Genomic DNA, 69,835 nt, shown 5'->3' on the forward strand with positions numbered 1-69,835 from the left:
GATGGCAACGGCAAGAAACAAGCCAAGAGAAACTTCCCGACAGAAAGGGTCTTACCATACAACTTATATGAACCCCAAAGCAGCACAAACACAAAGGGTATCACAAATATGGAGACAAATCTCACCAAAATGTATTGCCACCACTGAAAACAAACATGGTTACCATCGTAAAACAAACGCTTCTCTGAGCCAATGGGAACACAGCGTAGCAGACTGAAGCTTATTCTACCTAAGGTTGTATGTCCTAACAACAAGGTTTGTAAGATACCGCCAACATAAGGGCCAACAGAAGGGGCTCCCTGACCTCGAAACCTTTGGATTCCCCAATGCAAAACGTAAAAGAAGCAAATCATGAGCATTGTGCCAAAAACATGTGAGGCAAAAAAGAACTGCTTAGATACCACTGTGAGACCAGCAAATGGACAAATCAGTCCAAAAGAATATGATTTAAAGTTGAAGAACCCGAGAGTTGGCTCAATAAGATTAGTTTTAATGGCATGTTGTGACGAGCTGGAAACGACGAGAAAATTTGTTGCTTGATAAGAGTAGAAGAGAATCTTCAGATAGCCTTTGTCAAAGTCATCATTTTGGCTCGCGGATTGGTCTTCTTTGAACCACAAGATTTGGCGCCCGATCCAGAGGACGATAGGAGGCTTAAATGTGAAGTACAATGCCATGAGTGATACATAAAATAAAGTCACTGGCCAGAACCAATGATCTTTGCACTGATGCGATGGTTTGCACTTTGTAGAGTAAGGTGTCTCCGTGTAGCCCCCATGACAGTATCCACACAATTCGCCAGAACGGTTACCCTGACAACCATTGTATTCTGGAAAGCTCCCTTCTTGGGGAGGACTACAATAACCCGCAGGGCACATGATAAAATGAAGCGATGGTGGGTTGTTCTGTTCTTTAAATCCCCAGAAATTAGGCTTAGCGATTATATTCTGGGTACAGTTTCCTCCAAATGGACATTGAAGACACTGAAATCCTGGATCTATTTGTCCTTCAATCGCATGACCTCGCAGAAGACTATACGTATCACCCACGCGCGCCAAGCAATCATATCTTATATATTGAGTTATAATTTGGACCTTGCAGGAACTGTTCCTCTGACTTGTGATATTGGTTGTATAATTAGTGTTCGTCATCTTACTTCCCAAAGGACAAGAAAAGTTTGTCAAGTTGTCCTTTTCAAGGAATGTTAGACTACTTTCGGCTACAACAATCAGAGTTATTTTGTTCCCATAGCGCCCTGCGTTCAGTGTGGTGTTGTATAGAACTATTGGTCCTCCGCTCCTGAAATCAATAAAAGAGGGATTTTGGCTGTTTGGTATGTTACGATTCTATTCTTTTACAATTTGACTAAAACAGCTGCTCTGTATATTAAGACTTGTGGAACCATCCACTGCGTAGATATGACTACCGAGAGACGCAAAATTGTCAGCAAAATGGGTCCTGGAAAGTGTTATATTGCCATTAGTTATGTACACAGCGCCACCCACGTCAGCTGCAATATTTTCCTCGAATGTTGTATCCTCGAATATCACGTGACTTTTGTAATGCCATGAAGGCCGGTAATCTGCTTTACACTTTGCTGGACCTTTTTTAGTGTCTTCTGTCAATGATAACCGTGTGGCCCCTCCACTCTTAAACGGGTGGTTTTTTGTGAATCGAGAGCTATTAATTGTGAGATGTACAGGTCTTTTCAACAATAAGAATATAGCGCCTCCACTCGAGGCAGAACAGTTGTTGAATGTCGAGTTTATAATCGAAATAAATGCACTATCATGGTAACGATCATCAATATCAGAATTTATCAAGTTAAGTGCGCCTCCACTCAGAACAGATGAAGTCTCAGCCCCGCAGTAATTGCCGTCAAAAATGGAGTCAACAACTTCAGTACTTATGACATCCCGAATTCCTATTCCACCCACCGCTACAGCTGCTCTGTTGTTAAGAAATCGGGACTGGGATATTTTAACTTTGCAAGCGTCCAAAATAAGTGCTGTTGCAGTGTCGAATGCACTATTTGAATCCATAATAACTTTGTCAAGAGTTATAACACCGTGATGGGAGATTCCAGCCTCTAATACTAGGGCACTACCAAAAGTTGCTTCATTTTTTGAGAAAGTCGAGTTTTCTATTGAGGTTTCAAAGGTACCCGTGTTTCTTGCACGACAGTCATCTGTCATAACCCCAGGATAATTCTTAGTACCATAAGTTTCTACTGCTCCACCCTCGGCGCTTGCAAAATTGAAAATAAAGTCACTGTCTTTAATGACCAGCTGTAGATGGTCATGGTTAACGTACCAGACACTTAACGCTCCTCCAACCAATACCTGCAGCCAATAAATCTGCAGCGTTCCACAGTCAAAAATATAGCACCGTCTAAGCGACTCGCCTGAAATTTTGAACGATGAATGGGCGGTAACTCTGAAGTAACGAATAAGGCCCCTCCTCTGTATACCTCTTCTTCCGTTCCTCCTTCCGCCAGGCTGTTCGTAAAAGAAGAATTAAGAAACGATACTGAAGCTCTGTATCCAGTGACTAAGACAGCACCTCCATTTCCATCTGTAGCGCGGTTATGTGAGAAAATACTCTCTAGTAAATTAAACCTGATCTCCACGCATTCAATGTCGAATGCCCCACCTTGAGAAGCAGACGTCTTGACAAACGATGAATTGGACACGTTCATTTCGCAAAGATCGGTTCCTTTCAATAACATGACTCCGCCACTTCCTTCGCATTTGTGGCCTCCAAAACTAGAGTTAAAGATCTGCATCGAAATGTTAGATGCGTTTACCATGAATGATCTTGCGTTTGTACTCGAGAAGCTGCTTTCATTAATTAAAATGTTTACGGTGTTGCTGTGAACACGAATTTCACTGTGACCGCCATTTGCAAAAAACTTTCGGCCCGACATTGCACTGTTTTTTATAAACTTCACTTTCTGAAGGTTGATATCCTGGTTGCCATTTTCCATATCTAAGAAAACAAGACCTTTTGAACCAAACTTGTTGTCGGAAAATGTGACATTTTCCAGCGTGATGTTTACACTTACAGAATGTTTATTGTCAGGTGATTCACTGAACGACACACAGCTTCCCTCGTCTGACATTGCATTACCATGATAAGAGGAATTTTTGAGCTTAAGAATTACTAGGACAGCCTCTGATAGGTTCATTGTTTTGTTGACAAAAACTGAGCTACACTCACTGTTATTGACAAAGGTTGAATTTGTAATTTGAATGGTTGACACCATCCTCGTACTCACTAAGAACTGCACACCACGTTTGCTACCTTCAAATTTGCATCTGTCGATGTTAACAGACGAATCCTGAAAATACACCAAGCTCTCGTCCAGGAACAGACCTGATAAGGTGATATGCATCTGCTGCGCATCATCCGAGCCATCAAACGTCAAACCCTCAGAGCATCGTATGTCAGGACGCTCGGGACCGACTCCTACCAGAGAGAGGCTCTTGTTGATGTAAATTCCCGGATGTAGTGGAGTTTCTGATTGGCAGGTGTAGGGATCATTTTCAGTGTTTGTGCCGTTCAAGTCAATTTTATCTCCTCGTGACGCCAACCTGACAGCCCTCCAAATGGTTTCGCAGGGGTTTGTCTGATTACATGACCAACTGTCGTTACCTGATGTACAGTAGATGTACAATTCCTTTCCTTTAGAAACACGTCCTGTGTAATGGTTAGAAAGGAATAAAGTCAACTATGTTTTCAATACAGCACTGTTAACCAAGCCGACTCTCTTTTTGATTCGTGACGAAACGCACACTGTCTTCCGAATTAGGTATACTTTAAACTTTTTGGCTTAAATCTGAACTTTTTTCACCGGCTGTTAAGAGAACAGATAACCAGGGTTGGACGGTTTAAGTTGTTTTCTCCGGGAAGGGCTAGGTTGGGTTAATTAGAATTCAGTTAATTCCAATTCGTCTGTTAGGTGAGGGCATGTTAACAACAATGTAATTTGTAATCGGCGTCATTATTGTAACAAAAGATTCCTTAAAAGTGATAGATAAAAAATCTGTACTATTGCATTATTTTCCTTGAATTCAATATGCAATATATATTTTTTTGCTCCTGTCGGGACCGTGCACGGGGGGAGGAGTGGCGGGGGGGAGGTGTTGAGGTTCTCACCCTGTAACTGTTAAAAAGCTATGATAATTAAACTTAAAAAATTTGTGACAGGTCCAAAAACGTGTCCTTTAAAGGTGCAAAACATGGAACCTTAACTTCATACGATGTAGAAATGACATCGTTATTTCCAAAAACGTTAGAAGAATCACTAATACTGGTCCAAAAATAGGCGACACACACAGGGGGTTTAGGCCAGTTCGTGCGAAAAAATTATCAAAACAATACCAAAAAATTGTTGACAGCCCGTAAATCTTCATTCGATCAAGAGAGCCATAAGTTTTTTATCAGGTTGTCGCACTTTAAGCTTTAATATACTGCAAACGGAGTTTATGAGGGTGGCTACGTTTCTGCAAGTAATTTTTGTGTACGTTATTCCGCGCAAACATTTTTTGCATTTCGCTAATTGAAAAATGGCCACAATGTTTGCAGAGTGCCATGTAGCGATGGATTCTCAGTAGCAAATGAAGTTAATTCCAAGTAGATCAAGGAAAGGAATCTGAGCGATTTGAAAAAAAAAAAACATGCTCGCTGTTCGGGCCAAGCCCGAACCCAGGCCTTGCCAACCGGTCTAATCCCAGGAGGAAACCGTCAAGGCCGGGGTGAGGACATCGCCCAGGCACTGGCCTATCTGCTGGTGGTTTGCTGGTGGCCAGCTGTGAAAAGCAGTGGGGAGGGGAGGGTATCTTTTACTTACACCCTCACTTAGCTAGACTTCGAGTTTTATGGGCCGAATAACCTTGATATTTACTTTGTTGCTAGCAAGAGCAGGAGCCCATTACCCTGACTAAACGTATTTGCCTGCAGCTGTAGTCCTTTCTCGCACAAGTTCTGGCGGAATGTAGCGTTTGTTTATTGTGCATTTTGGGCTTGTATCAGGACTTTTGGAATACAAATTGACGTCGAGGATAATCGTTTTGCTTGCGCCAGTATTAGGTGCGGCTAAAGTTTGTAGCCATCCGGGCCCATTTCATGAAAATACCAAATAACTACCGATTATGGCCACGCGAAATCCTGGGGGCGAGAAGCGCGTGAAAAGAGGGACTACCGACTAAGCCAAAGAGTTTGAACTTTCACGGCCGAGTGATTTTTCGGTGTAAATTTTAAACAATTATTGGATGACGGAGGTTTTTGTGATATCCAGAATAATCGAGGTCGAGGTAGGGTTTATCAGCCGAAGCCTAAGGCTGAGGCTGATAACTGTTGCCGAGACCTTGATTATTCTGGATATCACAAAAACCGAATCTAATAATTGTTTTATTATACATTGGACGAAAAAAAATGGAAGTCATGTTTTTGCTTCTTTACTGACGGCAAGCAACACAAAGCGCGCGAACTTGACAGGATTACCCGTGACCTTGAGTGTCCTTGATAATCTGCAGAGATGACGTCACAGGCGCTGATTTCGAAAATTCACTGTACGTTTTCGGCCAATCAGAAAAGAGATAGTGCGTTCAATGTATAATAATCAATCTAATTACACGTATCCAATGGAATTACTTATCTTGATGTCCTCTCGTTATGGGCTGTCGTACGCGTAAATAACCCCGCCAGCTGTAAATGTTAATGCAGAAATTTCTAACTCGGAGTTTCAACCGAGAATTTACGTTATGTATTTGATAAGGGAGTGGATTTCTTGCCCCGCAAATATGTCCAACTTCGACGACATGTTTGCCGATAGCAGCGGAACGGTAAAAGTGAATGTCCGGATCAATCTTTAAATGGACCGACAGGGCGGAAGGCGGATTTGGATTCAACAAGAGACGATGATCTCTCACTTACGGTGTTCCGGACGAAACGCTACTATATTTAGCCGTCAAGTTATCTTTTAGGGTTGCACTCGAAGAAATTATACAAAACGCTGTCATGTCCGTTTTAAGGGTGTTCTTCACACTAGGTATGGTCTCCTTAAAGGCTTTAATTTAAAATTCGAACGAGCAACCCCGACTTTTTCACATGGGAGACCCCTCCCTCCTCCCCCCCCCCTCCCCCCCTCCCACCAGACCTAGTTCCAAGAGGAGCCTGGCCGAAAGGAAGGCTGAAGGAATTTTCCCCTGTCTTTAAACAAAGTTACCTTACGTTACACTCAACAGAAACGTAATGATACCCCTCCCATCACGACATTTTCTCTATTAATATCAATGCGGTGTTTAAAAGAAATCTCGGGGTTAACCATACGAGTTAGTCACTAATTTTCCTCTAAACGTAAAGGAAATGTTGAATTACCTGAATCTGGGAGAGATCTCTTAGAAAACTCGACGAGTTATTCGCGAGATATTCTCTGCTAGTATCAAAACAGTGCATGTTTATAACAGTAATAAACTAAAGGTCCTTAAAAATCAAAACTTCCACTTCATTTACTTTCAATACTTCATTTCATCTCCGTTACTGTTTGCCCTTCATAATGCACTTCTCTAACTTATACATTGTACTAAAGGTGGCGTTAACTACACTTTATAGCTCGTGACGTCGCAATTTCAAATACTCCGACAAAATCACTGTTTTTACATTCTGGAAATGCAGCCTTCCTCCAAGTAGATTCGCACAACTCCTTGAACAAATATTGAACTACAGTGATTAGAAAACTGTTCAAACTTGCTACATCGCGTAAGGTTAAAAATAGAACTTAAAAAATGAATATGATTATAATTTGACCCCACAAAAATTTGCATGGCAAACACAAGATCAAATCACCAAATCACTGTTAATGCAGAGTTGAATGACTTCTTTACAGGTGAATATGACCTACGAATACCTTAAACTCTGCTTGCCGTTTTCTCGTTTGTTTTCTTCCGCGTCAGAGAATCAAGAAACTGTTACCTTCATGTGTACCGTGACAATGTGCATTTTATTACAGCGACCTATCTTTGTGTTCTATGCCAAGAAAACGTACCTTTAAGAACGATACACAACAAGATGTAAAGTGCAGCACGAGTGAAGCTTGGTCTTGCCATGTTGCGTACATAGCTGGTTCAAGCTCCTTCGAAACCAACTCACTGCTTGTAATCAGACGATTTCCAAATTAAGAGTATACACGACGTGTCTACGGAAAACTCGTGGAAAATCAGGTGAGTTATTTACGAGATTTTAATTCTGTATTAATATCAACGCGGTGTTATTGAAATAAAGGAAAAGGCTCTTGGAAATCATGCGAGTTAGTCACCGTACAAAGAACTGTCAACGAGTTATTGGCGAGATTTTCGAAACAAAAATCAAACGCAGTGCAGGTTTGAATGTAGGAACTCTCTTGGAAAACCAAGCAAGTTTGTCTTCTATTACTATGATCATGAGCAAAGTGTTTACGTGCAGTGTTTCCTTGAAGAGTAAATGAAGTCGAGAGAAAACCAGGCTGGTTAGACGCGAGATTTTTCTTTCCTATTTCTATGAACAAAGGGTTTTTCCCAAATAGCAAACGAAATCACAAGAAAAACAAGGCGAGTTAATCACGAGATTTCCTTATCTCACATGTCTTAACCCTTGGACTTACAAGCAAACTCATCCCCCCACCGTGGTACAAGGGTAAGTGAATGTAATGCCTAACGTTTCTTTGTATTGAGAAATACGAAAATTATTTGCGTTTAATCATAATAGATATCTCTAAGCTTGGCGTACAGACAAGATTCTTTATTTTTGACGTCATAGACGTCACATGCCGTCATTAAGCTAACGCACTTTGTTTGATCTGCCATGTTGGATTTCACAATTTTGTTAAGTTTAACTGGATGGAAACTGATTAAGTCAAAATGATATTGGAAAGGAAACATTTCTCTATTATTATGAGCGCAGGGTTTTTGCTGGATAAGACGAAATCATGAGAAAAAGTAGACGAGCGAGTTACGCAATTTCGTTTACTTATTATTATTATTATTATTATTATCATCATTATTATTATTATCATCATTATTATTATTATCATTATTATTATAAGAAACGATTTGGAAATACATGAGACAAGAAATATAGACTTTGATAGAAAGCGACGTTTCGGTGCATCTTGCGCCATTATCAAGGTTACATAATACATAAAGACAGAAAGCGGTTTGTGAAGAGGCTAAGGCTAAGTCTGATTGTCTTCGTGCTAAAGTATTCATGTAATTAGCGTGGCACTCTTTTATGCAAATTCGCTTCAACTTAGCCTCTTCACAAACCGCTTTTTATCTTTAATTATGTAACCTTGATAATGGTGCAACATGCACCGAAACGTCGCTTTCTATCACTTATATTTCGTCTTAGTAGTAGTAGTAGTAGTAGTAGCAGTAGCAGGAACAGTAGCAGGAGCAGGAGCAGGAGCAGGAGCAGGAGCAGGAGCAGGAGCAGGAGCAGGAGCAGGAGCAGCAGGAGCAGCAGGAGCAGCAGGAGCAGCAGGAGCAGCAGGAGGAGCAGGAGCAGCAGGAGCAGCAGGAGCAGCAGGAGCAGCAGGAGCAGCAGGAGGAGCAGGAGCAGCAGGAGGAGCAGGAGGAGCAGGAGGAGCAGGAGGAGCAGGAGGAGCAGGAGCAGCAGGAGCAGCAGCAGGAGCAGCAGGAGCAGCAGGAGGAGCAGCAGGAGGAGCAGCAGGAGGAGCAGCAGGAGGAGCAGGAGCAGTAGCAGTAGCAGTAGCAGTAGCAGCAGTAGCAGGAGCAGGAGCAGGAGCAGGAGCAGGAGCAGTAGCAGTAGCAGTAGCAGTAGCAGTAGCAGTAGCAGTAGCAGTAGCAGTAGCAGTAGCAGTAGCAGTAGCAGTAGCAGTAGCAGTAGCAGTAGCAGTAGCAGTAGCAGTAGCAGTAGCAGTAGCAGTAGCAGTAGCAGTAGCAGTAGCAGTAGCAGTAGCAGTAGCAGTAGCAGTAGCAGTAGCAGTAGTAGTAGTAGTAGTAGTAGTAGTAGTAGTAGTAGTAGTAGTAGTAGTAGTAGTAGTAGTATAATTGTTATTATTATTAAAGCTCTTTAACCCTCGAACCCGTATTATGCAAACTCGTACCCCCCACCGTGGTACAAGGGTGAGTGAATAAAACTCCTACGGTTTTTTCGTTGTTGTTTTAATGAGAAATGTGAAAATTACTTTTCTACAAAATGAACATGTTTTTTGTTATTTCATCCTCCAGACGTCAATAAGTTTACTTCCTTCAATCCGCCATGTTGGATTTCATTATTTTGTCAAAGTCTTCCACGACATATATACACTTTTTTATCACTACAAAATGCACCAAACCACGACTCTCGTTTTAATAATTACCTTTGTGCAAGGTATGTGGGGGCGCGGTGGCCTCACGGTTAGTACGCTCGTCTCTGGTTTGAACTCTCCGGGTTTGAGCCCTGGTTGAGTTGTGTACTTGGGCAAGACACTTTACTCTCACAGCGCGTCTCTCCACCCAGGTGTACAATTGGGCACCGGCGAACTTCATGCTGGGGGTAACCCTGCGATGTACTAGCATCCCATCCAGGGGAGAGTTGAAATACTCCTAGTCACTTCATGCTACAGAAACTGGGATAAGCTCCAGCCTGCTGGGCCTCTTGGCTCGTATGTACACTTTACCTAAATATGTTATACTGTACTTGCAAAACAATTTCAGACGTTTTATTTCAAGCGTTAAATTTTCAGACACTTTATATCTCATTCAGTTCGGAAAAATTTCGGACAACAATTTCGGACACGTTGCTGAAACAGCTAAAACAAATTTATGTCTGCAAAAGACGAATTCGACTGGAACAACATCTGTGAAAATTCGCAGCCTTAAGGTTTTATGAATACACCGACGAGAAAATAACACAATTTCTATCAAGCCGTTGCGTATATCAAGCAGTGTCTCAACTAGAGTTCGCTCCATAAAGCCCGGCATAAAGGAAACTAAGAGCTTTGGAGCTACCTCTAAGTTTCATACTGTACTGTAAATATTTCGGACGCTTGCAAATTTCGGACAATTAATTCATTTTCGGACACTTTGTTGTCCGAAATTAAAACGAAAATAAACTTATTATTACGTCTACTCAGGATAAAAGGTTAATGGGATAATATGCATTATGCGTCTAATGTACAAGCAGAAACCCATAATGAGTTTCTGGTACAAGTTATTGAGTAGTTATATTCCGGTATCACTTTACCATCGTTATAATGATTAGACCAGAAAGATAGTATGAAGATGGAGGCTAAAGATAGTTTACGAATTAGAAAGTTTACAACTATTTTCTTGTAAACCATTAGCGTGTTGCTGATAGATATTATAAATCGGGCCCCAGTTGTTCGAAGGCTGGATAAAGCTATCACCGGATAAATCTCTCTCTTGTGGATAAGTGTTCACAAAACAAACCATATTACGCACTGGATAAGTGATTTATCCGGTGGATAGCTTTATCCACCTTTCAAACAACCCGGGCCAGAAAAACAACGGACTGCTATAATCAAAAACTTTATCTTAGGTGAGATACAAACTGTTAAAACTGAACTTTCGGTATGTTTACAAGGAACCAATTGAATATCTTCAACTAAACTGTATGCAAATGGAATATACGAGAATAAAAAAATTGATATGTTTGATTGCGAGTAAAATTGCAAAAACATTTTAAATCATACTTTTATATAATACTAAATGCACCGACAAATGAATGCCATACAGCATGGTTAAAGATATTGCCATCAGCAAAATTCACGTTTTTCCTGATTTTGACCCCTTTTGTTTGCCTTTTCCATGAACATAACGACTGCGCGAAAAAACAAAATCATGCCAAACTTCAGTTGAGTATTTCTAATAACTGGCGTCGTATTCACATCAGTTTGATCAAGAGAACACCGGCAAAACTCTACTGAGTATATAGTCCAGAAAACACTGTATTATGACACCCTAGAACTGAACTTAATTCGGTAAGTTTATAAGCAATCAACAAGGATAGACTTTGCATGTAGAAGAGTCTTTACTACAAGAGAACCGATCCCTTGGCTTTGATGATCGGAAATGCCAACGACTGCTCTACATAGTTCAACCCACTGGAGCCAATAATGGTTTCGGCTCGTCGTTCTGGCTGCTATATCTAGAACGAAAACAAATCCAGCAAAAGTTACACAAAAAACGACAAACCACGACAGTTAACCGGCACAACTGAGACAAAATAGCAATGACCACAACGAGCCCACACACAGCTGGTACCAAACACAGGATCATCACTTCCACTCCTTCACAGACGTTCCACCAAGAACTGAAATGATCGTTGAAAGGAACTGCCAACGAAAAAAAAGAAGCAAAAAACAAGTTCACCATTCCCAAAATGGCAATAGACAGCAAAGAAATGGTTTCTGCCGCGTTAGCAAGACTATCGCGAAATGGCTGAGCCACGACGTGGTGGAGAAGAAATAGAAAGCAAAACAGACTCATGATGAGAAGACGAGGCATCGGATTATTCACAAAAGACTTCATCACAACAAGAATCAACCGTCGGCCGATCATAATACCTTCCCAGCTCAGAGATAATTTTCGACCCTCCTCCGTTCTTTTAAAAGAATCGTAGAGAACCCTCTCTACAGAATTCAATGACATCTGTTGTGGAGTCGACACCTCGTTCACTGGATTGCGCAGTACTTGACAGAAGGAGATGAAAAACCAGTAGATTAACGATGGCAACGGCAAGAAACAAGCCAAGAGAAACTTCCACACAGACAGAGTCTTACCGTACAACTTATAAGAACCCCAAAGCAGCACAAACACAAAGGGTATCACAAATGTACAGACAAATCCTACCAAAATGTATTGCCACCACTGAAAACAAACATGGTTACCATCATAAAATAAACGCTTCTCTGAGCCAATGGGAACACAGCGTAGCAGACTGAAGCTTACTGTAGCTAAAGTTGTGTATCCTAGCAACAAGGTTTGCAAGATACCGCCAACATAAGGGCCAACAGAAGGGGCTCCCTGACCTCGAAACCTTTGGATTCCCCAATGCAAAACGTAAAAGAAGCAAATCATGAGCATTGTGCCAAAAACATGTGAGGCAGAAAAGAACTGCTTAGATACCACCCTGAGGCCAGCAAATGGGCAAATGAATCCAACAGAATATGACTTGAAGTTGAAGAACCCAACAATTGGATCGATAAGATTAGTTTTAATGACATGTTGTGACGAGCTGGAAACGACGAGAAGATTTGCTGCTTGATAAAAGTAGAAGAGAATCTTCAGATAACCTTTGTCAAAGTTATAATCTTGGTTCACTGCTTTGTTTTCTTTGAACCACAAGGTTTGGCGCTTGATCCAGGGGACAATAGGAGGCGTAAATATGAAGTACAATGCCATGAACGATACATAAAATAAAGCTACTGGCCAGAACCAATAATCTTTGCACTGATGCGATGGTCTGCACTTTGTAGAGTAAAGTGTCTCCGTGTAGCCATCATCACAGCGTCCACATAATTCGCCAGAACGGTTGCCCTGACAACCATTGTATTCTGGAAAGTTCGCTTCTTGAGGAGGACTACAATAACCCGCAGGGCACATGATAAAATGAAGCGATAGTGGATTTTTCTGTTCTTTATAACCCCAAAAGTTACGCTTGGCTAAAATATTTTGTGTACAATTCGCTCCAAACGGGCATGGAAGACATTGAAATCCTGCCGCTAACCTGGAACCTAGCGCATAGTCGCGCTGTAGGCTGTAGGAGTTCCCTTCACATGGCGAACAGCTAAGTTCAAGTGTGGTGATTTTAATTTTACATGGTGTGTTGTTAACCTGAGTCGTGAATTCTTGAGTAAAACGAAGAATTTCCATCTGACTTCCAACTGGGCAATAAAACTTTGTGAGACTGTCATCTCCAAGGTCTATCACTCTACCGTTTGCTACTAACATGAGTGGATTTTTAACACCGTATGCTCTGACATTCATTGTCGTGTTGTATACTTTAAATGGTCCTGAACTTTCTACATGAAAAAACGAAGCCTTGGAGTAATTCATTGTGAATAGCTGCAATGTTTTCATGGTTTGCTGGAAAAGGCTTCCTTGTATGATAAGACTCGCGGATCCCTGTACTGTGTATATATGGCCACCTTGAGATGAAGCAAAGTTATCGGTAAAGGAACAATTTATAAATGTCGCTTTTCCATTCGATAGATACACAGCACCACCGACAACCCCAGCATTCCTCTCAAACGTGGTATCTTGAAAACTCAGGTGATTTTTGGAAACCAATGAAGCAAATTCTTCATCATGATCATCGTCATTTCTCCGACTGGCTAATTTAACTTTTTGAGGGACACATCCTGGATTTTTATCATTGTCTTGAGGTAATTGTATTGACAGTGCCCCTCCAGTTGTTTGTAATGATAGATTCTCCACAAAACGAGACCTTCTTATCACCAGACTGACATTACCATAATGGATAAGGTATATAGCACCCCCATGTTGTTTAGCTGAACAATTCTTGAATGTCGTGTTCGTGATTATAATAAGCGTGGTGATTACGCCACAACTGATAAATAGGGCTCCACCAAACTCCACAAAATCCCCAGCGATATTCCCGTCAAAGAGTGAATCCTTTATTTCAAGTGTGTTTACATCCCTAACTATGATCGCTCCAGCAGTTTCCTGAGCAATATTCTTCAAAAATCGGGAATGGAGTATTTTGAACGCAAAAAGTGGGCTGATCCAAGCTGCGCCTCCAGTCCCCTCCGCTCTATTTGACTCCATGATGACATTTTCAAGGATTAGAGTACTTTGATTATTTGCTACCAAATATATTGCACCGCCAGTTATTGCACTGTTGTTGAAAAATGTTGAGTTTTGTATTGTTACTTGGCTGGGCTTGCTCTTCCAGTCTTTATCACCTTTTCTAATCGCCGGCGGTGAAAGACTTATAGCTCCTCCTCTTGCAGCATAATTGGAAATAAAATGGCTGCTGCTGATGCTTATATTGACTTGGCTTTCATACAGGACACTTATGGGTCCACCGATATCATTCGATCTACAACCCACAAAACGGGAATTGTCGACAATCAAATGCAAAGCATATCCTGCACTCATTTCCCGTGACATCGTATGAATGAATACACCCCCTGTTCCTAAAGATGTGTAGTTGGAAAAAGTAGTATGATGCAGTTGTACTGATGCAGTGAGAGCCGTAATGAAGACAGCACCACCCCCCGAAGAACCGTAAGCGTTAGTAAAATTTGACTCCGAAACTTTAAGTACACAATGGACGCTTCCTCTCAGGTAAATGACTCCGCCATTTCCTTCGTCTTCGTGACCACGAAAACTAGAGTTATTAATCTGTAATGAAATTTTTCTTGCGCTTACGTTGAATGATCGAGCTTGCTGACCTGTGAAGCTGCTTGCATTAACAAAAACACTTACAATGCTGCTGTGAACAATACATTCACTGTGACCGTAGCCCGAAGAAACATCTCGGTCTGATAAGGCATTGTTGCTCATAAACGTCACATTCTGAAAGTGAATATCCTGGGTGGCATTTTCCATATCTAAAAAAACAAGACCTTTCGTACTGAAATTGTTGTGGATAAACGTGACATTTTCCAGCGTGATGTTAAGACTTACAGAATGTTTATTATCAGATGATTCATGGAAAGACACACAGCTTCCCTGATCTGTTATGACATTACCATGAAAAGAGGAATGTTTCACTGTGAAAACTACGTGGACAGCCTCTGATAGGTTGATTGTTTTGTTGATAACAACTGAGACACACTCACTATTCTTAACAAAGACTGAATTTGTAATTTGAATGTTTGAAACCATCTTCGTGGTAATTAAGAACTGCACACCATGTTTGCTTCCTTCAAATTTGCATCTGTCGATATTAACAGACGAATCCTGAAAATACACCAAGCCCTCGTCCAGGAACAGACCTGATAAGGTGATATGCATCTGCTGCGCATCATCAGAACCATCAAACGTCAAACCCTCAGAGCATCGTATGTGAGGAGGCTTGGGACCGAATCCTACCAGAGAGAGGCTCTTGTTGATGTAAATTCCCGGATGAGGTGGAGTTTCTGATTGGCAGGTGTAGGGATCGTTGTCAGTGTTTGTGCCGTCCACGTAAATGTAGTCCCTGCTGGACGCCATGGTGACCGCCTTCCAAATGTGTTTGCATGGTTTTGTTCTATCACATGGCCAACTGTCGTTACCTGATTTACGGGAAATGTACCAGTCTGTTTCTCTAGAAACAGAGGCTGTAAGGATTGGTAAAACACAGATATTGTCTATGTTACATGATAAGACTTTGTCAGGGTAGCTATTTTGTCTTCTAAACTTACAAATTATTTACAATTTATGCAAACTTCCAAACTGATAATGTATGAAGTGCCCTTCTCAAACTCAACAATAATTCATCAAGTTTAAACAAAGGAAATCCTGGCCGTGACGGTGTTTTGATATCTGATCTTAATTGGTATAGATTTTTACGATTTTATTTCTCCATTTTCTTGTTAGTTTTAGTTTCGATTGAGAAGATATATCAAACACTCAATACAGTGTTTGACCACCTTTCCAAACGCCACGAAGTTCGTCAAAAATACCGCGCTGCGCCTCGTATTTTCAATTCCCTTTTCGCTGTTTCGAAATATGGTCAAACACGGTCTTTCGTGTTTGATATATTACAGCATAGTGTCAGAGCTAATTTGAAACTTATTCAGTACTTAAATTACTCTCAAACAGTAACTGCAAAACTTTGTGACAACTCTTCAATGTTAACGGAGTTCAACTAAAATTGCGTCATTTGTTTGGACAGTTGTTTGGTCACGTAACTTAACATTTTTTTTTTTGGCAAACACATTTCAAATTTGGTGAGTTTTAGCTGAAGATTCAGTTTCAGGAGGTCCTGAGTTATGCAACGGTATTCTTCCAAAATCTCTACAGTTTCTCCAGTCAAAAACTGGCATCTTTTTACGCAGGAGTGGAAAGATTAGGGACTTTAAGATATGGTACGGCTGGGCCGTAATACGGCGGTAAATAGTGAAGATCACCGAGATGATAAGATATGGGATCGTAACTGGGATCCGAGACAAAGCTCCAATACTGCGACTACTCAAAGAAGAGGAATTGAACCTGGATAAGACACTTAATATCTACAAGTCGAATGAGGCCGCAACCAAACAGCTCGATTCCATGAAACAGGATCAGACCCCAACGGACGAGCAAGTCAACGCTGCGGGCAACGAACAAACAAATAATTATAACGCGAAAAAAAGGAAGGTACAAAGGACGTAAAGGAAACGAAGGGCGCGAAGAAGAATTCCAGCAGACGTGGTGGATCGACCACAAGAAACACAGGAAAGACGAACTGTGAAGCGTATGGCCAAAAATGTCTCGCTTGCTCGAAGCAAAATCATTTTGCATGTTTGTCACGATATAAAATAAGCCAGCACGAGAGAGGACAGCGCGAAAAGGGTATAAATGAGTGCAACAAGTCACAGAAGAAACAGATACATCTGAAGATGAAGTGACCGATAATGAAGATCCGCTCTTCCATATCGAACAAGACTCCAGTGTGAAAACACCAGGCAAGCAATTCAACGCCACTGATAATCTTCTCTGACATAGAAAAGTTATACCACTTCTAGTTAGAATATCAGTTAGACACCGGCGCCATTTACAACATGATGAGTCTCCGCGATCTAGCCTCATATAAACCAAACAGGAGATCCACCGCTGAGAAGCAGCTAGTTGAGGCTTAACTTGCTCCATGGTTCACTCGTGAAACTTTGAGGTGTATCCACCTTTAAGATCAGTACACGGAAACAATTTGCGTGTAAGCTGCGCAAGAAACTTGCCGATCTAGGGAAATTGAAATTGGACATGGAGACACTAAGGAGGAAGCAGATGCTAGCCATGATGAAAATCTCAGAAAACTACACAAGTTAGGTTCATGGGCCATGTTATCAGCAAGGATCAGGTCTCGAGGCAGATTTGGGCAAAGTCTATGCGGTGAAAGACATGCCCAAGCTCACATGCAAGACTCTGAGTCTACTCGGTTTTAGCCATTATCTGACCAAATTTCCACCATGCCAAGGCTATCTGAAGTGGTACAGTCCTGAGAGACCTGACCATGGCCAATTTGTATGGTCCGAGCAACACAGCAAGGCGTTTGAGGAAGATATGTGCAGATCTTGTTCCCCCTGAATCCCAAGGAATACATTTTGCTTTCAGAAAGCTACTCAGATGTTAAAGATGTTGGCGCAACTGCGATCTACATCGTAGAGTTCCTAAGAGAGCAGTCACCGACAACGGGCCTGCTGAGAGTTCATAGAATGTTCTAGAGAATGGCATTTCAAGCACGTGACGTCATCACCCAGACATGCCAAATCCAATGGCAAGACCGAAGCTGCAGTAAGTGTAGTACAGAAGATTTGCAAGAAAGCGCACGGTAGACTGCGTAGCTGGCGGTTGGCTGGCATTGTTAGATCAACGGAAAACACCAACACAGCGTTTAAACTCTAGTCCAGTACAGAGACTGATGTCACGAACAACACGCACGCTAGACGCTGTTACCCATGTCAGTAAATCTTCTGTATCCCAGACAAGGAGAAGGTGCCATAAGGAGAAATTGATGACCAAGGGGCAAATGGACAAGAGCAATCAGGATAGAAGTGCCAAGGCCTGACTAGTATAGGTTATATTTAAGTCTGCATACTAGCCAAGTGGCTCATCAGGCCGGAGCTTATCCCAGTTTCTGTAGCATGAAGCGACTACGAGTAATTCTGACTACACTCACATACACGAAACACTCGATGTGAAAAGTTTATTGAGGATGCGTCAGTCAGCCATCAGATTCAATGTATCCTAATGTTTACCTCAAAAATGTAACTATTGGTTCTAAGAATTAGAACCCGTTTTACGCCAGATACGAAAAACCAGTAAAAAACCACCCTTTACATGTGGCCAAAAAATATGTGGAAACGTATTCTTCATCTAATGAAGCAGCACGAGACCCCGAGGAAAGGGTATTCTACAATTACTCACACAAGTTGATCAAATCGAAAAATAATCCTAAAAAATAAAGTGGGCGAACACTACGATTGACCGACCTAGAATGACTTAAATCTCCCGCCAAAACGTTAAATAGTCCCTAACCATCCCGTGATGCACCGCGAGTCTCTCCAACGTGCCGTCAGAATAACAATTCCCGACTAATTCGTCCCTCAATCGTCAGAAATTATATTTTCTACTCCCCATGGATGGCATGCTGGTCCATCGCAGGGTTACCCGCAGCATTAAGTTTGCTGGTAGCCATTTATACACCTGGGTGGAGAGAGGCACTGTGAAAGTAAAGCGTCCTGCCCAAGAACACAACACAATATTCCCGGCCATTGCTCGAACCCGGACCGCTCGATGTGGAGTTGAGTGCACTAACCATCATGATACCGCGCCTCCCATGCCAAGGAACTACCAGAGTTTGAAACAGAAAGAAGTTAGAGTAGCCGAACGGCGAAACAAAATCTGGGAAGCCGGTACCTCCTGCCCGTGTTCAAAAGCTATCGGATCGCTCATATCTGGTAGAAGTCAATACGGAAATACACTAGGCTGAAACAGAGAGGCATTGAGGCCCCCGTACGTCACACAAAAGAAGGATATAAGGCTGTCGTTGCTTCAGGGAAGTCACCCACACATGTACCTGCACAGACAGGAAGCCAAACAGCACTGACCAGTACCATCATAAGAAGTCTACACCAGTCTACACCAGTCTACCACTGGAAAAAATCCGTACCAGAACAGTTGGGGCACCAGTGAAATTCAAGCGTTTAAGCGTTTAAGTTGAACATTGGACATTATTTTTTGCTTCGTTTTTTACATTTATTTTACTTGCATAAACTGATGCGTATTAAATCAGCGATAATCTTCGTTAAGTGTGTTTGAACACTTGTTATGATAGGGTCATTATAGTTATCATTTAACTGATTGCGTGACGTCTTCCCAACAAACAACAGCCTCGCTCGGCTGCGGATCTTACGACATCTGTTATATGAACATCGATTGTGTTATTTTGGATTGGAAGCATACATTTTCTCTTCACGAAATGTTTTCAGTCCTAGACTCACGGTAAATACTAAAACTCATGACATTATTCATGCGATAATCGAAATTCCCTGAAAGTTGTCTTTGTCGGATCTTTTAAGCTGTTTAAGTTCCCGCGAGGGGAACTTCCGCCTTTATTTCTGTTTTAGATTTTGATCACTATCGTGATTACCCTGCGAGCAGTTGTCTCTCCTGAGACAGCAGCTGCTCGCCGGTATATCGTGATTAGAAACTTGAACAGAAAGACTATGAAATCCATGCAGCTGGATAGAGCAACGATTTGTTTCCCCCACATGTATATGCCATAGTAGGAGTTGTACACTGCTTTGCCAATAAAGTCAATAAAATCGAGACTATGCGACCCATAAAATTTGACAAGAATTCTACGAAACGGTAATTGTTCGAAGGACGATCGCCACCCTTTGTACCCGGCAAAGTTGACGTAACACAAAAGACAAAAAATATACGATCAATCCTACACGAAGATATAACAACAATTTGGTTTCACTTTCCAGAATAATGCAGTGTTATACCATTTTTTATATGCTGATAAAAATTCCTACATCCTCTCCTAAACTTCTCACCTTGATTGATGAAACACAGCAACAAGAGAAATATTATGTGAAAGCAGCTTTTTCTTGGCATTTTCTTTGATAATATTACAGTTCCTTCCGTAACTCGTGGTGCGCAAACGAAACGTCTTTTGGGCGAGTCAGGAAATACGCGTTACAACAGCCTGACGGCCACGCGGTCGGAGTACTGGGCTCTTCTATCCCATCATCGCGTGCGGGAACAGGGGCTAAAAATAATTTCGTGTTTTGTGATGGTTTCGTGCTCAAGGAAAGTCACAGGTAACTATACGGCTATAAAAAGTTCTGCTATTATTGTAAGGTCCTAGAGATTTCTCTTATTTCTCTGTCTTTGCTTAAGGTTTTATAGAGCGAGTAATGAACATGTGAAGTTTTACATTTCCTGAAATCCTCTCGACTTTCAACAGAGCCTATTGAATTGTGCATGGCCGTTACTAAAAGTAAATAATCATTTTTGACCGCGCAAACCCTCGTACTAATCGTTGCATTTCAAAACTATTTTGGTGTAGTGATGAAGTATGTAGGAAAAGAAAGACTTTTGACTCCTTTGCTTTGAAGAAGTTTTTTGGCTGTGGTACACCGTGCAACAGTTTTTCTTAACCTGATCGACAAGCTATAAACATTCAAAAGCTTTAGAATATCAGTTAAGAAGCTAAAATTAAACTTGATTTCCTAGACTAATTATGCAGCTGATCGGAAAGATTAATTACTCTGCAGTTTAAAATGTTTCAAGTGTCTAGTGGTGTGTTAGAAACAGGTTAGAAAGGAGGCGAATTTGATAACTGTGTATTTAACGGTTGTACATATCACAACACCCTTTGAAAGTGTTAATACTGTATACAGTAAAACGCTGCAAGCCTTGTAAGAAGATGTTCTAGTCAATCAAGGCTGGTAATTTATATAATTTTGGAAATCTATTTCACACTGCTGTGTGCAAAGAAAGTTTTCTCTGATAACCTGGTTGTGCGGGATCAGGCTAGGTAGCAGATTCTGTTCTTTGCCTGCCTGACAGGCAACTGAAGTAGAAATTTTTGAGGCAATTCAAATTACAGAAGTGTTGGTTTAATTTAAAATTAATTAATCTTATTAGGAAAGAATTATTTTGGGGCAAGCAAGAATGACTTTCGGGCTACAGCGTAGTAGTCATCACAGTTCAACACAGTGACTGGTTTTCTTTGGACCCTGCACTGTCTGGGCCAGAAGGGTTACCATCATGTTTGCGTTTATCTCAAGAGAGTACACGTACATGTTTGTTCATATTTATTATGTTCAGACAAGAAAGCATAGTTGATGGCCAGACATCTAATTTGTGTACTCTATGGGACACTTATTGGAAGAAGGCACTCACTGTGAGCTTAACAACTGAGTGTGTGGCCTGGAAGATTGTTTTTTCCAAGGTTTAGGTCATGGCATGTAGACTGTCAGTACAAAATTAGGATAATTAGCAACCAAACATTTTTGCATTCAGCCCAACCTAACTTTTATCATGCACATGTACATAATATGTAGTGCTCGCTTTTGTTGAGGTTTATTTCACCTCAGAGCGTTGTGAGAATGTCTCTGTGAATGTTCTGAATTGCACGTATGCTAGATAAATAGTATTGTGAAAATGTTTACGGGGTTGGATTGCTTTTTCTAGGTTAACTCAAGTCAATTTTTCTGGTCCTATGCACGCTTAATTAGCCACCAAATCATCCAGGCATCCTGTTGATTCCTACTTTCGAAAAGAAAATTGTTGTATTTTTCACATGTCACTTTATAAATAATTGTTTGTTTGAGTAGACCCTATAGCGCATTTTGTACACCGGCACTTTTCAAATTTCTGGCTGAAAGCCTGGTCCTATATGTAAATGCCAGCTTACACTGTTTTTCTATAGACCTGATTGTTCTAGCAGGGTCATAGTAAGAGTGGTATGTCATTGGTCCTTTGTTCACATATTTTCTTTTTAGTATGGATACCTTGTTAATATGTTGTCCACATGGGGTTTGACTGTATGTTGCAGGTCAAAATGAAATTCAGGTTAAAATGATTTCAACCTAGTTTGATTCTCAGTTTCCTTTGTCTTCTAACCCTAATTATTCAATAATTTGAGCCATGAATAATTAGGGTTAAGAGACAAAGGAATTTTATTTTAATCTGAATTTCATTTTGAATTGCAACATACATATTTGATGATATTTTTTGTTTACATAATGTGTGGCTAAACACATTTCTGAGAGTACTGCATACTGTGCTTTTTACAGCTTGATGTTTATGATAGAGGTGCTGTGAGTAAACAAACAAACAATGGGAAATACAGGACTAGGGAAGCATAAAGATGTGCACAACTCAGATTCTACTTTAGAATTTGAAACTGGCAAGAAAATGTTCCCCAGTGAGCAAGAAGCTAAGATGATTTTATCAGGTGAGTGTTATGTATGCATGATTCCCATTCATATCCAAACCCATCCAAAAGAAAGGTCAATGGAATTTCTTGGGAGAGCTATTCAAAGGCAAACCTTGTAATTAAGGCATATTTTAGTATGAAGCTACATGTAGACTGGCATTCCAAAGGGTTAGGCTAGGTGCTTAGATCAAAACAACAAATTAAAATACAGGGCTGGCTTAAATTGCTTTCTTTAATATATTTTAAAATTATTTACATGAAGTATGCATGCCATCTGTTGTGTACATTATGTAGAATGATTAATATGCATGCCAGGTCCTATGAGAAATTGCCTTATATTACTAAACACAGAGTCCAGTGTCAAGATGTCTGAGATTGTTTCAAAAAGTACTGATCAGACTAGACAAAGTATTTTGTAGTAGAAAAGATGTCTAGATGTAAAAGCGTTTCTGATTAGCAGTTGCTTCATTACGAAGAGGTAATAGTAGTTAAGTGTGGGTACACGTATGTAATGTTCATTGCGACATGCAAAATTAGCTAAGCGAAGACACTTCTCATGTGGTGCATTTGATAATTGCCATTTAATTGGTCATCACTCACTAGGGAGAGAAAGAGACTGCTCACAGTCTAAATGTGAACAGTACTGAACCAGTTTTTATTTCAATCTGTGGTTTATTTAGCAAGGGAACCAGAAATTGATGATCATAGTGATTATGACTATGATGATGACTCTATGGAAGGGGAGCCACCACAAAAAAGAACAGTACCAACAGTGTTTACCTGGGAGAATGGTGGCAGAGAAGTCTTACTTTCTGGGAGTTTTAATGACTGGAAAACAAGAATCCCTATGAACCTAAGGTAAGCTAGCAGAGTATAGCAATATCTCACATTTCATTGCATCCTGACATTCTGATGACAAAGCCGTTAACAGAGATCTAGCCTTGGAACTTTGATCTTTTGTTGACAGTCACTCTATAATCAAATGATTCTAAAGTTAAATTGCATGTGAAGTATTACCAATTTAAGAAACAAACTTATTAGCATAATTTTGTGGTTAATGTGTTAGCAGTACATGAAGTTTGTTGTTGTGTTGGACCCAGCCATTTCAACCACAACTACCGGTACTGAAAACAGTGAATATGGTTTGTTTGCCTGGTACTGGAAGGTTTGTTAAACACTGGTCTAACTGTTCAATCACAAATGGTTGGAAAAGTGCCAGAAATTACAAAAGTTCAATCCAATTCAATCAAATGAACTACCGGTAGTTTACATTTGCTAAGCTTGGTTCCAGTTCACTGAAAAAGTTGTGAGAGTCAGGATCAATGAAACCAATTGAAAAATCTTGTCTTTGCTACATGCATAGTCATAATTTAAACTTCAATTTTATTCATTAGTTGAATATTACATTCTTTATTAAGTGGAATACTGTACAATGATTTTTTTGTTTGCCTAGCCAAGGGGAATTCTCAACAATAATCGAGCTGCCTGAAGGCGAGCATGAGTACAAGTTTTGTGTTGATGGCCGCTGGATTCATGACCCAAATGCTGTAAGTACTATTTATAAACAGAAATAATTATACATGTGATGTCATCCTAGAGTTTATCCCAATCAGTCAATATTTGGTATTCTTGCTTTTAACCTTATTGTGAGTAAGTCAAACCAGCTGATACACGTACAACATGGCAACAAACCAGCCAAGATATGGGAGTCTTTTTTGATGTACATAAAATACTGTACAGTTGTTTTTTTCACGGTGCTGTTTCTAATGACATCCCCAGATCAGTCCACATTGCCAGCTACATGTAGTTCTAATACTACACTCATACTACTTACAAACATATTATAAGAATTGCATGGATTGACTGAAGAAAAACAAACTTTATTGTAGTATTTTGCACATAGTATACCATTCATTATATTCACTCAGCAACATTGGGATATTCTGATTAAAAGACTAACAATTTTTGTAATGAAACTTTGAGATGAAAAACTTGTAGATGGTAAAAAAAAAAGTCACCTAGGATATATTTTCAAGACTTTCCTTTGTATTGTTAGTAGAACTTTGCCTTTTCAATTGCAGAATTTTCTATTTTCCTTGCAGAGCACCTTGCCAAAGATTGCTACACTATTATTCTCTTTTTTATTTGTTACTTTTGACCAGATAATATTATTATCAGTTAAAGATTGATATCACTGAAAGTACATATTCTGCAAATAAAGGGTTATCAATCAGTTAAATTCTGATGTGAAAAAAATCATTCAGAAACTAAAATGTTGTACTGTTCCTAACAGCCAACCACAAACGACAATTTTGGGGGCAGAAACAATGTCATTAATGTAAAGAAGTCTGACTTTGAAGTGTTTCAAGCTCTGGAGTCTGATGCTACTGCCAGTATTGGTTCTGCTGGCTCGATCAGTAAGTATAGACAACCTTAAGTTATAGACTTCTCCTTTAAGACTTCTTGTATCAATGTGGATCATCAATTAATGGACACCTTAAAGTTGTCTTTATAATACAGATTATTCAGTTCTAGAAAATATCGATAATTCCCCCACAGAAGGGAATGGAATTTCCTGGGGGGTGGGGGATCCTGTAAGACCAAAAAATTTAAAGAAATGTATGAAGCTCAATCAGAATTTCCAGAGGGGTTGGGGGGGGGGGGGACTTTGAAAAATTCCCTTCCATGGGGGAGGTACAGTATGGATATTTTCTGGAACTACGCATTGATCAATAATTATGGTTAAGCCCTCCTCCCCCCCTCCCCCCTCAAAAAAAAATAACAATAATTAAACAAAAACTAATAATAAGAAGAACTTAAAATGAATCAAAAGAAACATGAATATATACAGTTGAACCCACTATAGGGCAATTCCACCATCGCAGATGTTACATTCAGACTCAATTTGAAACTTTAATTTAGCACAGACAAAGGATAAAAAGGAGTTGTCAAGTTTTCCATTTATGAACGTGTTTGTGCCTACTGACATGATAACTGGGCTGTACAATTTTTCCAGTTGACTGATTTCTATTAGAGATATAGACCAAAAAACACTGTTGTGGATGTTACATAAAAAACAACCACAATATTGAGTTCATTAGTATTTATTCAAAATTCCTGTGAAGTGTCAGGGGGTTTTGTATGAACTGTTCCAAATATGTGTAGTTTTGTGGTTGTTTGACCCAAAAAGGCTGATTTCGTTTGAACTGACATTCACAATTTTTCAAGGGTACGTGAACTTTAACGTCGCGGACATTACAACCAATGTCGCAGACATTACACTTTCTGAATCATTGCCAAGTATAGGGGACAGATCAGCTTTTCTGTGTGGTTCTCAGTCATACAAGGCAAGATAGGCAAATATTTTATGTTACTATGAATGAAAGTAGTTGACAATTCATGTAAAACTCCTGAAACATCACAGTAAAGTTTGAGGAACACAACATGCTTTCTATATCAAGTATAATCTGCATTTGAGCCTGCTTTTGGCATTCTGAGCCTGGAAACTTATGTTGGTCACCAGAATACATGTAATAACTTCTTTTGCCAGAAAATAGAAAAAACTGGCAGTTTTGTTAAATTTAAGGTTTCTTTACAGAATTAGCACAACTACTTATTGTGCAGTTCCAGAAAATACCCATACTCCCCCCACAGAAGGGATTGGAATTTCCTGGGGGTGCAGTGTTCTATCAGACCAAAAAATTTAAAGAAATGTATGAAGCTTAACTGGAATTTCCAGAGAGGTGGGGAGGTATTAGAACAAATCCCTTCCGTGGGGGAGGTATGGATATTTTCTGGAACTACACATTATTGGCCTAGACAAGGGAAAACAAAAAGGTCCACTTTTCAAACACTTTTTTCTACTTCTGTTGTAGTTCCTCACTTAATCAATGGACCATTTGAAATTCCAGAGCAACTAGCTGTAAAAAAACTCTTGAAAGCAATAGAAAACATAAAAGGGTTTAAGAAAATAATGTTAGAAATGTCTATGTTCATTAGAATGGTAGAACCTCTTCTCTTGTTGAAATTTCAGAATAGTTTACAACCCACTTGAAAGCTGCTGTCTTTGGCAAAATGTTTGTTAGATGAAAATAGAGCAAATCTAGAAGGACATATGGTCTTGTGGTGTAGCTGTAATGGTTTAGCTTTTAAGAACCATTTCAAAATGTTTTTACTTAACTTCAAGAAGTGTAACATCCGTGACGTAACGTCCAGAACAATGCTTTGCTGCCATTCGAAAATGTTGTTGTTTGCCAGAGATTTTTTTTTTACCAAAGTGTTTCTATTGGATATCGATCTAGCTGTGTGGCAAGAATGGTTTTAAAATCTTTCATGTAGTTATTTTAGAAAAGAAAAAAGATTGTTGAAACATTGTGGACATTACGTAATGTCCGTGACGAAACTTATTTTTGTTATATCTACCTTTAAAAAAAGTTCAGAGTGAAGTTTATGTCACTTATGTTATTGTATTAACTCCAGTGAGGGACTTTTTCTGATACAAGTATTTGAAGTCCCTTATATTTTCCAAGTTTGATACAGCAAGTTGAAAAATTTTACTTCTTGCTTGTTGTTTGCTGTAAAAAAATAAATACTTACTTTGGGGACTCCCCCCACCTGAATACATGGTTGTCTTGGGGGAGCAGAAATTTATTTTTCTATGTACTTTAACTTGTTCACAATGTAGAACAGGGTATAATTTCATGTGCAACCTCTTTTCAAAAATCTGGATTTTGACACCACTCATGTGGAATTGCCCTATATCAAAAAAAAAAAACAAATACATCAATGTACATGTAGCTCAGGATGGCTGATAGTACAGGACTAAAATGAAGTATATCCAGAGGGAAAAGGATATGAGTATGAGATACGTGTCGACAGCAGGGAGTTCGAGATAACAGAGGTCGAGATAGCAAGGTTTTCTGACCCGTGTAATCTACAGTAATCTATATAGCTTCTGTTTAAAATGTTACTAGAAAGATACCTGAGTGTACAACTTGCTTTGATTTGCCGCCCATTAAAGAGATGCTTTAATTTGCAGTTTGTCATGACTGTTTGCCCAGAGACAGACTTGTGTCAGATCTTCTAATTATTGTTTTACCATGCAGTATTCCTGTACATGCATCTAACATTTATCAGTCACAACATTCCTTCCAAATATAAATTCAAACATTTTTTTAAAAAATCCTTTCCAATTATAAGTAAAGAAGTGATGTTACCTACAGTGTACATGTAGTAACATTCTTAGCAAGTCATACAACATTTGAGTAGGAGGGGTTGACTCAGATAAAATTTGTAATTCAATAATGATATAATTTGTTCTTTTAGAATCGATGTCGGGATCACCACCTGGCTCCTATGGGCAGCTCATTCCATCACACCACAACCCTGTTATTGTCCAAGATGGCATGCATGCCAGTGTCCCTCCAGTGCTACCGCCGCATCTACTTCATGTCATACTCAATAAAGATGTCGTGGATCACAATGACCCATCCCTTCTGCCAGAACCAAACCACGTTTCTCTCAATCACCTCTATGCACTCTCAATAAAGGTAGTTGTTGTTTACAGTAACTGTTGTGTATGTGGGTATGAAAGCAACCAGTCAAGTACATATGTTTCCATTTTATTTATTAAGTATAAATCGAGAATCTAAGCAGTTCAGATTCAGGAGTCCTAGAATCTGATTGGCTGATTATGCTGAACAGTTTCTCACAAAACAGACCCGCGTGTGATGCATTGTTGACATCTAGAAAGTTTGTTGGTTTTGGTTCAACCATGCAGTCTATGTACAGAACTCCTATGGACTCAGGTCGCTAACTCAAGAACCTGGGCAAACTTTTTCTCGATACGGATCTGCCCCTGGGAAATAACACTAATTTTTGCTATTTTATACTGTATGCCTTAAAAGTTTTAAACAAAAGAAAACATATGAGGGCAGACTGAGCTATAAATAACAGCTATTGATGATTGTGCTGTAAATTTTTGTTAAACCTTTGATTAAGCTTTTTTTTTCATCATGGTGTCAGTTTTTTATTTAGTGTAATTTATCATTATTGTATATTATTTTTTTCAGTTTTGATAATTTAACAAGTTACACCAATACTTTCTACTCTAAGTTACAGAGATTCCAACCCTCCTGATTTGATCGGGAGACTCCTGATCTGATGTGTTGCCTCCCGCTCTCCCGATTCTTATCAAATTCTCCCGATTTATAATAAAATTGTGAAAACAAGGGAAAAAATGCTAATGTTAAGTATTTTTTGCAATGTATTACACTTTCTTCTCGTATCATCTCACCCAGTCTCTTGCCACGTGTTGTGCAGACTCATCAGGCCAGCAGTCTTACTCCATTTAGCAGCTCCAAAATGCAGGAAAAGGCATTTGAGAAAACCTAAATTTGCAAAATTTCCCGGTGAGCATGCCCCTGGACCCCCCTAGAGGCTGCCGCCTATGGCACTAAAAGAGTCTCCCTATTTTCTTTCAAAAGGGGTTGGAATCTCTGAAGTTACGTTATCCAAATTATGTCTTACTTACTATTAAGGAGACTGTATTCTTTCTTTTCCAGGATGGAGTTATGACATTAAGTGGGACACATCGCTTTAGGGAGAAATATGTCTCAACGCTGCTATACAAACCAATCAAATAAAAACATTATTTTGCGTTATGTAACAAGCTGTCTTAATGCAGCATGATCAATCAAGGTGGTTGGATTGTCTTCATGGATCAGATGAGTTGAAGGACTTACGGCGGGAATTCAGCAGAAAAGTTATTTGACATTGGCGAGGAAAGTAAATATACACTGTTTGAAAATGCCTGGTTTGCAATCCCAGGTTTGAGTTGAGCAGTTCGTTGTCTAGGGATTGTGTAAATCACATAAGAACTACAGTATTTGTTGTTACATGATTGAGGAATGAGGGGAAAATTCAAATTTCCAGCCTACATACATGTGCATCCAGGCAGTCTTCAGCTAATACTGGGAGACCTCCAAGCTAGTTGCTTTTTACAAAAATGTGGAAGCAACAACAAGTCGATTTTTGAAAAAAATAGATTTTCAACTCTATTTTCAGCCATAGTTGTGGCAACGTACTGTTGTATAAGGTGATTTTTTAAATATTATCATTAAATAATGTAGACCTTGTTCCTCGAGTCTTTGTTCCTTACTGTGCAAACATGCCAAAACATCTGGCTCTCAAATATTCTGTTACTGGCTAGCTCAATTTTGATTGATTACAAAAACAATAGAAATGAGCAGAAGTAGAACACTGGGGACTTGAGCCATTCAGCTGCGGGTGTGTCACCTACGCATGCCGAATTCCACCAGAAGTCTGATATCTTCAGCCAGGTCGCTCGTCTGCCGACTACTGGTCAAGGGGAACAAAGACTCTGAGAGAGTAAAAAGTTGACAGTGTTTTCATATTGAACTTGGTTATCGCAGGTTAAATAATCATGTACTCATGACTGAAAAATTACGATATTAATAGCTAAATAAATGTTAATAACAAGAAGCAATGTCAACAAAAGGTAGCAATATTGTAGATCATACTTTGAATTGTTGTTCCTACATAAATTCTCCAACAAAATGGCACCACAATATTATGTCAGGGCGTCATGATACAGATTTGAATTTTTTTTTTTTTTTTTTTTTTTTTTTTTTTCATTTGTTTCTAAGAAACTCATTTATGTAAAATCACTGTTGTTGGAAACAGTGACCGGCTGATTGTTGACAAGCTAAAAATATCAACACAGTTAAGAACATTTTTATTAATTAAGGAAAAGAACATAAACTATGTTTATTTTGTATTTAGAGCACCGGTGCTCAGGACCAATATCAGAAGATACCTTGATCTAAGCTTCTAGAAGATAAATTACACAGTCTCTAAACTTGTTCGTATTGTGTCGCTGATTTAACTTTTTTGTTCTTACTTGCATTACGCCTGCAATGCAGGCTAGTAAAGTAAGTGCCTTAATTTCCTCACTTGACATTTTAAGGTAGACAATGTTCTCTAAGGACCTTAGATAGAAGGTAAGAAAAGGGGAAGGTTTTTTTGTTTTGTTTTGTTTTGTGTTGTTTTTTTGTACAGTTCTTAAGGTCTATTTTGTTTAGAACAAATCCAAAAAAGTTGTGGCTTATTAATAAAATAAAATTAAGAAGCCAGAGTACAGTGTCATCGGTAGTTGGTACCTTCTAGAATATGAATCAAAGGGCCATAGTATTTTGTACAACTAGGGAAATTTGTTACAACGTTGTGAGGCAAGTTTCGCTAAAGTTTTGGCCACCCAAAAGACGTTTTTGCTCGATTCTGTTTAGTACAATGCTGCTTGCCGTAACAGAAAGGTTGTAATATGTGTCCTTTTCTGACCAGGCCAAAAACTTTTTTTGTGAAACTTGCAACGGAGAAAATTAGTGCGACAAGTTGCACAACAAATTTCCTAGTGTAACAGGGACTTAATTCTTACAGGGATATGCAAAGAGCAAGGGACGCGAGTGCTACATGTGCAGTTATCTTAGTTTATTTCCTTTCCGCAGGTGGGGGATAGGGCCAGCGCAATATTCTTTTTAATATAATACTTTTCGGCACTGGCCTTGGCATCCAATCTGATTTCCATAATCAATATTTTTCATAGGATAGGGGGATTGCCCCCGTGTCCAACCCCCAACTGGGAAGGCCAGGGTCTTTCAGTTGCAGTGTCCTTCTCTTAGCCATGGTTCCAGATATTTAAAGGCACTGGAGACTTGCCTTTTGCCATTGTCACTCAGCTACGCTGTATTATCAGTGTCACCAGATGGGGGGTGCCACTTAACAAATTGAATGTGGTTTAGCGTTGTCTGTACTCTTATCAATGAGTATGCGTCATCAAAGTGGTCAAAATGTTGTGGACTCACGAGGCGCAGCCAAGTGAGTCCACAACAAATTTTGACCACTGTGATGACGCACATCATTGATAAGAGTACAGACAACACTAAACCACATTTGACATGTTTTTTACCACAATATCAACTAATAGAGAAAATGTTTTTCCAAGAGCATGAGCTGAAAAAGGCATTGACCCAACAGCATTGTCTGGACTCTTATCAACAACAGCGAATAAGCCAATCAGATTGCGAGATTAGTGGCAATTGTGGTAAAAACATTACTGGCACAGCCTTCTGGTGTTGGTAGGCATTTTTGAGAGCTATTTGTACCTAGTGGCACCAGTAGCTCTCACTAGGACTGTTTTTACAGAGGGTTAGTCATAAAAAAATCTTGTTGTCCAAAGGACAACCACCAAAACAGCAGGAATTGCATACATGTAATAATATTGTAACACCATATTTTTTTCTTTTTTACTTGGCACTAGAATTACTTTGAATAATAAGTTTTATTACACTAACCACTACAATACTTTAATAATTATTATAGTCTTATTATCCCTAGAACTCTCTGCAACACATCCTGTTGCCACCATTAAACCAATGGTCTTTGAGCAGAGATCATAGACCACCCCAGACACAAGTTTATTTCAGAATGATTCATTTAGCTTCAAGTGAGGGACAATTCTGAATGTTCCTGTCCATAAAATAATATAGGCTGTATTGAAGGTGCAAATGGCTGCAACCACAGAATACCTGAGAAAGTTAAGTCACAATTTCCTGCTAACTTGGGATACATAGAGGTTAATCAGGGGAACTGAAAGTTATGAAAAAACCATTTTGTGATTCATATGACACTGTGAACATGGAAGAGAATGAATGCATTGGCAAATCAAAACACCTTGTTTAGGGAAGAGACATCGGGGGCATCATATAGGAAAGAAACCAGATGATTGTTCTAACTGTTAGGGTTACATAATTGGTACCACTCTGTGTGGTGTCTGGTAACTTTCTCATCATGTGTGAAATACCCCTTGGAAAGTGAAAATGGGACTTTTTAGGGTTCCTCTCAAAACTCACTGACAGTTATTGCACCTGTCACTTTTACACTGGAGTCTCCGCTCCCCCTGCCATACAAAATAGTACACAACAGCACATGCATGACATTACAACCATTTATATATGCGCCTCAATCTTGGTCCCACAAAATAATAACCTCTTACTTACCAAGTGCAAGGGCCGTACTTGGGACTTTTGGTCTGAGGTCATGACAGTACAGACCAAGCACAGCAAGGTCTATACAATAATGCCCAAGGGCCAATATTGTCCAGTAAGTTCGAGCAAGCTACATGGGTTAGTGAGTAGTTTATAACACGTATATGGCACTAAATTCTGAATTTTTCCTCTTTTCAAAAACAAAAATACATGTACACGGCCTGCAACAATTTGTTCCCTATGGCAAAATCCATACTGAGAATGAACCAATCAGAATGCTTGAAATAACGTCACGACTACCATGCCATATACATGTAATTAAGTGTGTTACAGAAAACATTTCTAGATTTCGGATTAAAATAGATTCAATTAAAATAAAAAAGTTTATTTAGTAGCACAAGGAACTGCAGGCAAAATAAACTAAAGGGGTGATACGGAAATATATTGCTTACAATGTGTATAGCCACTGAATAACCTCTAAATAATACTGACTATGTATATCAGCTGGAGTATCAGTAAATCGACTTGCGCAGATTGTTGTCCAGATAGGCAGGGTATTCTGTAGATTTGAGTGGGCAATCATTGCCCATCGTGTAACATCCTTCTTTTTCAGCACTGTAATATTGCCCTTCCTATTGCGTCGAACTTTCGTGATGCAAGCTTTGAACAGTAGAACTAAGAGTTTCCAAGTTCTTCATTAATTTCTCCAGATTTCCTCCGCTCCTTGTTTCTTCCTCCTCTCCAAATCCCTCAGTCATGTTGTCAAGTTCAAAATGCAATTGTGCCAAACGTTCTTGAAGCTCACGAACTTTATCCATCTTTTCAATAGTGCAGTCCTTTCCAAACGCATGAAGCTTTCCGTGATTGAAGTCGTGCATGAGAACTAACAATCCTTTCTCCATTTGTTTGACGTCTGTTCTGTCAGTCAGAAAAGAATGTTCTTGAATTTTCGGAGTAGCTTTCACCTGCGATCTCTCAGTTTCCTTTGCGTCCCTCGATCTGCTCTTACTGCTACCTTGACTTTCCATATTCTTGGCCATTCCTTTCCTACAAAAATGCTGTGCAGTTGTTATTGTTTCGATCTTTTGTGTTCAACAAGCTTCAACTCTCAACACAGCCGCCATTTTGAATATTCCCATAGTGCTCTTCGCTCGCAGTATCAGCCATGATTTGATCTGCGCATGCACCCCAATCATTCTTCTTCCATCAAGATTAATCATCGTCCAGCGATGAAGTAAGTCTAGTTAAAATCCTCTTGCATCCAGACGCAATCCTCTATAGATAAATGTTTACGAGCAATAGACTACTAGATCGGCCCCTTAAGTTTCACTCTGCGGGGCTTTATAAACAGTAGGACACTAAACTACAGTGAAATTTTACTTGTTGTAGAAGTGCCTCAGCAAGGTGATTTCTGTTAGGAAAATGAATTCTTTCGTGCAAGCCTTCGTTATGGTAAATTTATTTATCATAGGAGCAATTCATGTGGCAAAGCTTCTTTGTTAAATAAATCCTAAACGTACTATTTTTTGAAGGCTCGAGTTGTGTAACTACAGTGGGTACAAAATCTATCCTGGCCATGGCAAGAGGTACTGTCGGTTGGATGGAAAGGTATGATTTGTTAGGTGCATTTGCCGTAGAGTCACATATTAAAGGCTATTTCTTCAGAAACGTGTAATTTGGATTCAGTCATAGAACGTTTCCAAGACATTGAAATTGAAAGTGTACTCTGGTTTTATTATTTTGGTTATAATTTGGTTGTAGCGGAGCTCAAACAAAATCAAACTGATGGAATTTGATGGTTTGACTGAATATGATAATCAGACTCGCCAAAAAAATGGAGTTTGATTGTATCTGATTGCCGATCCAATCAACTGAGTTTGACTTATTTTTTATTTGGCTTGGTTCAATTGATTAAGTCAGGAATACATGTATGTACTGGATATATAGAGGGATGTTTAATATTTGAACTTCTCTTTTGTGAAATTTGAAGGTTGTACCTTGCATACTTAAGAATGTTCTCCTGAATCTTTAGGTCTTCAACTTCCTTAACAAGAAATGTGAGAGGGCCTTGCTAATGCACCGCAATCCCCGAAAAATCACATGGACTGTTTTGTATCGCCGAAAGCACAAAAAGGGCACCACTGAGGAAGTCACCAAAAAACGAACAAGGCGCAACATTAAGTTCCAGCGTTCAGTTCAGGGGGCTACTCTTGAGAACATCCTAGCCAAACGAAACCAAAAGCCTGAAGTAAGAAAAGCCCAGCGGGAACAAGCTATCAGGTTGGTGTGCAACTTAATCAGGAAATATGTATCTCCCTTTAGTACCAGAAAGCAGGTCAAGGCAATCTCACTTAAGACATTTCACAGGTTTGGAATGCATGTATTGAATATGACATACATGGCTACTGTATACTTGTACATGTATTCACACCCAAGAAACTACAAGACCAGTGAATTCCTTTGTTGATTTTGTATTGGGAAATTTCTTCTTTGCTAATATGAGCTAGCCCCAAGATTCCTTTCCTTCACATGGATAAGTGATGTTTGCAAATTACCCTTTGGCCCTGCTAATTATTTTCCGGTATCCTGCTGTTCACATTTTAAATTTTGCTTAAATTATGGTAGTGAGATAAATTGGGGTGACAGGCACTGTTCAAGACCTTCTGGCTTTCTTTTTTAATTTTTACCTTTTGACCTGTTAAGCTGTGTTCTTGTCCCTGAATGGCACTGGGGTTAAGCAAAAAAAAATTACTATCATTAATGTAAAAAAAGAAAGTTTGAGTGACCGTACAGGTCTTAACTTGTAGGCTGCACTTAGTATGCAACATTGTTGTCCAGTCATTTTCAGTGATGATTTTATTTACACCTACATTGTTTGAGGTGCTCATGGAGTATCCCTGATTGGAACTTATTTCTGAGAAAACTGTTCTGGACCAGTGCATAAAGAAGACAACTAGAGTGAATGTATGTTATACTGTACTTGTATGTCAACAGTTTTTTTTGTTCTGTTTTTCCACAGGGCTGCAAAAGAAAAGGCAAGGGCCAAAGAGCAACAGAAGAAAGTAGTCAAGGTAAAACACCCTAATGCACACATTGTTATTACTTAACTTTTATAGTAAGAAACAAGTCAGTCATGTATCAAAGAGGCACTTCCATGTATCTTAGTTGGTACCTAAGTGTAAGGAAAAGGTAGAGAGTTGATGCCCAATAATGTGAGGATGATTAACGTCTTGAAGTATTTTTATGAGTTTTGTGTGGTGTGGGTAATCATATAACCTACATGGGGTGTGTTTTAGGGATCAATGGTTTTTGTTTTGTCCAAGTAATACACCAAGTTGTGCTTCAATATCTGAGCTGACATTAGGTGCATGCTAAAGAACATTCAGTAAAACATTGATAAGAAAATTAACAACTATATATCACTGTGCATTTGTTGTGTTTATGCTGACCTAAATATTGTTTATGCTTTAAGGCACAGCAGCAGCAACCTGTCCGGCAAAAGCAGAAGGCGGCCAAACCTGTGCAGACAAAGGCTCCTCGTGTTGGAGGAAAGCGCTAATTAAATTCATCTGTACTTTATAGCTTCGGACATGTAATAAAGCCTTTGATAAATGAACATGTTGTTTTCAGCTTGTTTGATTTATAATGGAACAGTTTTTTAAAGCTCCCAGGCATTTTTCTAACAATTGCAGCGGTGTGGCATCCCTTAAAATCAGGACAAAGTGCTGCCCTCATTTAAACATATTTCCCCCATCCTCTTTAGGAATCATTTAGAGCAATAAATATAACCAGTGCTAGCCTTAATCAGCACCCAGCTACATGTAGCAAATTATGCAAAGAAAGTAACATGGTGAATGTAGTACATGTACATGTAGACTGATTTACCCTCAGAACAAATACACGGGAAAGTTCAGTTGAACCTCCCATAAGTGACCACCCAAAATGTCAAGCCTATGTGGTCACTAACGACAGCTTAGACCATAATTATTGGGTCAAAATTTTGCCTCATTAGCATGTGGTAATTTTAAGTCATTTAAGGGAGTCTTAAGACTGATGGAAAACAGTGTATGTGTATTTTTTTCTCTAAATTTTTAAATGTTTTCATGTGAAAAGTCAATTTTGTGAAAAAATCTGGTACTTGTGAGGGATGCAATAATATTACAACACCAATTTTCAATCCATTATCTGTCAAGCAGTTGCTTATGGGAGGTTAAATACAAAAGAAAATTTCAAACTTTTGGCTCTAAAAGTGGTTGCGGTCGCTTACGAAATGTGTTCGCCCACAAGAGGTTCCAAATATAGTGATTTGACTTGAAAACTTTTGGTAGTTTGGAAAACTGGTCGCTTATGAGGGGTGGTTGCAACTGGAGGTTCAACTATATAAGAATCTTAACTCAACTGGTACTGGCTGCCCTGGGCACAATGTCTTTACAATAATAAGTGCTTAAGTCATCATGCCTTGGAATGGCAGCCATTCTTTGAGAGATTTCTTTGTTTGGAACTTTGGGAAGGGGACAAAAAGCTGCATGCATTGTGGACTCTATGTTTACACGTACATTTAAAGAAACTAATATAACCTTCAACATCCCCTGTAGACAAATGGCAGCATCTTTACTGGGAGCCAGTAATAACTAGTGAGATATTATTTTGTGGTATTGCAAAACATTTACCCTCTCGTTCAACTAGGGTATTTTTTTTTTCCATACCATGTCGAACGTAATTTTAGCAACTGAGCAAAAGTCAGTATCTTTATTGCAGAACATAATCCAAAGCTTACTGCTGAATTCAAACTATTGTATTGGTTATTTTCTTTTATAATCCATAAAAAATACTTTTGCTTGCGCATGACTGGTCTAAATGCATCACAACTGAATATTCCAAAGCTAAAACTGGGAAATCTCCAAGTGACATTCCCAGGTTTTCAAAACCGCATGTGTTGTGAAAAACATTTGAAGGATAATAAACACAAAAGCCTCCATTTGGCAGGAAAATGTGCTCGCATATTTGCCCTTGGACATTAACTGTTCCTCGAAGCTTACAGTTTTCCTCCAGCTACGCTACTGGAAAACTGTTTGCTTCTTGGAACAGATCTTGTCCGCAGACAAATATTCAAGTACATTTCCATGCCAAATGGAGGCTATATTTTACATACCGTAAAATTCCAAAAATTAGCCCCTCCGTACGGAAGACCCCCAAATCTGAAAGGTTAAAATACTTTCCATAATAAGCCCCTCCAAATATAAGCCCCCGGGGGATTGTATTTGGAAATTATCCTCAATTATACAAACCAAAGCAAACTACACACAATCACCATTATCACGAAGCCTTTTTAAGTCATAAAAGAATGATTCCGTGCACTAAAGCAATGTGGTCAACAAGTGTTAAGGTTACTGTTTTTACTGTATTTCCGTTCTAATAAAGTTTACTGCCATTGTGTTTGAACTTGGCATTTTCAGTGTGGTTAATTTGTTACGAATTTCTAGCCAAAACCCTAATATTGCCAGTTGCACATTCAAAAATTTTGACCCAAATTTCCCTCCAATTATAAGCCCATCCAATTTTGAAATGCAAATTTCCCTCCTATAATAACCCCCTCTGAATATAAGCCCCTTCCAAAAAATGAGCCCCTCAAAAGGTCCTTTGAAAAAAATAAGCCCCGGGGCTTATTTTCGGAATTTTACGGTATGGCCTATATTGGGACATCCCACCCAACAGGGTAATAAGTTTGGCCTTGCAGCCCTTTAAAGGGCACATGAGGTTAATGTGAGACTGTCCAAACTAGGGTAGAGTTGCACAAATTCTGTCCTCAAACGTGGTTTAAACATTATTCAACCAGCTGAAATAGATGTTATACTCTAATCACCCTGACATGATTATAAAATATTTTGTAACTAATCTTAATAAACACAAACAGCATCAGGGGCGGGCATCTCGTTTATTGATGCAGGATACAGTGAGCGTTACATCATCATAAAGAGAATACAGCAGTGAATAAACAGAAAAATTAAAAAGCAAAGTTGAAAGAGATGCCTTCGAGTGGCTCTTGCATAACTTACAAATTCTTAAATAGCCTACTAGCCCCTTAGGGATTCACGCCTAAAATACTGCTACAGCTAACACGAACCATACCTAGTGAACATACTCCAGTGTAATTAGCGAAACATTACAAAATATATTTTGCCAGTCTTCAGAAGCCCATCAGTCAAATGAGAATTTTCAGCCCATTGTACCGTACCTGTAGTGGACTAAGGATAGCCTCTATTTTGCTTATTCCATTGTGCCTGACTCAAAGGAAACCCTTGACAGAAGGAAAAATGGCTGGGCTACAGTAAGCAAAAGAGGGCCTACTCATAGTCTAGTTGTAGTTAAGAGCTGCTGGTAGCCTCTTTCTCCACAAAATCACGTGTCCAGTATACAGGGTCCTACTCAGGGTAGCTACCCAAGGGTACATGAAGGTACACTGGAACCCCGTTAATACAGTCACCAACGGGCCAGAAAATTTGGCTGTTTTAACCGGGTAGAGTCACATTTTGTGACCGGTCTATCCTAAGTGGATATCACAATTGCAGTTCTAAACAACTTCAACAACTCCTTCAGTAAGTATAATTTCGAAACGCAGAGATAATGTTAAAAATGTTGAAACTTCAATCAGTACATACATTATAACCATGGAAAGATGAACAAATCTGGTTTGAGTGGCCATATTAACGTGGTAGAATTGTAAAGGATTATACTGATTGGGATTTCAGAAATATGTGGCTGTTGGTCATGTTATTGGGGTGGTTGCATTTACACCTAGCTTTCTTACAAGAAAATGTTTGGGCATTTCACTGAGGCAAAAAAAGACTGGCCATAATAATTATGGGGGTCAATGAGTATTTGGTTTGATGCACCTCTTTAGAAATTCCAGTACAGCTTTGTACTTTCCTTCAATGGGTTTGGCCATCCCCTTTAAGCATCCCAGTTTGATCCACCCATGTGGGTGGACATCCAGTGAGCATATGGATCAGATAAAAATTCTTTCTATTCAGGTTGATACTTCAAAAACGGTTTATTTTTTGTATTTTAAATTATAATTACATTGGCAAACTCTATTAATTAAAGCTAAGAGGCATGTAAAACTCAATGTCTTTGTGGATCCAGTAACTTGTTTCATCCAAGTTAATCCTAGTTGAACATTAACTTATCAATTTCTACTTTCACTCCTTTTACCCACTGTCCTCAAAACCTATGTATATTATTTTAACTATTAAGCCTTTTAATCCATCGAATATTTTCACTTGAGCGTGATTGGTCTAAACACATCATGGGACTGAATATTCCCCAGCTCAAACTGGGGAATATCCGAGAATATTCCCCAATTTTCAACACTGTGTGCATTGCGAAAAAGATTTGAAGAATAGTAAATGCAATAGCCTCCATTAAGGGCGAAAATATGCTCGGATATTTGTCCTTGGACATTATCTGTTCCTCGAAGCTCACAGTTTTCCTCGAGCTACGCTCTTAGAAAACTGTTCGCTTCTCGGAACAGATAATGTCCGCGGAAAATATCCTTTGGCTAGCATATTTTTGCGCCAAATGGAGGCTATTGTTTGTATAAATAGTGATAACACTGTTGAGATTAACATGGAAAACTTCTCGCTGCTGACTACTGTTTTCAGGACAGTGTTGAACAAATATGGACACACAGCCCTATATTACAGCCAGTTCACTTTGTCCCAGAGAAACCATATAATCTCTGCCTGTATCATAGTGACACTCAGCTATGCCTATTTGGCATCTGTATAAACAGGTTAGACTGTACAACTATTTTTTATATTTTTTGTTGCCCAAGAATAAAAGTCTGACAGTTTTTTTTTTCATAGTCTGAGAAACTGAGTTTCTCCAACCTTCTCTAAGCCTTTAATCATGACAGAATAATCAGCATGCAAGAACAGCCCAGGATGTTTCCCACAACTCCGCTTCTTTCTAATATTTGTACTGTACTGGGGAGAAAAGAAAGACAACTTCTCAGCACAAATCATCAATTGCTCGTTGTTAAAATGACCAGCACTGCTTCTTTAAGAAATTTAAGCCCATTGAATTTTCCTCAGTAGTAAGATTTCTCCCTAACTGCCTCAGTCACAAAAGCTTATGAATTCAAGCAAGATAGGTAATTAACAATTAAGACCCCAAACAGATGAATTCATTGACTTGAAGGACTGTTCACAATATTATTACTGATCTCAAATTTGACTTGCTTTACTTTTGTGACATGATCCACTGTCAGTTTTAGTGTTCTCCTTTTTTGATCAGCACTGTGAACTAAGGCATACACATACATCTGCCATAAATCATCAGTGTAGCTTTAAGATTATAATCATAATGTGTTCAATTCAAACAAGATTTTTTCCATTTACAATAACTAATTAACAGTTTCAGCCAATTCAGACATCTGCCTTTCAACAACTGCTTCACGATGAACCACGTCTGGGTAAAATCTTGTGAAGCATTTTTGGCAGTGACCATGCCTGTCTGCTGCGGCAACATTGGCGCAACCAGTTACTCTGCACTGTTCTGTTGATGTGGTGCGGGATGCAACAGACGATGATGAAACTTCAGCTGGGAAATCTACCAAAAGATTGAGAATAAAAATTCAGTTAACACATGCAGGAAGAGTATAAATTGCTCACGATGACAAAAAATTAGGAGAACTTCACCTCTTAGTTCTTCATGCACCTCCTTATCATACCACCTGTAAGTTGATTCATTTCTTTCATGTTTAAGCTAAATGTACATGTAGTACAGAGCTCAATGAACATTACCTGGAATTGAATGAGGGTATGACTGAGGTATTGTGCTTTCCAAAAAGCACCTGGAGCAGTAGCCATTCATCTCGGGTGTTCCAAACAGGGTGCAGTTGGTCCCACAGCATTTCTGACCATGTAAGGCACCATTTCCCAAACTCGAGTTCTGACCACTTGTGCCAGACTCATATGACGGACTTTGAATCTGGGAGACTTGCACAGGACCTTGTAGTCCATAAGATCTGTTGCCGAACTGATGATTCTCTACAGTATTGTGAGTATTGTGGAGGTCCCACGTGTGGTTTGAAGCCTGTTGTTGCTCATTAGCTCCAGTAACTGCTGATGCACCTTGCTGTTGGTTGCCCTTCTTGTGATAGCAATCATCGCAAAGGCCATTTTTCTCTGGGCTGCCAAACTGCATACATCCTTTAGAAGGACATGGTAGCAGTGTTGCCTTTTTCTTGGCTGCTGTTGCCTCGGTCTGTTGAATATTGCTACCAGAGCTGGTCTCAGCAATATTTCTTTGTTCCACCTTTGAAAAGAAATCAACCAAAAAAACATGCAATTGAGATCACAGCAGGGACTTCTGGCTTACAATATCTGGTAAGAATGGATTTACCCATGTGCAACTCTGGGCTATAAGGACCTTCAGGTAAAGTATGCTGAACATCAAGTTTGACTCAGAATGTATACTTGGCAATCAAAATTTTTTCAATCTGTTCACAATGGACTGAAAAGTTGTATTCATACTCCATCTTATACTGTTTGTACTTTAATCTGAAGGTCCCTAGTATATAATGTGAAAGACACTTTTAATTAAGAAACTGCAGTATATACTTGCAACGTGGATGCCTCTCCATCGACAAGTTGTGTAAAATGTGATTGAGTCAGCAGGGGAAGAAAAACTTTGATTGACTTTGGCTACATACAACTCAGATCTACTGTCGCAGTAGATCTCTACATGTACATGTACATGTAGCAGAGTGATATCTCATTATAACTATGCTTCTATCTAGACCATACAAATTCACATCAGATGAGTGCATACCTGGTTTCTTGTGACTGATCTAGATGCTACGGGTCTTTGTTGTCTGGATGGCTGGGAAACTGTTTGTCTGTTAAGTTCCAGCTGATAAGCTGCAGCATAGCACTGCTCACACAAACCACCTTCCTGCACTGCTGGTTTTCCACAGCCCACGACACACTTGCCAGAGTTAGCTCCAGAAGGTGGTAATTGAGCTGTGGTCACTTGACATGGAAGGCCCATCTCAGAAGTGGTATACATTTGTGACATGGCACTTGAGTAAGCTAGTGTGTTTTGCCTTGGTGGCATACTTGATACTGTGGTAGCTGCATCAAACGGTCTCGTTGGCTGTTGCAAACTAACTGTAGGATTGACTTGCAAGGAGCCAGTGCTCAGACTTTCACATCTCTGACATAAGCCTCTTCCATTCTTTCTTCTTGGATTGCGACACATTGGGTTGGAACAGTAATTATTATTATAGCCAATAGCACTTGTAAGTGCTGATGTGAGTTGATGACTAGGAGCAGCAGAAGCTGTTGCTGTCGAAGAAGCTGTTGTTGTCACGGAGCTCTGAGGAGGTGGAGGTACTGGAAAACTTGCCATGCCTGCTGTGGTCACTGAAGCATTTCTTGTCTGTGAAGATGGAGCAGTGTTCCTTGCATGACATTCTGCACATAGGTCAGACAAATGAAAGATTCCCTCATTGCAGCAACCAGGAGAAGCACATAGGACACCTTTGTTCCTCCCACCTGTAGGTAACTGTTTCTTTCTCATGACATCCACTGGTGGTGATGGCTGATGTGGTCTAGTCTGCGTCGCACCTCCAACAGATCTTCCTTGAGTACGTATAAAGGAATGTATACAACGAGTGTAGCACTGAACGCACATACCATACAATGCAGGGACACCAGGAGATAGGCATCCTTGAATCTGGCATTGGTCTGGTGGTGTCAATGCTGTGGGACTGCTTGGTGGTAATCCAGTAGGGGACAGCACTCCCAAAGTGTTTTCCATATTAAGACAGAAGGTTCTGTAGCACCTGGAACACAAGTTATGATGTTCAGGCAAGCCAAAGAACTCACAGCCATTCACACTGTTTGAACAATGCTTTGCTGAGGCCAGACTCATGTGATTCATGCTTGCTGCCATTTCTTCGGCACTTCTCTCAGCTTCAGAGCACCTCTCACAAAGACCACCTCCATTAGGAATAGCTCCATACTTACATCCTGTGGTACGACATTTAACAGACCTCGCTGTAGGGAGGGTCATGGAAGGTGCCACGCTCGTAGTAGGTGCTGCCTGTGTTGTTACGATGTGTTGCCATGCACTGGTATTTGGTGCTTGTTGTGCTGTTACTGCAACAGGTTGCGGGGAGGTAATTGGCTGTCCTGTAGGAACATGTTGCCTTGGTTCAGAAGCAGGTCCCAAGGTCCTTAGAAACTCATTTAGGCATTTAGAGCAGCGGTTACCAGTTTCTGTGGATCCAAAGAAACTGCAGCCCTGAGTTTGACATTCCACAATCTGTAGAGCTGGCTGTTTGGTACCTGGTTGCAATTGAACATGAAGTTGACTGTGTCTTGATACTCGCTGGTATTCCTCCCTAGCCTTCCTGAAGTACCCATCAATGAGCTCTTTCATGCAGCATGGTTGCTCTGAAAAGTGCAGTTTTGCAACAAGAACTGTTTGCCTGGTTTCTCCTTGATTGCTTGAAAAGGGTACCTTTGCACAATCTAAGTACTGGCGGACACGGTCACTTGCTAATGGTGCTTCATGATCGTAAAGGAAATGAACAGGTAATGGAGTTCCATCATATTTTACTAATGGCACAGCATGAATGCAATTACTTGAGCTGCTTGCTGTTGGATTGTTTTCAATGCCTAGATCCATTTTACCATCTTGAATACTGATAACTGCTGTGAAATGTCCACCTGCATAGCCAATTACCAACGGACTTTTCACACAGTCAACAGAGTCCCAGAGCAGAGGTAAATAGATACCTCCAAAGTTTATCGGAGAGTACGAATCGCCATAAGGTCCCCTCAGGGTGTCATCTGACACCACAATGATGGAACGACGCAGAATATTAGCAAGGACAAAGATGTGAATTTCTGCAAGGCTTCCAAACTGAGCACCATTTGGGCCACATGGGAACTCAGTCTGAGAAATGAGCCTGATAACCTCCTCCCATTCATGATTCCACTGTTCCTCTGTTCTGTCGTATCCACCAATCTGATTTAGTATCTGCTGTTCTTCTTCAGCTTTCCAACGGCCATAGTAAAATCCTAAAAAAAAGAACAAGGTATCGACTTTAAATGACTTTTTTACAATAAGTTGGCAAATTATTTTCTTTAGCCCTCACCAAATCAGGCAAGTGAGAATGAGAAGTTATTTGCCCAGCACTTTTTACGAGCCCTGTATTTCACGTATAACTAAGAGGTTCTTAATTACAATGGCATGCAGTGTTGACACAGGATAATTTTCTCAACATAAATCACTTTTGGTTTGAGTTAAGAGTTAATTTTGGTACAAGAGAAGGAAGCCTTTAGTGCATGACTTGAATTTCCAATTTTTCAGTATCCAGTCAACCATAGCCACTTTGTACATAGTTCCCATAGGAACTTCACTCAACAATAATATTTTGTTTTGTATGCTGAACAAAGCAGCACTTTTTTTTACTTCCTTATGAAATCTATGGCTGAAACTAAAACAAAAATGTTCATAATTATTTATATCTCAATTACCAGCAAAGAAGGACATTGAAAGATTAAGATTATGAAATATCACTTAACATATATTTCAATCTTTCCTGCATAGTTACCCCTGGGGGAGGGGTAACTTTTACATTCTTATGTCAGGGGCAAAGCTGGGCAAAAGCGACCACCAACCCCCTCCTCTCCCATTCCCTTTTTATAGACCTTAACTTACTTGTACCTTCCACGTCCTCCAATAATGCTTCGTAGGCAGTTTTTCTCAGTGTTTGATATCTGTCGTTCACTGCCCACATGCCAATGGAAGCTGCATGCATAAGACAGTTTCCATCACCCAGAGTGTTCACCGTGACCATACGGCCCAAGGAGGAACACCAATTGAGTCTCCTCGCGGCTTCAAGTTCCCTGAGAATATAGCCGTCGACTAGAAAGCTGTACACGAATTTGCGGAACTCGATAGTGAAATCTTGAAACGACGTTAGCACGAACGAATACTTGGTCGACGAGTCGAGATAGCGGTGTTTCGTGACGTCCTCTGGCACCACGACATCTCTGCGTACGATTTCTCTCACGTCCAAAGCCGAGTCCAAATCGTTCAAGGATATGTTTCGTTCAAATAGATGACTGGCTGGCTGAAATGAAGCCATTGTTGTTGCTCGTAGATGGATCACAGATTGAGTCCGCTAACCAGAATCTTTTCTTCACAACCCTTTCACATTAAATGGATCCAGTCGATTCCAACATTAACGATTTCAAATTAAACATGAACGACAATCGGATCACGTATAAAAAAGCAGACCTAAAACAGGAAGTGAACTTGTGTCAATGTTAGGGAAATTATAGGCGACATCATCAACCGAAAAAACCCCAGTGCTGACCTTCTTACTCTCTTCAAAACTCATACTAAACTATCTTCAACAAAGGCTCACCTTTTACGCAGTAAAACTCCGCAAAGCGTTCTTCGTAAAACGAAACTAAAATAGCGACAACATTCTCCTTTCAAAGTTGGTTCCAGGGATTTTTCCCGCGGGGAATCCCCGACCCACCCTACTTGGTGATTTGACGGTTAGCCAATCAGAGCCTATCAACCTTCTCGGGGGTAGGTACAACTATATTATTGCGCTTGAAACACTGTTTTTATTTGCCAGTATTTCTCTCGTTCAAATCTTCATAGCAGGAATTAAAAAGATCCCTTTTGAATTTCTGGTGATATTCTGGGTGAGTTTGTAGATCATAGCGTTGATAGCATGTTCTTTGTTGTAAATGTTACCCACCCTACCCTACAAGGTATCACCCTTCCGCTTTTAACAAATCGCAGGCTCATCACAAAAAAAGCGATGCTGTAATCGATGTCAGATTCTTTTCTTAGCATCTGGGGAAATTTTTTGCTCCTCCCAAGCTGGTGAACAAGTTCAGGTTTGTGCATGCTAATTGTCTTTATCCTTGAGGGATTTTAATCTGGAAATATTTGATTTTTTTTTTTTTCACAAGCGAAAAGCCTCGGTGAAACCTGCTACTTGTTGCTAGAACTAAAACTAAACTTGCAGCGACCACTTGCAGCTCTAATTAAGCTTTTGCCTTTTCATTTTCCAGTTTTATCAAAGTTCAGAGAAGGAATAAATGTCGCTAATGATAGTTATCAAACGTATCATTTGCCAAACAGATCGACCGTACTTAGATCAAGCCAAAAGGTTTTTTCTTTCGATCGGGAATGTTGCGGACAATCACGTGTCTTCGAGCTCGTGCATTTTGTCTTGTTAAAAAATTTAAAAGTTTTCTAATTAATGTGTACGAGTACTTTTTTTAGAGGCTTGGGAAACTGCGTTAGATCAGATAGTAAATTCTCAATAAAGGGACGTAGACATTGATACATAAATTTGATGTTTAAATGTAAGCTTGTAAATATACTAGGGTTTGAGGAGTAGTATCTTAAGGCAGCTTTAGTGTACTCATATTCATTTAGGTTCTTAAATATTTAGTTTAGTCAGCTACAATTTAAAAGAACCCTATCTAAGGACAATACCAAGACTACAATACTCAAGGGGCCCATTTATATGGTCTTGGTTACCCGAGACAACCCTGAGTTACCCTGGCTGAGCTAACATTTCGCTTATTTCTTTGCAAAATTCCGCCAACCACTTAGATTAGGATTGCGAACCTGCCTCAGGGAGTGACACAACTCAGGTGGGCAAGTTGTCTTGCCTCGGCAGGTAGGGTAACACTAACCCTGGCAGGCAGGACAAGAGAGCCTGGAAGGGGGGGGGAGGGGGAGGTCCTGATCGCACATTCCCGCTCCTTTTTCACAAGGATCCCACATCCCACACTTTTTTCATCACTATTCCGAATCTTGTTTTTCTTTCCCAGAAAAATACATTAAAAAGTCTAATTTCTACAAAAGGTAATAAATGTGAGATGTAAATTGGCTCTTTTGATTGACATTTTGAATTTACATGTGTTTTTAAAGGCTATTTGTACAGTCAGAAATCCTTATGTGATATAAGGCAAGATTGCTGTCATCATTATTTTTGTTAGTGAATGGGACTTCGGCCATGATGCTCAACAAGTTTGCCAAGCAGAAAGATCTCTGATAAGTCCTTAGGCGGGGACGAAACCAGCTGCGTACGTAAAACTAGCCACAAACAATGTATTACCACAAGTAACTCTCAGCTTTATCGTCACTTTTTAAAGGCTCTTGCAAAAAGAAATAGCTTTTTGTACCCCAGTATGATGAAAGAGCACCATATGGCAATCGTGACCTCCAGGTTTTCTCTGAGGCCTTTAATCTTAACAATTTCTGCTAATCCAGGGAAGGTTTTTAAGTGCTTTACGAAGTTGAACAGGTTTTTGTGTTCGTCACTGCTTAGTGGAGCACTAAATTTCTCTTTATGGATCGCCAAGGTTGTGGTGCTAGAACCAGAAGTATCATCGGTAACCACAATATAAAACGAGACCAAATCTTTTACTGTAGCAGAGCTGGCATCACTATTTGCCATTCCTATGGCCATCTAGCGGTTAAGCTGTTGAAAAAATCCCCTCAAGATTACAATAAATGTGAACCTGTGAAGAGACTAAAGAGCTTGAGCAATTGAGTCAACTGAGCATCGAGTCAATAACTGGTATGCTATTACACCATGTGCACTTTTCTGGCATCTGGTTTGAACAAAATACCCTCTGACGGTTTCAATTAGATAACTATTAACCAGGCACACTCTATAGTTTGGTTTGAAAACAGACACCACTTAGCACTCGCCTGGTTAATTCTCTTTGGCCACTAGAACATTTATTTGGATCGTGAGGATTTCCCAAAATTATTCCCGACAGACAGGCAAAAAAAATCCTGCATCCCGTGCCCAAAGTCTGGCTAGACCCACTTCCCAGAAAAAGTCAAATCCCAGGTCGCGATTCCCGCACCGTATTTTGGTCAAATCCCGGATCCCGAGAATACCCTTCAAGACCCTCAGACAACGTTTCTTCATATAAAATCTTTGGGTCACCTAACTGGGACAACTCTTGGCACAGCAAGTGTCTCATAAATTATGTGCGGATTTAGGATTTACAGCAGAAACTGGTGTCAAAGAAGTGAAAATTAACTCTGCAAAACCCACTGTAATCGAGTGACCTAGGAAAATACATAGAAAGAGGGATATTTGCACATTTGATTAATCAATAAGGGTTATGAATAATCATGCAGGGTCAACTTTGACTCTGCCTTCAGGGACAACATTTTCACATATAAAGACTTGGTAAATTTGCCTTAAGCAAAGGGTTGTCTTGGGTACCTAAGACCATATAAATGGGCCCTAAAAGTGAACAAAGGATACCCTATTTAAGGATAGAGTTTCTTAAAGTCCTTTCCAATAATTCTTCCCTGGCCTGTTGGTTTTGCCATTGGAAAGGACTTTTCCAACTTGCACCTCTCATGACTTACGTCGCTCGCACTCACAACTTCGTAGCTCAAAGAGATAAATAAGTAAAGGATCAAGAAAAGCTTGACATGTGGCAAGTCTAATTTAAGGACTGAGAACCTTGAGCAAACATATTGTTGCCTTACCCACTCCTTGGTATATTCAAAACTTGTTGCTTGCCTGATCCCATCTGACTCCTTGAATCCTGGTCCAAAGTTCTTACTAGATGTTTTGCTTATCTTTCCCTAGATTAGGATTAGGTGTCACCCTATATATTCAGACCTGGGACGGGGGCAGAATCCACCTCCCCACCCCACCCTCCCATCATTGAAGGACAAAAAGAGCCTGGTCTGAATAGAGTGAAAGCTTCTTGCATTTGCAGATATCAGAAAATTCCAACCAGTCATCCATTTTGTCATTTCCAGTGGTACCCAACTGTCAGCATCATTCCAGACTGTCATTATGGTTTACCATGGTTTTAAAAGTTGTGTGATATGGCAGCAAAATGGACATACTGTGCAGGGCTGTCATTAAGTTTTGAGTCACCTGTAGCCTTGTTCTCCACACCCGTAGAAAACTTGTTACCGGTACTTTGTGGGTGAATTCTATCAACAATAGGCAGTTTCACTGGTAGCGTCAAGGGAAATCAAACATACCCAGCCATAACTGGTGTTATGGGTTATGGTACTTGATGACAGCTCTGCTGTGTTCCCTATGTTTTTTCCTGGCCTGTTAAATTAGCTCTGATTATCACAGATAGTTAAGGGCATCTAAGCCATCATGTTTATTGTTGAACTTTTGTTGTTGTTTTTTTTTTTGTGGGACAGTACATTCAGGAAACAGCAAAATTGAAAATCTTCAGTTGGATTTTCAGTTATCAAGTAAATTTGTATTTAATTTTTAAGAGCAATAAGCCTGATAATTTATCTAATAAATCAGTTGATTGAAAAGGTTCTGGAGTGTTTCTGTAACTAAACTGAAAGCTTTATGTATCCTTCCTATAGAAATGGCATCTTCACCAAGCAGTAAAGGAAAAATTACAATAATCGGCAGGTTGGTGGTACTATCTCATGCAAACTAAATATTGACCATTGCACCATTTACAGTTTTACTGGCATTTTGCTATTCAATGTAAGTTTGTTCCAGCTATCACTAAACAAATTCATGTAACCCCAGAGAATCCAAACAGACATATTTGAGTTTTAGCTACATGTATAGCTGTACATAGTGGACCGACCTTTGTTGGACAGATCAAAAAGGACAAGACAGTACATTTTGAAGGAAGGAGAACAAAAATGGTTATAAATTCAATAAGTTTTTTTATTTGTTGTGAAATTCTTCTAAATGAAGCTGTACACCAGTGCAGATCTCATAGCAATTTTGTGGTCCTTCATAAATGTGCCAAATTCATATCACTGCCCATATAGCTAAGTAATTAGCTGGATCTGGACATGATGTCAGTGTGATCTTATCTGACTCAAGATCTATACCTGACTGTACTCTCTACAGGCCTTTCAATATGTCAACTGACTAAGAATACGTGAAAAGAGCTCATGTCATGTTTTGGTTTGATTGACAAAATTATACACAGTTATGAATTGCTAGGTACATTATACAGTCTAAACTCCTCATAAAAGGGCTTGGTCAGATTGTGCACTCCGTAGATTATGAGCTTGAGATTTCTGGGAGGTGATTGTTGATGAGGCCGAAGGCCAAATCAACTATCACCTCAAAAAAATCGAGAGAATAATCTACATGTACCAGAATTGTTCTAGTAAGATTCTTGCTTTAAAATTTTTCCTCAGTTAACCATTTTCAATTATTGTAGTACATTGTATGTAACTTTATGCTTTAGAAAACTTGCACAGACTGAATTGTTGTTTGGAATCTCATGTTGTGTATGTGTGCTCATCATTTTTTTTTTTTTTTTTGTCCACCATTTTCTAGGTTTTTTTGAGTCATGAAACCGTGAATGTCCTAATCTTTTAATTATCCATTTGTAGCTAAATGTCCCTCCATAATTTTGCAAAAATGAGAAAATGACACTATTTTGCAAGTGACCTAATGGCTGATAGTATATTGAGTAGCTCAGCCAATCATATTGCAGCAGTTGCATCAGTATACTAGTAGTAAGAATTCTACTAATAAGTAATAGATGATAGCAGTTAGGTTTTCCTACCAGTTAAATGATTTCTTGTTTTCATTGGTTTTCATCTTTCTCTCCAGTGGGTTAATAGGAAGATGTTGGTCAGTGGTAAGTGTTCAAATCAACCTTTTTTCCATCTACATTATTGATAATACTGCTATGGTGCAAGTAACACATAGCATTCTATTGCTAGCTCCATAGACATTAAAACACCCACACTCCTCCCTCCAAAAGTTGGTCTCTTGGTTTGAAATTCCCACCCCTTCGAAAAATGATTATTATTTCATACTTAAGTTTCATACTTTCCTTCAAAATTTTTGGCTTGTGACGTCCCAGACTTGCTTACAAGTTAAGCTTAAAGAACACAGAGTGTGATCAAATAGAGAGCACAATCCAAATTATGTCATTTTGAGCGAGAGCTTTCGTGGTGTGGCTATTCAGTGAGAAGCAAGCAACTTGTCAAAACTGTTAGTAGTAAGATCCTGACCTGATCCCATAATGTGAGGGTTTGGATATTTTCTGAAACACACATTTGGTTGAGTTGAAAGTTTTTAAAAGAATCCTCAATTTCAATTTCTAGATATTCTCCAGTGCTGGTTTCAATGTCTCACTGTATGATACAGTTGCTAGTCAGTTAACCAATGCACTGACAAGCATTGAGGCTCAGTTACGTGACATGGAGTCTAAGGGCCTGATGCGTAGCCCAGGCATGACAGCTCAGGAAGCTTTTAAGTTAGTTGCAAGCTGTGATGACCTGGAGAGAGCATTAGATGGGGCTATGTATGTCCAGGTAGGAACAAGTTCAAGATTATTATCATTTAATTTACCTTAACAATTTCTGTAAGTAACTTTTGGTTCGAAGCATTGGGCTTATATTTCTTCAAGGGATTTCTGGTTGTATTGTATTTCTAGGTTATTAGGGGGCTGCTTCAATGCCGTCTGCTCTTCAGAACAGTACATAATATCACTTTCCTGCTACATATACGTGTAATAGTTCCAATGAAACTAACAAAAACATTTCATCTGCTGCTTTGTAACTTAACTGCAAAACTCATTACACCAGTTCTTTGACATTAGAGTTATTAAGCCAAGCATGCATGATGTAGTGTAAGAAATGTTAACTGAAAATGTTACAACTAAAAGTTGTATGTCTATTTTAATTAACATCAGGAGTGCACTCCAGAAAACTTGGAATTGAAGATAAAGGTGTTTGAGAATCTGGACAAGTTTATCCCTTCAAAGGAAACAATACTAGCTAGTTCAACATCTTGCATTGTGCCATCAAAGTTCACATCAACTTTGAAGCATCGCAGTCAGTGTATTGTGGCCCATCCAGTGAGTACTAACTCTTTATAAATATGTCATTTTTACAACATTCTACAACGGGAACTAATAATTGCCTTATGTCTGCAACACACAAAGAACCACAGCCACTTATCCCTGTGCACACATTGCATACCTATAATGGTACTATAATTATAACAATAATTATAATTACAATAGTAGGAAATTGTTCTAGGGTGACCCTTCAGTATCAACAGAATCCTCCTGACTAAAAGATAGAAATTAAAACCCTTTAGTGCCATTTTGTCATTCATAACACCCTAAATGAGACCAGAATCCTTGATTCATATCCCTAAATGAGACAATGAGCATTTCTACCGTTTCCTATGGAAGGTTCCCCCCCCCCTCCCTTCCCCGGGGCACTCAGTATGTTCTCTGTGTACAGAAAGCAAAGCCTGATGGATCACAAGTTTCAACCACAGGCAACTAAGTAAGAAGATGGCTGACTGTCAGCTTTTGTCCGAGTCAAACAAAATTGGTTATCACAGCTAAGGGTGCTGTATAAACAGGATAATACTTTTATTGTAAAGCCAGCATGTAATAATATCTCCTTTTTTCAGATAAACCCTCCATATTATGTACCTCTGGTAGAGGTTGTGCCTGCTCCCTGGACAGACAGTAAAGTTGTAGACCAGACAGTAGCTTTAATGAAAGGCATTGGACAATCACCTGTTGTCATTAAGAAAGAAGTGAACGGATTCATTTTAAACCGTTTGCAGTATGCTGTTATTATGGAGGCATGGAGACTAGTAGAGGTAGGACATAGTGAGGGGAGAGAGAGAAGGGGCATTCTTTTACACTGAGTCCTTGATTTAGTTGACCAGCAGACAAGAAACAGAAAGTTCAAGTGTAAGATTTCTATGGATGGAAAAGGTTTAACTGAACTGTGGCCAATACCTACTAATCAGTTCAGAAAATTTAAGGTAAAAGAAGAATTAGGTATTTGCAGAGGGTCACCTATATTTTCACATGTAAGAGAATGTTAGGTTTATTCTGTTACTAAAAATCCTTTCGGTGGTTCTTCAAGAATGCTGGACAACCTGGCTCTACACTCAAACTCGATACCAGCCTTGGATTGATCTAGAAATTACATCACTCCAGAAACACTTTCAGATTAAAATTAAATTTCAGATTAACCCTTACGGTCGACCATACGTCCTGAAGCTTTTCTTGTTTGTCTATTTCAAGTTTTTTTAGAAAAATAAAAAGAGAAAAACAGAGCAACTTAATTGTATGTATTTTCTGTAGGATGGTATTTGCTCTCCTGAAGATGTTGACACTGCTATGACAGATGGTCTTGGATTACGGTATTCACTTATAGGTCCATTTGAAACCATGCAGCTAAATGCCAATGGTATGTTGTACAGGGGTGGGGTGGGGATACCTAACAAAGTTAAATACGGGAAAGCCCTGTCCCTTGTATATAATTTTTGACAGAAATATGGTCACCCTTTCAAATACTATCCATACGGAATGGTACTTCTTGGATTGAGCAAACCCTTAATCACTCATTAGCTGCATCTGTTCTGCGTATTTGTAAATGGAAGGGCCTTTATAACACCCAGATTGCAGTTTTGCAGGCTCTTTTTCTATTCCCAAACTCGTAAACTCTCTTAACTTAAATATGTCTTGACGTACAGCCTGAAAAAGATTTCACACTCTTCCTTGTAAGATGGTGGATATATAATTATGTGTTTCATGGATCTGTAATTTTTATACCTAATCGTAGGAGTTTGGTCGAGCCATGGCTCGTATTTTGGCGAGACATAGTTGAGCCCAAATACCCATGGCGAGACCAAACGAACCTGATATTCCGCCGAAGGGTACCAAATAGGAACGATGAGGTATTTACCGAACCCAAATTCGGCCAAGCGAGCATGATATCGTAGCCATATCGGGTCAGTGACTTGATATCGCAGGATATCAGGACAGAGGCATGGCTTCTGGTTGGCTAATTGCGAATATGGGTGTGGTAAAACCTTTTATCACCTCTAAGAGCGCCCAACATGTAGTTTCTCCTAACAATATCGTTGCATTGTCAGGGAGATAGGTATCAAGAATAAAGAGACCCATCAACTAGGGATATTGCAAGGTCCGGATAGACAGGGAACTCATAAAGGTTACACTGACAAAGAAGTTCCGCCATGTCTCCAGCCCTGAAGTTCGTGAAACTTGAAAGGTCTCAAAATGAACTAGCTATCCTGTCGTTGATTTTCCAGTTCAGAAACGTGATTTTTTACTTGCTTAGTTGGTCGTATGCACATGATAAGGGAAACATTTGCCTGGCCATGTAAATTGTAATGTAAAGAGTGACAAATTTCTGATCTGGTTCATCAAATTCTGCATGAGCTTTTTACAGCAGCATTCGTGCCTTGAAACACATGCTCCTGTTGTTAGCAGTGTCAAATGTGAGTACAACTGAAGTGTAGTGTTTGCCATTTAGGAATCAGAGATTACTGTGAGAGGTACGGAGCCAACATTGAAACTGTCTGTAAGGAACAGGGAGGTCCTCGGACACTCGGCGGTGAAACACTGGACAAACTTGAGAAGGCGTTAGCTGAAACCATGCCTCTAGGTCAGCTGAATGAAAGAAGGAATTTGAGAGATAGGCGACTAGCAGCACTTGCACAGCACAAAACGCAACAAGAGAATGAAAACAGCGCCGATTAACGCGTAAATTTTCAGGGTGAGAATCAACAAGATTCTTCTTGCATACGTTTTAAAAATACATTTACATCAACATTTTTACTAAGGTTTTTTCATCATCATTATTATTATATTTCACCTTAATGGGACTCATTGCTTTTAGGTTGTAATCGTCTCTCTCTTTGTATGCCTTTTTGTTATTGTTATTTTATCATTTAATAGTTTTAGTCGTATCTGTAACATTTGAGATTACTCAGGCTCGGGCAATTACTCCCGAAACTGTACTCCACTCTATTACTAATAATACATTATTTACGGAGTAAATTTTAATACCTAAAATACGTTTTCAACAATTATCCGAGTTAAGGTGGGTTGGTATAGAACAGGGATGGAGAGGAGGGGAAGGCACAGCGACGAACAGATCTCAATTTATCGGCATTCCAAGCTCGCGGAAAAACTCGAATGTTTCTTACAGGTATAATAGTACGCAAACTGAAAATCGATTACCATTCCATTACTTGCAAGGTTTTGTGTGCTTTAGTAACTCCAATACAACTTTCGATGGTCGGCAGTGTCAGTTTGATGTTGTGAAATAGTTTTTTTAGGGAAAGTATTAAGTTTTACCATAGTTACTAACTACGGTTTTACGTACCAAAAAATGTGCAAACTTTGCAAAAAGCACAGCACAACACAATGCTTTATTGACACTCCTGTAAATGGAGTTATAAAACATCAAACTTTTAAAACTATTATCAATATGCCAACCTTTTGATGTTGTTTTCTTTTTTTTTCCTGTTTTAGTGTCAACTGGCCCTGGAATACCTACTGTGCCTGCAGACCTCATATTAATGTATTGCAAAGGGTCAGCTCATTACAAATAGTTGGGAACAATTTGAAATTAGTATCCTATTACAACTGCAGATGTTTCTTACCTTCTGCTAATCGTGACTTGTCGAGGCCTTATGCGCCTCTCTTGCGCAAGGAGTTCGGTGAAGCGATAATGATTTGTAAGAATAAGGGAATATTGTAATGGTGATCAATAGAATGGAGTGCAATTCCTGGAGTAGTCGAGAAAGCGATTCCAAACTGATTACTCCGCGACTTTTTTCCATCGTTCAGTTCAACAAGCTATAGATGCTATCGATAGTAAAACGGATCACGTTAGGACGCCTGTTTTAGACATTTTTATTCAAAATTCACTTAGGGCAATTTTCGAAAACCTTTGCCAGACAGCAGGTAATAACCTATCTACTCTCCTGTTATTACATACCTGGTCAGATCTGTTGTAAATGGATGCTCTCGTGATCGCTCTTCAATTATGAAATTAGCGTGCAGAAAACCAGTTAGGAACGAAAATTTTGTTGTTAATACTATATTATTGAAAAAGGGCCATTGTAAGGCGACGAATAATTTACTACATAGAATCGTCTATTCTGAAGAGACTCTATGAAAAACTCTCCATCGGACTTTAAAGCAGTAAAATCACTCAAATTCAGTTCGGTATAAATAAAGTATATTTTTGTTCTGGAGTATTGAGCTTAAAGTGGCATTCTTTTTTTTTTTCTTTTTTTAACATTACCATCTTATCGCAATTGCAATTAAGGTAAAAATCTTTTTCGAGGGAAAGCCAGCGTGCGGCGTAAGTCGTTTAACCATTTCTAAATGTGATGGGTTGTCACTAACAAAAATACACCCAAAGCTAGGTAGGTAAAAAAACAAACAGAAATTACACTTGAATTTTAATTCCAGAAGGGCTGTTGAATTCTTCCATAGAATACGTCTAGATTTTGCAACAACAAAAGATTTATAGCCTTGCATCATTGCATTGACTTGTATTTTTATTCATTTATTTATTATGTAGTTATTTTATTTGATACATTTTTTTGTGCTAGTCGAATACGGCATGTTCATATCATGTCTCAAACGAAAACCCGGCCTCATGCTTTACGAACTTAACCTCGCTCATTAACTTTTGCCTGTGATTGTGCCTGTGACTATGTTCCATTGAAACCAAAGCCTTTAAAACTAGTACCAAATGTGGAAAAAAGCTTAAGTGATATTTCGAGAAAGTCAGACTAGTTCATTCCGCAGATTAAAGTCAAATTTAACGTCATCTCCAATCAGAACAAATGGTGCCCAGTCACTCACCGTGTACTTCTTGGTTTCTCTCATCCACTTCATGGACTGGTGAAGAGCTTCACTAGCACTCAGTTTATCACGCACTAGATGCCCGTAGAAACGAATCATGAACTCTTTGGTGGAACTATCATCCAGCAGCCACAGGGACACGAGAACTGAAAGAGCGCCAGAAGCTAAAAAGGCGCGAGCAATACCCACAACTCCCTCGGCTTTCATGATCTCTCCGCGACCACTGTGACAACAGCTTAGCACGACCAGTTTGGCTCGGATACCAACCTTTGCGATGTCTGCCATGGTCAGCAAACAGTCCTCCTTCTTTGGAACTTGAGAAGGAGAAATGTCGGGAGCGAGAGCGATCTCTCCTCTTTCTGAGCTTCCGTGAGCAGCAATGTGGACCAGAGCTACTTCCTGAATCCTTTGCAATACTGCATGTTTGGTGGCCTGTTTTCCAACCAGCGGTGTCACGCCCAACTCCTGGGCAATTTCTATGGCTTCTATTCGAGCTCCAGGCAATGGTGACAGTCTCATTATCCCAGGAAGGTCCGGGTCTCCGACGATCAGAGCCCCGCCCTCTTGGTCCATGTGGAGATCGTGTTGGCGTTCTTGGATCATAGTGAGAGTTGTAAGAGACGGAGCGAGTCGAATTCGTAACGACTCCGACAGGAACGTTCCACTGGCGTCTACCAGTGCGGCAAATGGGACCCTGAACATGCTACCTTCAGGAACAATGACGATTTCTTGACCTTTGATGTGATGCTCAACAGGGGCTATTAACATGTTGTACATCAGATGCAGTATTGAACTTGTATTCTTCATTTCCTCTTCCTCCTCGTCCTCTGTGAGCTCTACATTGCGCAAGTCCATCGCTTCATTTTGAACGTCTCCATATAGCGCCTTCAGTGAGCGATCTTCGCACTTGGCCTCATTATTTTCACAGACGGACCGATGACTCTTCGTTACCATCTCTTCCAGGGTAGTTTCCACGTCTTCAGAACACTGTTCACAAATTGATTCCACAAAAGCGATTTCCGCGCCTTGCTTGATAACCCAGAAAAAGACGGTTGTCAACGATGTGGTCATGAAGACGATGTTAACTTGCTTGTTCGAGGAAAGGCGTTTCATCTCGCTAAACTCTACCCCAATTCTCCTTGGTGGAGACGTGTTTTCAATCGAATACTTCTCTGCCATTAAATCTACCAGACAGCGGGCGCGTCCTCTTTCAGCGGCGTACAGCGCATCGGTAAACCTCCCCATGTAAATCAAAATCACGTAGAGGACATGGTACCGCCCTATTCTCTGTTCCCTGAGTGACAATTTCGTTTGGTCATCAAGTCCTTCACTCTGTCTCTCGCTGCATGAGATGCTTTCACTCAGATACTCAACTGCTTCGCTAGGACTCTGCTTGCAGACGAAGCTGGCAGTTCCTAACTTGGACAGAACCGAAGATTCAAACTCTCTGTCGCCAGTTTCTCTTAAAAGTTGGAGAGCTCTTTCTTGATAACTGGCTGAATCATCCAACTGACCAAAATTGAGGTACAGGGCACCCAGGTTGCTGCACACCGAGGCCTCACCTTTTTTGTCCCCCAACGCGACACTGATCTCTAGAGCTTTTTCAAAATTTTCAAGCGAGTTATCATAATCGCCACGGGAACCATAAACACTTCCCAAGGACTCATGGGCGATTAGTTCTCCACTTTTATCCTCAATTTCTTTCATTATTTCAAGCGCACGTTTCAGGAATGTGACTGATTTTTCCCCCATGCTTCTACCGCGGTATACCTCACCCAGACCGAGGTACGATCTGGCTTCTCCCAGCTCGTGCTCGATTTGAACACTGATATCAAGAGATCTCTTTAAGTGGCTCATGGCTTTATCATACCTTCCGAGGACCGTATACAAACTAGCAAGATTATAGGAACTGTTCACTTCTCCTTCCTTGTTTCCGGCGGCTTTGTTTAACGCGAGGGATCTCTCCAAATATTTGATCCCCTCTTCATACTTTCCAAGAACGAAATACGAGTTTCCGAGGTTGATTGCGTCAAATGCTTCTCCTGATTTATTTCCAATTGCTTGGCTGGTTTCCAGAGCTTTCGTCTTATAGTAAATGGACTCGTCGTGTTGCCAGAGGCTGAGGTATGCTTTACCAAGGTTGGCATAAATTTTCCTTTCATCTTCTTTATCAGCTCTGTCGCCAAGCACTTTCAGGACTTCCAGCGCTCTTAACAGGGACGTGACTGATTTGTCATACTGACGGAGACCATCATAAACAGAGCTTAGATTGTTTAGGACTATAACCTCAGCTTGCTTATCACCTATCTCTTCCAGTAATCCAAGCGATCTTTGATACGCAGCGATTGAGTTGTCATATTTCTTCAGGTCCTCGTACAGCAAGCCGAGGCAACCAAGGGCTGTCGCTTCTTGTGCTCGATTGCCGTTTTCCATGCTCATTTTAACGACCCGTTGTGCGTGTTTCACTGCCTCATTTGCGTTCCCCAAGCAGTAATAGGCGCTGGTTAGCTGTTGATGTATAAAAAGTTGTACATCCTCGAAATAGAAAATTGCTTGAAAGCACTCTAGCTTGGAAATGACCAAAATCTCTTCGTAAAGATCGATAGCGTTCTGGTAACGATGGCTGTTAACCAAGAACTGAGCGACTAACAATGCGATGTCCAATGCTGTTTCTTCGCTTGTGCTCTCCATGCTTCTGAAGCTTATTTACAAGAGAGAAAACACGGATAAGTTGATCAGCTCAAAATGTCAGCCACTGGAAATGGAATCGCACTGATGCGCACAGACAGGCAGCAGTAGTTCCCATTTGAAAATGAAACGTGAAGTAATTATTAGTTTATAGCCGGCTCATTGCGTAAAGTACATATAGCTTGTCACGATAGGTCGACACTGATCTTTCACTTTCGCGCAATGCATTCGAATGATCAAATTTTTGGAGAGATATATTTATGGTTGGCCATTCGTTTCAAAATTACGACAGGTTATACGCGGGTTTTTCTGCCGCGTATACTTGTTTACGTACGTTACGTATGGGCTTTAAGCTCATATATACGACCATTTAGATTGCGTATATACGCATTTTTTAAGGGCCACATATTTGCGTAAATTCAAGCGCGGGGATATGCGAAATAAATGCCCAAATATACGCGTCCTACAAGGACCCATAGACACGCGTGCTAAAATGCGCGTATATGCGGGTCTCGTAAATTATGTTGTATATGTCAGCACGAAATGTGCCTTTCATCCATAACTTTGCACAGCAGCTAAGAATAGAGCGAGCCCAGTCGCAGCAGAATTGTTTGTTGCACAACTTAAAGTCTAAAGCCCTGTCAAAATTACCATGTATTACGAACCTCCAACTGATAAGGCAGTGTAGTCCATCAATGTGCCAGCGGGAATTAGGTCTCCTGACGCTGTCAACACGCCTTGTGATGGTATTGAACCACCTCAAATCAGACCCTGCTGGGTCAGTTTGGAAAAAAACTTTCCCTTACACGCTGACGCTGAACATTGATATTTCTACTTCGCAAATGACCCAGCATGATACTGATACCAGAATTGGAAAACCCACGTCAGTCTTATTTCTCGAATCATCAGGGCCGGGTTGTTCGAAAGCCGGTTAACGCTAACCCAGGATTAAAAGTTAACCCAAATATAAATTTTTCTCTTTAAGAATGTTTCCACTGCCTATGCTTTGTGTAGTTTGAGATTACTGAAGTTCAAAACTGAGCTGCAAACATTTCCCGTCTATGCAGTATGTATTGAATTTGTCTCTCCAGCAATTCAAGAGGCAGAATTCTCTCAGCATTCGCTTGGGCATCTATGTCCTAACCGGTGAACAGAATCCAAAGCAACTTCACGACGAACGATCAAGTTCTCTGCCATGTTACGATTACCGTGAGGATAAAATCTTGAACAGTCATTCAAAAGACGCATAACTGTTTCTAGAAGATCAGTCACTGGGGGAGCTGCAGTAACAAACATTAAATAGTAGATAGACCAAGACAAGGCATTTCACCACTGCCGCCATATTGATGATTTCTAGTTAAAGTAATTTTCATTGCTTTCATACACGAATAGCCATACTCTTAAAAGGCACATTTCGTGCTGGCATATACAACGTAATTTACGAGACCCGCATATACGCGCATTTTAGCACGCGTATATATGGGTCCTTGTAGGACGCGTATATTTGGGCATTTATTTCGCATATCCCCGCGCTTGAATTTACGCAAATATATGGCCCTTAAAAAATGCGTATATACGCGATCTAAATGGTCGTATATATGAGCTTAAAGCCCATACGTAACGTATGTAAACAAGTATACGCGGCAGAAAAACCTGCGTATAACCTGTCGTAATTTTGAAACGAATGGCCAACCATATATATTGAGTGTGTGCAATTACCTCAATTTGGTCCACGGTAAAATGATGCCATATCCCAACTAACCAGTGCCAAAACAATTGTTACATCAAAAATCAACCAGTCACCACACAAAATACTATTTTAGTAAATCGTCCGGTGGTAGAACAAAATCGAGCTCACCGTATCTTGGAGGCAACGGGCTTTGTTAAAGCGCCGCTTTTGGTCTGCATGACTAAGGTAGAAATTAGTCAATGGTCATTCGACGTATTACGAGCCAGCTCTACAAACACCCAGAGAATGCCAGATTATATGTGCGTGAAATTTATTTCCTTTCTTCCTTACTGTGTCATGTCCTTTCCCAAGACTGCTCAGTCTTACACCTTGGAGGGGGAGGGGGAGGGTGAGGGACCATATGAAACGGTCGGGGATGCTTGTCCGAAAATTTGAATTAAACCCCTAAAGGAGATCAACCTGGGCGTGGCTTGAGCTTTATTTTATTCCTAAAAGATACCATTGAAAACGGAATAGGTTCGATTACAGCCCGCTATCCAGGGAAGAAGCCCCTACTAGAAGACCGGACTCGGGAGACCGGCGGAAATCGGGCCTAAAAACGGAAATGAGAGCGTTTATTTTATTATTATATCTGTGAGTGCACCCTGAGAGATTTTGACGGCTAAATCAGTGGCATTTCGTCATCAACACCCTCAGAGTGAGACCAGAATCCTTGATTGATACCCCTAAGCGAGACAACGAGCCTCTCCAACCTTTTTCATATAGGAGTCGCCCCTGTGACAGTACTTTCAAGTGGTTAGGGTTGAGAAGGGCCTGAAGAAGAAGATTAAAGATTAAAGATTGAAATCTCTCAGGAAGTGAGATAAAACAAATCATAAACGCCACCGCGCGTTAATTTCCGAATTGGTAATCAGAACTGATGAAAAGAAGCTGGCATGGGAACAGTCGCTTTCCATGTATGCCTTTGGCTCGTATCCACATGAACATTTTCAGACGCCTCCGGTTTTTATCGAGTCCGAACCAAGTCCACCAAAAAGCCTTTTGAACAAAACTAAGCCGAAGAATTGCGATCGGAATTTTGCGGTATATAAGTAAATGTCGAAGTAGGTACATGTCGCCAGTATGGTCTATTTTTTATCTGTTTTGGTCTGAACTTTTGCAATTTAATTTTCAAAAACTTCGCAACGTTTTAGTGAGGTGGTAAAACTATCATGTTCCCTTGTTCTGGGATACAAAGGCGTAACTTCTAACAAGAACCTCTAAGATTTGTTAAATGTGAATATTTGAGTTGATAGGTGTTCCGAAATATTGATAGGAAGTGGCATTTTATTTTTATTTTGGTCTGAAGCAGGTGAAGTGGGTGTAGCAAGTTGATCGGCATAGCACAAGCAAAAAATACAAACACTACCCCCCCCCCCCCTTCCCATCCCACTCAAACCAATAGTAAGCGTGTTGTCAATCGCACAGCAGACTTTCTCTAATGGAGTTTACTGGGCGATAGACCAGAAAAAAGAAATCGATCTTCTTTAAGTGGTTGTTATTCTTGCTTTTTTCAGTTAGAATGAAGGATTTTTTATTTAAGGATATCATCTGAGGGCCTCTCACGGGGTGAGAAGGAGGGGGGATGAGCATGTTGGCTTCATCGCTTAAAAGTTTTACTTCTTCGCCCTTGTTCCCTGTCAAACTACATTGTTCCCTGAAATCTTCTGTCAAAACTCCCTTTGATTAATTGTAGAAATACCCTTTGTTCCCCTAACATCATCCCAATTTAGCAAGGGCATACTAACATTATTAATACTACCTGACTGGGGTGGGGAGCGAGAGGATTTTTATTTTTGCTTATCTTTCAGCGGGGGGGTGGGAGGGGTGGGTAGAAGTGATGTTGTTGCTTCTAACTCTAAGAAATGAAAAAAACAAAAAAAAAAAACATGATCACGACTTCGCTCGATATCCCCATCCCTAGAGAACTTAGATGTTGGCCTTGGATGTTACCAATTGAATCTAAGTGTCCCAAAAGAGAAGCAATTTGCTGTAATATGTAACAAGTAAAAATTCCAATTGTTCGGTATACGCACCACATCGCGTGACGTGTGGCCATGTGTCTTACAATGTCACGAGATTGTCCTGTGCTGGTAATATGATCTGTGATTTGTGTAGATCATATTTTAAAACTACAACCACTTAGACACACATCTTGCTGTGCATTTTACACTGGAATAGCTGCATAGAGAACTTGAAGACAGGTTTGTGTTTATAAAACTTTTGGTTAGCTATCTGTAGCATGTGCTTTTCCCAACTGTGGACGCTTTCGGTGGAATATTATGTTAATTCAGAGGGTGTCTGGAAAACCCGAATAGCGAATAGCGAATAGCGAATAGTCCCAAATAGCGAATAGTCCCGAATAGTGCGAATAGTCTCGAATAATGCGAATAGTGGCGAACAGTCGCGAAAAGTGGCGAATAGTGACGAGGGAGTTGTGGGTATTGCTCGCGCCTTTTTAGTTTCTGGCGCTCGTTCAGTTCTCGTGTCCCTGTGGCTGCTGGATGACAGATCCACCAAAGAGTTCATGATTCGTTTCTACGGGCATCTGGTGCGTGATAAACTGAGTGCCAGTGAAGCTCTTCACCAGTCCATGAAGTGGATGAGAGAAACCAAGAAGTACTGCCTGAGTGATCGGGCACCATTTGTTCTGATTGGAGATGACGTTACACTAAGACTTTTGAGTTAAATTTCACGTTCCTAAGTGTGCAATAAAATTAAAGAATCGTCGCAGGAAATCAAACTTCATCGAGACAGAACGAATGCCATGCGTTGTCGTTGCAAATCTCAGTCAATACAATTTTACACAGTTCTTATCGGTTGAAAACAGGATGAAAAATACATGGACACCCCCGGCGGGGGGGGGGGGCATAGCCATATATGGGCTATATAGGTATGTGCCGCTGTGAGGGGTATGGTTTTCAAGCAGTTTACTCTAGGATAGGGTATATAAATCAGAGCGTTTGGGTCTAGAATAGGGTATCATTTTTCACAAAACTGACTAGTTGGTTGAAGATTTTATCTAGACTAGGGAAACCAGGAATTGCCACTCAAAAATGTAAAAAAATCAAATCGGCAAGTTTAAATTCACGCAAATCAGCCTCAACAGTGTCGATAGATGAGGGGATTTAGGGAGTTTACTCTAGTATAGGGTAGCAAAATTCAGCTGAACCAGGAGCCCATTAATGGGCTCTTGGGTAATGGGTAATGGGCTCCTGGCTGAGCTAGTTCTGGTATAGGCTAAGGGTCCTAGGGTCCCAGAGGCACATCCCCACCCAGAAATTCCCAAAGTACCCCCCCGGAATGGACACGTTTCTCAATTTTCTTGACCATTGTTTTGTCACCAGTCTACTTGTATTTAACCTAGTAAAGAACCCAAGAAATCTAAAGACAACAGTAGACACTTCCGGTATCGTAAGATTTCTTTATTATTGAATACGGAGAACCTTTTGTCCCTCACTACCTCAGATTTCTCTAGTTTCTCAGAAAGTCCGACAATAACATTGTTGACAGGAACCAGTGAATCTAGAATGTAACAAAAGTGCTGCTTTTGCACCTTCGCTTAGGAAACGAAGAATTCTGTGACAGAAAGAAGAAACCTGCATGTCTTGAACTCCTTCTTAAAATGTGGTTGCTATGGTAATGTCAAATGATTTGCAGAGACTGCATAATGACAAGTCAAAATCTCTGCGTGGGATGAATGCAAGGGTTCTGAAAAGTTTAGCATCACAAAGTAAATCCTCTTTTCAAAAATTCTGTTTCTTACTGGGGTAGATTGAGGCGTTGCTCGATCGTTCTTCTTTAACCGACATCACATTCGTGAATTCGCTTCGCCCGATGGGAAAAGAAAAAGACTGGTCGCAGCCTAGTTAACGTTCGATATAAACCTTGCGGGGTTGCAAATAATATCTCGTATATTCCACTGGCTTCTACGACACAGTGTTATAAACTTTATGACTGACAACCTCATTCAATCAGCATTCCCCAACCACGTCATATTTGTCCAGGAGTTTTGTCCTCCACCCGAGCTAGTTCTGGTAGTCTTATCTTCGACGATCTCAGGTTACATTCCCCGCGTCCCGACTGCGACCCAACAAAAATACAGTAACAAAACTAGTGATGTATACCTTGGTTTTTATACGTACTTGACCTTCGCCGCATTGCGTTACGTGCGCAATGTAATGATACCAGATAACTCTGCGAGGGCTAAAATAGATATCTTGTTACACATTTTCCCGGACATTTTACACTTGAAGTTGAATTTATGTTTTTTTGAAGTGAAAACGATCTATACTATCCATACTATTCCAGCTAATAACTTCATGGAAGACCGGAATTCGTCGACTAAGGTTTGTGTTTATGAAGCCTTCAGTTCAATAATCTTTCTGAAGTATATAATTTTCCCAACTGTGAACGTTTGCTCCGGGGAAACGTAAAGTAGTACTGTGATCACGAATAGAAATTCCACAGACACTGAACGTGAAATAAGCATCTGTGGCTCTCTCGTCATTTCCTTGCTCGTGTTATAACAGAACAAAGGACGATTAAAACTGTCTTGACACCGGTGAAATCTCCTGAAATTAAGCGCTTTGTTCAGACTGTCGTTTTCAAAATAATTATAACCACTTTTTAGTAGTTGTTTGAGTTTCCCATGGTTGGAAAACAAAATTAAACAAATGAGGACACATAAGGGAAAGATATTCCAATACAGTACACATTTATGCTGCACAGATCTATTTTTTCGGCACTGCGTACATAAACTAGCCCCCCGGGGTTAGCGGTGAGCGAGACAAGCTCTGTCAGACTGAGACTTAGACATGACGTCACATTGTTTTCGCAGAAAAATAGCCACTTAATGCGTAGTGTGTCTTCTGCGATATTGCCTGATTCTCAGGGTAAAGGATTGTTTCGTTCTGCCATAAACATGAGACTTTTTCAGATAAGGCCGTACTTTTATTGTCGAACTCTAATCTACAAGATCTGTCTGATTCAAGAATTACGAAACGATTAGACTGTTCACAGTCCCCTATTTTTCCGTGAGATCGTAGATGTCGATCATTGAGTTCGATGGGCCGCCATCTTGGTCTCTTGATGCGAGCGAAACTTGGGAGAGTACAAAATGCCCATGGGTAGTGGCGGTGGGGTTAATAGCGTAGGGGTGACGGGGCAGAAAAAAATAGGGGCTTTTTTCCGCCAGCCGTGCCCTCCATCACCCCTACCCACGGGCATTTTGTACTCTCTCCAGTTTCGTTCGCATCAAAGACCAAGATGGCGGCCCGTCGAGCTCAACGATCGACATCTACGATCTCACGGAAAAATAGGGGACTGTGAACAGTCTACGAAACGATCACTTAATACTGTATCATGTGTCACATGTGGTGCACGTGATCTCATAGCAGCTCGTGACCTCTCGTTACAGGGATGGGAAGAAATCATCTCAAATAATCAAATTTAGGGGCTGAGGAGTCCACCTTATGGGAAAGAAATTGTTCAGCAAAGGCTCCCTTGACTTAAATTTCGGTTACTAACGAGAATATTGAGATTATCTAGAGTAGGGAATGATAGGAAAATATTTTGGTAGGCACATGTATTTGTTTTGCTGTCTGGTTTGATCCCCCGGGGGGTACTCCCTTATATGGGCTATATAGGTATGTGCGGCCCCAAAGGGTATGGTTTTTCAGCCGTTTTGGTCATAAATAGGGTATCGATTTTAGCTGATTTTGGCCATTTTGGTCATAAATAGGGTATGGTTTTTGCTCTCTAGCCTTAAAATGGGTTTAAGAAGAAGCCACTTTTTCATCATTATCGAAAAGAAAATCAACAAAAGCCCTTCACAAATTATGTTTACGGTAATTTAACATTGGTCTGAACCAGGGAACTAATTATAACGCAGGTTTGAAACAGGGTTTTGATTTAAGAGTCAGGTCATAAATAGGGTCTCGAATTTTGGATAGGTCACAAATAGGGTAGGGAATATCGCAGATTTCGGTCATAAAGAGGGTAAGGGTTTTGGGAAGCGGGCCGCACACCGCCTAGACTGTTCACAGTCCCCTATTTTTTCTGCCCCGTCACCCCCACGCTATTAACCCCACCGCCACTACCCATGGGCATTTTGTTCTCTCCTCAGTTTCGCTCGCATCAAGAGACCAAGATGGCGGCCCATCGAACTCAATGATCGACATCTACGATCTCACGGGAAAATAGGGGACTGTGAACAGTCTACACACCGCCATCCAATTTTTCTGGGAGTACCCCCCACCGGGGGTTTGACTGGGTTTTGATTTTCAGTTTAACATTTTCAAGCCCAACTAAACCTTCAGCTATTTGATCTGTGTCGACATTGCTCGACAACTTCTACTTTCTTGACAGAAAGCCGGTTTCCATTAGTACACTAGTAAATGCTATAAACCAAATTTCTTGCCACCGATGATCAGAGTAGAACCCTACGCTATAACTTCCTTTCCAAAGCATAGTACGCGAAACATAACCGCATGCTTTCACGGTCACTTTAATCTAAAATTATTTTCTCGCGCTCTCTGCCGTAACTGTTAACTTTGCTACGCGTTTTCACAAAATCGCGCAGAGCCACACACATCAGCGCACTTGGGCAAAGCGAAAGTGTTCTCTCGATGCGATTTCACTTGTGATTGGTCGAAATTGATAGCTTCTTTACCCTCTTTTGTCTTACTACGGATGCGCAGTAGACGCCATAATTGATCTCGTAGATATTTACTGTTCACCTTTTTCTAATTCACAGGCAATTTTCCAATCTTCAACAGTATTCGATTGCGATTGTCTTAAACTGTGAACCAAGTAAGACTCCAATCCTCATGATTTTTTTTGGAAAAGCAGTAGTTAACAGTACGTAGGTACTTAAAGCTGACACTTCATGCTTTCAGTTGTTTTTCGCAATGGATGAAAAAAAGGTTACGAAACTGGATATTGGTCTCGTAGTAGCGGACTTTCTATTCAGTACGCATCGTTATCATAAAGCCATTGACTTCTACAAAGAGTGTCAAATTCTATTGAACAAAAGTGAAGAAGAATGTTGGAATTTTAGCCTTACAACAATATTGCACCATCAACTGGCGAGAGTATATCTGATCACAAATGAGTTTCAGGAAGCTTTCGCAAGCGTCCAGCAAGTTCTGAAAAACAGCAAAGAAATTAAAGCGAAGAAGGCAGAAGAAACAGCATATCAAGGTATCAGTTGGGCGTTCAGATGCACTGCTCAACCCTTTCAAGTAATTTTTTGGCAAAGCAAATTACATAGAGCTGCTAAAGAAAATGGAGACAAACAGAAAGAAGGAGTCGCTTGTGTTATCATGGCTCAAGCGTACTCCGCTCTTGGTAAACAGGATAAAGTCATCGAGTTCGAAAGTGAAGCTCTGAGAATATGTCGGGAAATCGGAGACAGAAGAGGAGAAGGTAAAGTACTACGCGACCTTGGGTCCGTGTATAGACAGCTCCTTCAATACCATAAAGCAATCCCTTACCTAGAAGAGTCCCTGAAAATACTAAAAGAGGTTGGAGATTATAGAGGAACGCCAATGTCGTATCAACAGCTTGGAAATACTTACCAAGAGATTGGGGGATTTCAAAAAGCTCTCGATTGTCATTTCAAGTCACTTAAAATAATGAGAGTGCATGGAGATCTGGTCGATGTAGCTGCCTGCTACAACAACATCGGTACTGGTTATCATGCTCTCGACTGATACAGGGATGCAATCGAGGATTTTCAAAAAATGCTTGAAATAGCGACAAACTTTGAACACAAAGGGCCAGAAGGAATCGCACACCACGGTCTTGGGACTTGTTATCTGTCACTTGGTCAGTACAAAAAAGCCTTCCACCACCAGGAAATAGCAGTCAACATTCTGAAGGAAACTGGTGACAAATCGGCAGAGGGAAGATCCCTCAGTGAGCTTGGCCGGATATACAATGAAATTGGCCAATATAAAAAGTCCATCGATTGTTTCAAAAGGGCTTTGGAAGTAGGTCAGGACACCGGAGACAAGAAATTAAAATCAGCCGCTATGACTGGGCTTGGTGCTGTGTACTATGCTCTAGACTCACAATCCTGCGAAGCAGAGATATACGCGAGGAAAGCGCTCGAAATTTCGAATGAAACTGGGGACAAAAGGCAAATGTCAACGAATTACATCAACCTTGCTTTGTTCTATAGCAACAATGGTCAATACCAGAAATCACTTGAGAACTATGACAGTGCAATTAAAATAATGAAAAACATGGGCGACAAGCGTGGCGAAGCAACAGCTTTGATTTGTTGCGCTTCTGTTTACGACGCCCTCGGAAAATTCAGAACAGCGATAGAGATTCAACAGAAAGGTCTCAACATATTGAGAGAGGTCGAAGACGCAGGAAGAGAACACGTGGCACTTTTGTCATTAGGTATTTATAGTGCCGACAACGGAGAATTGAAAAAGGCATGTGAGTATCTTTTTGAAAGCATTTCTTCCATCGAAAGGGACGTTGAAAAACTTCAGGATGAACACAGCATTTCCCTGAACAACTTG

The 69,835-nt window shown here is 40.1% G+C and overlaps 8 protein-coding genes and 1 pseudogene across 13 annotated transcripts in view; 4 read left to right on the forward strand and 5 right to left on the reverse strand.

Annotated features, from left to right (window-relative positions):
- The window catches only part of LOC145481336 (uncharacterized), a 5,106-nt gene extending 3,954 nt beyond the window's left edge, over positions 1-1,152 (reverse strand). The window contains exon 1 of the mRNA XM_081459807.1: positions 1-1,152. This exon is cut by the window's left edge and continues 3,954 nt beyond it. Coding sequence (XP_081315933.1) covers positions 1-1,151 — 1,151 coding nt within the window. The 5' untranslated portion in view covers position 1,152.
- Positions 1,153-9,111: 7,959 nt separating this feature from the next.
- Positions 9,112-19,882, reverse strand: LOC145481330 (uncharacterized). Its single transcript, XM_081459801.1, has 2 exons — positions 19,718-19,882; positions 9,112-15,292 (listed from the first exon to the last, which is right to left on the reverse strand). The coding sequence occupies exons 1-2, from the start codon at positions 19,776-19,778 to the stop codon at positions 11,100-11,102; spliced, it is 4,254 nt and encodes a 1,417-aa protein (XP_081315927.1). The 5' UTR covers positions 19,779-19,882; the 3' UTR covers positions 9,112-11,099.
- A 45-nt stretch (positions 19,883-19,927) lies between these two features.
- On the forward strand, positions 19,928-29,763 carry LOC145481345 (5'-AMP-activated protein kinase subunit beta-2-like). The gene is made up of 7 exons (XM_081459822.1): positions 19,928-19,984; positions 21,968-22,128; positions 22,791-22,968; positions 23,564-23,657; positions 24,404-24,527; positions 27,436-27,659; positions 28,674-29,763. Exons 2-7 carry the CDS (start codon positions 22,011-22,013, stop codon positions 28,752-28,754), a joined length of 819 nt encoding a protein of 272 aa, XP_081315948.1. The 5' UTR covers positions 19,928-19,984; positions 21,968-22,010; the 3' UTR covers positions 28,755-29,763.
- Positions 29,764-31,246: 1,483 nt separating this feature from the next.
- Positions 31,247-33,326, reverse strand: LOC145481349 (coiled-coil domain-containing protein 28B-like). Its single transcript, XM_081459827.1, has one exon. It carries the CDS (start codon positions 33,212-33,214, stop codon positions 32,807-32,809), a length of 408 nt encoding a protein of 135 aa, XP_081315953.1. The 5' UTR covers positions 33,215-33,326; the 3' UTR covers positions 31,247-32,806.
- Positions 33,327-33,340: 14 nt separating this feature from the next.
- On the forward strand, positions 33,341-38,003 carry LOC145481346 (large ribosomal subunit protein eL24-like). The gene is made up of 5 exons (XM_081459823.1): positions 33,341-33,408; positions 33,707-33,782; positions 34,207-34,454; positions 35,194-35,245; positions 35,647-38,003. Exons 1-5 carry the CDS (start codon positions 33,356-33,358, stop codon positions 35,731-35,733), a joined length of 516 nt encoding a protein of 171 aa, XP_081315949.1. The 5' UTR covers positions 33,341-33,355; the 3' UTR covers positions 35,734-38,003.
- A 92-nt stretch (positions 38,004-38,095) lies between these two features.
- LOC145481332 (uncharacterized) lies at positions 38,096-45,697 on the reverse strand. Of its 2 annotated transcripts, none has more exons than XM_081459804.1 (5): positions 45,622-45,697; positions 44,916-45,491; positions 42,009-44,266; positions 40,979-41,492; positions 38,096-40,784 (listed from the first exon to the last, which is right to left on the reverse strand). In XM_081459804.1, exons 2-5 carry the CDS (start codon positions 45,337-45,339, stop codon positions 40,579-40,581), a joined length of 3,402 nt encoding a protein of 1,133 aa, XP_081315930.1. In that variant the 5' UTR covers positions 45,340-45,491; positions 45,622-45,697; the 3' UTR covers positions 38,096-40,578. The 2 variants fall into 2 exon arrangements, with proteins under 2 accessions (XP_081315930.1, XP_081315929.1); XM_081459803.1 differs by having other exon boundaries at positions 44,910-45,491.
- Positions 45,698-45,904: 207 nt separating this feature from the next.
- On the forward strand, positions 45,905-56,262 carry LOC145481343 (lambda-crystallin-like). Of its 4 annotated transcripts, XM_081459820.1 has the most exons (9): positions 45,905-46,108; positions 49,602-49,650; positions 50,824-50,851; positions 51,324-51,533; positions 51,914-52,078; positions 52,648-52,842; positions 53,336-53,441; positions 54,531-54,773; positions 55,535-56,262. In XM_081459820.1, exons 2-8 carry the CDS (start codon positions 49,604-49,606, stop codon positions 54,755-54,757), a joined length of 978 nt encoding a protein of 325 aa, XP_081315946.1. In that variant the 5' UTR covers positions 45,905-46,108; positions 49,602-49,603; the 3' UTR covers positions 54,758-54,773; positions 55,535-56,262. The 4 variants fall into 4 exon arrangements, with proteins under 4 accessions (XP_081315946.1, XP_081315945.1, XP_081315944.1 ...); XM_081459819.1 differs by having other exon boundaries at positions 45,905-49,650; XM_081459818.1 differs by lacking the exons at positions 45,905-46,108; positions 49,602-49,650 and having other exon boundaries at positions 50,642-50,851; positions 54,531-54,760.
- Positions 56,263-56,695: 433 nt separating this feature from the next.
- LOC145481333 (uncharacterized) lies at positions 56,696-60,623 on the reverse strand. The gene has a single exon (XM_081459805.1). It carries the CDS (start codon positions 59,570-59,572, stop codon positions 56,804-56,806), a length of 2,769 nt encoding a protein of 922 aa, XP_081315931.1. The 5' UTR covers positions 59,573-60,623; the 3' UTR covers positions 56,696-56,803.
- Positions 60,624-63,124: 2,501 nt separating this feature from the next.
- The window catches only part of LOC145481351 (uncharacterized), a 9,439-nt pseudogene continuing 2,728 nt past the window's right edge, over positions 63,125-69,835 (forward strand). Inside the window, exons 1-2 of the transcript XR_014048622.1 lie at positions 63,125-63,502; positions 68,056-69,835. The exon at positions 68,056-69,835 is cut by the window's right edge and continues 2,728 nt beyond it. The product of XR_014048622.1 is annotated as an uncharacterized LOC145481351 (transcript). The remainder of the gene's footprint in view (positions 63,503-68,055) is intronic.

Source organism: Orbicella franksi, chromosome 3 (assembly GCF_964199315.1).
Source record: "Orbicella franksi chromosome 3, jaOrbFran1.1, whole genome shotgun sequence".
Classification (NCBI taxonomy): domain Eukaryota; kingdom Metazoa; phylum Cnidaria; class Anthozoa; order Scleractinia; family Merulinidae; genus Orbicella; species Orbicella franksi.

Bases quoted from the DNA above. Each gene is read 5' to 3' on its own strand.
- LOC145481330 (XM_081459801.1), bottom strand. From the start codon at position 19,778: ATGCCAAGAAAAAGCTGCTTTCACATAATATTTCTCTTGTTGCTGTGT. The intron at 15,293-19,717 runs GTGAGAAGTTTA...CAATCCTTACAG, and splicing joins GCTGTGTTTCATCAATCAAG to CCTCTGTTTCTAGAGAAACA.
- LOC145481345 (XM_081459822.1), top strand. From the start codon at position 22,011: ATGGGAAATACAGGACTAGGGAAGCATAAAGATGTGCACAACTCAGAT. The intron at 22,129-22,790 runs GTGAGTGTTATG...TGGTTTATTTAG, and splicing joins AGCTAAGATGATTTTATCAG to CAAGGGAACCAGAAATTGAT. The intron at 24,528-27,435 runs GTAAGTATAGAC...TTGTTCTTTTAG, and splicing joins TGGTTCTGCTGGCTCGATCA to AATCGATGTCGGGATCACCA.
- LOC145481349 (XM_081459827.1), bottom strand. From the start codon at position 33,214: ATGGCCAAGAATATGGAAAGTCAAGGTAGCAGTAAGAGCAGATCGAGG.
- LOC145481346 (XM_081459823.1), top strand. From the start codon at position 33,356: ATGCACCCCAATCATTCTTCTTCCATCAAGATTAATCATCGTCCAGCG. The intron at 33,783-34,206 runs GTATGATTTGTT...CTGAATCTTTAG, and splicing joins ACTGTCGGTTGGATGGAAAG to GTCTTCAACTTCCTTAACAA. The intron at 34,455-35,193 runs GTTGGTGTGCAA...GTTTTTCCACAG, and splicing joins CAGCGGGAACAAGCTATCAG to GGCTGCAAAAGAAAAGGCAA.
- LOC145481332 (XM_081459803.1), bottom strand. From the start codon at position 45,339: ATGGCTTCATTTCAGCCAGCCAGTCATCTATTTGAACGAAACATATCC. The intron at 44,267-44,909 runs GTAAGTTAAGGT...TCTTTTTTTTAG, and splicing joins GGAGGACGTGGAAGGTACAA to GATTTTACTATGGCCGTTGG. The intron at 41,493-42,008 runs GTATGCACTCAT...TTCTTTTCAAAG, and splicing joins GATCAGTCACAAGAAACCAG to GTGGAACAAAGAAATATTGC.
- LOC145481343 (XM_081459818.1), top strand. From the start codon at position 50,753: ATGATAGCAGTTAGGTTTTCCTACCAGTTAAATGATTTCTTGTTTTCA. The intron at 52,843-53,335 runs GTAGGACATAGT...TATTTTCTGTAG, and splicing joins AGGCATGGAGACTAGTAGAG to GATGGTATTTGCTCTCCTGA. The intron at 53,442-54,530 runs GTATGTTGTACA...TTTGCCATTTAG, and splicing joins CATGCAGCTAAATGCCAATG to GAATCAGAGATTACTGTGAG.
- LOC145481333 (XM_081459805.1), bottom strand. From the start codon at position 59,572: ATGGAGAGCACAAGCGAAGAAACAGCATTGGACATCGCATTGTTAGTC.